This window comes from Sprattus sprattus, assembly GCF_963457725.1.
Source record: "Sprattus sprattus genome assembly, chromosome: 1".
NCBI lineage: Eukaryota > Metazoa > Chordata > Actinopteri > Clupeiformes > Clupeidae > Sprattus > Sprattus sprattus.
Window position 1 is genome coordinate 61,504,068 of NC_137920.1, and position 72,089 is coordinate 61,576,156.

At 42.1% G+C, this 72,089-nt stretch overlaps 2 protein-coding genes across 2 annotated transcripts; both read left to right on the top strand.

Moving 5' to 3' along the window:
* Positions 1-29,178: 29,178 nt before the first annotated feature.
* On the top strand, positions 29,179-30,180 carry LOC308374609 (trace amine-associated receptor 13c-like; the record flags this gene model as incomplete). The annotated part of the gene is made up of 1 exon (XM_080850480.1): positions 29,179-30,180. One exon carries the CDS (start codon positions 29,179-29,181, stop codon positions 30,178-30,180), a length of 1,002 nt encoding a protein of 333 aa, XP_080706606.1.
* Positions 30,181-33,571: 3,391 nt separating this feature from the next.
* Positions 33,572-35,111, top strand: LOC308370806 (trace amine-associated receptor 13c-like; the record flags this gene model as incomplete). Its single annotated transcript, XM_080845521.1, has 2 exons — positions 33,572-33,580; positions 34,035-35,111. The coding sequence occupies 2 exons, from the start codon at positions 33,572-33,574 to the stop codon at positions 35,109-35,111; spliced, it is 1,086 nt and encodes a 361-aa protein (XP_080701647.1).
* Between the last annotated feature and the right edge of the window lie 36,978 nt (positions 35,112-72,089).

Below are 72,089 nucleotides of genomic sequence, written 5' to 3' on the forward strand. Positions count from 1 at the left end.
CATGATAAAATAATGCATGCCTACAGGCCTATAGTATTATTATTATTATTATTGTTACTATAATTATATAGACTAAATCGATAGAAAACTGTGAATCTCAAAACCAAAGCGGAATCATCTTTCCATGACAGCTCTCGAAAAGCAGCGCAAACAGGGTTCTTTCCATTAAGCTATCCTCCCGTCCTCGAACTGTGCGTGGCTGCAGTAGACCTATGCTGCTGTTAGCCCATCCGTAGTTGGTTTGTTTTGTTTATTTTACATTTGCAAAGACGCTGCTGGCCTAGACTTCACTAGCTCGACCAAAAATCGAAATAACTTGTCCGTGTCTGTCTCCATTGCGTCTCTGGTGTCTGGGCGCAAAGTAGAGAAGCAACAACGTGCGTCTGCAGTCGTTACAGCGGCAGTCTACTTGGCACCCGGTAAAAGAGGGGCGAGGAATATACGACCTGGGGAATTATGTTGACCGACCCCAAACAGCCATTGGTCGGAACATTGAGCTGTCGGAGCAATGGGTTTATGTTAATCATTTCGAATTAGTGGGCTGTAGGATTAATGGGAAATTTTCGGAATATTGACGGGTCGGACCAAAGGGGCGTCGGAATAATGGCATGCTACCTATTAATTCCAGGATTAAAAAAAAGTCAGTTCTCGTGACATAGTCGCTGTTATCTGCCAGTAGGTAACATATCTAGCTACTTGCTTTAGATTCCTGTGCTAGCAAGAAGCCTTTGATTGCTTACTGATGTAGCTAGCTCTTGCTGCTGAGTTTTCAAAGTTGACTTCAATGTTGTAATTGAATGTATCCCATGATCAGGGTGTTTTCACTGCTTTTAACACTGCAACCTACAACAGTTAGCAATACAAGCTTCTTGCTAGCGCAGGAATCTTAGATCAGCAGTAGGCTAGCTAGCAGCTACACAATAACATTTAATGATGTGAGGGGCAGATAACATCGCCTGTCATGAGAACTGACTCTTTTTCCTGGAATTAATAAAGTGATCCTGGGTCAAATGCCACAATCACCACTAGTATTTAATCAAAACAGGTTTAATAGGTACCGTTACTTCGGTTCGTCATTCAATGGCAGTCTTCACCATACAAAGACATATGTAGCTACTTAACGGAGTTTTGGTAAACAGTTGTCGTGAATATGAGACTCCTGCTGTCAAATCAGGACCAATCAGAGAAGAGCCCGTCCTGCTTTGGTTCCCGCCCACAGTGTCAAAAGTTGAATTGATACACTGTATTTGCACCCTGTACTGTATTTTTCATTTTCATTTTTTATGGCCCTACCTCTCTTGCACCTGAACTCATTGTTTTAATGTTAAGTTAAGTAATAAATGTTTATATGTTTTTACAGTAATTCAAGTTTATAATCTTTAAATATCATTTAATGCGGTTTTTTGATGTGCCCACCTGGTTAAACCCTGGCCCCTCCTTGGCCCCCCTAGTAGAAATGGTTTAGAACCGCCACTGATTGTATCCTATTCTGAACTGGAAATGCTTCTCCATGCTTTTATCTCATCTCGTATTGACTATTGCAACTCCCTTTTCCCTGCCCTCAAGAAATCAGCTCTCTCCCGTCTACAGTCCATTCAAAATGCTGCCACCAGATTACTATCTAGAACAAATAGATATTCTCACATAACACCCATCCTTAGCTCCCTCCACTGGCTCCCCGTTAAATACAGGATACAGTTCAATTCTCACCATTACCTACAGATCTTTCCACCGACAGGCTCCTCTCTACCTGGTAGAATTACTCAACCCCCAGTCAGCATCACGATCCCTCAGGTCCACTGATCAAAACTTCCTTTCTGTCCCACGTTCCCGCCTCAAAACCTGCGGCGACCGCGCTTTCGTAGCCATGGCCCCTAGGTTATGGAATGACCTACCAGTGGATCTTAGGTTTGCTCCCTCAGTGGACTGTTTCAAGAGCCTCTTAAAGACCCACCTTTTTAGACAGTCATTCTGTTAATTTATTCCTTTCACATTTTTTTTTTTTTTAACATCCTGCCCCCTTAGTTTCAACGTTCCTTGTGTGTTTTAACTCTTTTCTTCTATCTATATTTTAATGCCTACTGTATTAACCCTTGTTCTGATTCTTATCGTATTGTATGGTCTTAAAATTGTATTGCTTTTATATGGTTTTAGATATGCCCGTTAGGTTTTTATGCTGTGTGTATGCCTTCTTGTGTTTGTACATAGGCCTACATTGAATTGAACTGTAAAGCACTTTGTGACTGTTTTGTCTGCGAAAGGCGCTATACAAATAAAATGTACTTACTTACTTTACTTACAATGATAATGCCGTCTTTCCGTATTCAAAAGGGGGAAAATACGTTATATGATCCTTCTCATTCTGATTCACTATCTGATACCGAATTCCCTCAACAATAAAAACTATTTACAAAACAATTTGGTATTTAGGCATAGATATTTACTAGGAAAATTTTATGGTCTATATAAACCTAATGCATTAAATGAGGTAGTGATAAGCTAAATATATACATCATTTATAACATTCATATAATTAAATCATCATTTATATTGTACTTTCTATTGGGAAGTAGCTGTCCCCAACCCTGACATCTAAATTTCAATGCCTGTATCATTTTTTTCAATCATTTAATTTCAAAGATCTTTATGATTGGGTTGAAACAGAACTTGGAATATTTAGATTTATAAAACAATTGGGTTCTAGCGCGTAATTTAGTTGTTTCTGATTGGACGAGAGACGTTCCATGCTATAGGTTATTCTTCAACATACCTACAGTTACGGGACTTTTCACAGCTAAAAATAAATCACTCCGCGATGAAACATTCGCATTGATGATAACCGTTAATTCAAAGATTTTAAAATTCCAAACCAAGACGTTGACAATGGAACTATTTTTTGTTGCGGAGAAACAATGGCGAAATAAACCATTTTGAATCAATAACTTCGTGTTGAAATGTTAATTTGTTGACTGTAGAATTGTTTTATAAAAGCAATATAGCACTCGTGGGAGTGGGGTAGGTAAGGGATAATCCCACGGGTGTTGTTGCCTACGCCACTCGGCCTGGCGGCCTCGGTGGCTACGGCCGAACACCACCCATGGGATTATCCCTTACCTACCCCACTCCCACTCGTGCTATATTGCTTAATTATTGTGGGTTTAATTTTTAAATCAATTAACTATACTCAAAAAAATCATGTCCCTAGTTTTCATGTCACTACCGAAACACAGGAGTTTTAGTCCATTGGCTGAGCCTGTTTTTTAGCCACACCCCTGCCTTTATAAACAGGCAGTGATACTGCATCCCTGTCCTTCACAGCTGAATGGTAACGCCCGACTCACATTGTTGCGTTGGAAGCCGTTGATGCGTCAGGGTTAACGCATCCCCATTCACTTTGCATGGGGTGACGTCATCCTTTGCCGAACTGAATTGTGGCTCCGTTTGGTTCGCGTGCGTTGCGTTTCATGCTTTGCTCGCGACAAGAGTTGAAGAAGGTTCAACTTTTCGACAGACAATGCATGCGTCAGCCAATCATATTGCCGTTCATGCATAACTGACAGCACAGGCACTAGCCAATCATATCCCGTATATGCTCACGTCTACAGAGCGGCAAACTCAAAAAAAAAAAACATGGCTGCCAAACTCCGTAGATGGTCGTATTTGTACCTTCAAGTTGGTTGTTTGACTTTTTTTTGGTTAGATTTTTTAAAAGTTACCGAGAAATAGACACTGTACAATGTAAAAACCCCTTTATTTTAACTGAGAAATACGTATCATAGGATTTGCGAGGTGTCTGAGCACACTGTCTAATGATGGGTTAGGGTTAGCATGCTACTACTCACAGGGTAAAAGCTTACTAATGACGTGATTGGTTTGTTGACCTGTCAATCTCACTATAACGTCTCCGTTATCAACAGAACCCCATGCGCCAAACTCCTCCTCCACCGTCCGTTGCATCAACGCAACAATGTGAGTCGGGCGTAAGTAGCTAAACCCCATACTTTTGATATAAATGTGTTCCAAAGTCTGAAAATCAGTGTTTAACCTTAAGAATTGTCACTATCGACACCCATGTTTTCTTCAATTAAGTAAACCTTTTGGGATTTTATGCAAAATCTTATGTTTGTATGTGTGAACACCTCAAAGATTTGTTTGCTAGCCGTGTGCTTGCTAGAATTCTTTATTTATGTTTAAAGTTAGCTAGAATTGTCACTACCGAAACAGTCACTACCGAAACAATTTGGTAAAGTTTCGGTAGTGACATGATCGTTTCGGTAGTGACAAAATGGAATGGTAAGTAGTTAAATCCCATCATTTTGAAATAAATGTGTTATGTGGACGAAATGATTAATGGTTATGTTGATAATTCTGATTTCTATCTGAAATTGTTTAGGAGAGAAAGAATCATTACACACCAAAATGCAAAAAGGAATTCGAAAAAGTGGAGCAGAGAGGCTGAGAGAATACCGGCAAAGAGTGAGGGATGACCCAGTGAAACATCAAGAATATTTAAGGAAGGAAAGAGATAGAAATAAGAAATGAAAGGAAGAAGGAAAGTTGAAATGTACCAGTGATTTATCCAACAGGGAGCAAAGGAAGGTCAGAAAATCATAGAGGATAAGACAGCAAAAGCACAGGGTGTTGGTGAAAAGACAGAGCGAGATGGCTTCCACATCACCAAGCACTTCTAATGAGGCTATACAGACACCAGAGCCTGCCGACCAGGAAAGGAAGAGAAGTGCAACTAGCACTTCTGGCAAGGCTAAACAGACACCAGAGCATAGACCTGCAGAAAAGAAAAGGAGAAGGGAAAAAATGTGTTCCTACAGAAGATTACAGGACCTAGAGCAGAAGGTCAAAGACATGCAGCGGAGGGAAGCCAAATTTTAAAAAAGATTTCAGAGGTTAAGGTTGACATGAGACATGTCAAATATTTCACCAAGAACGAAAACTCGGAAGGATCTACAGAAGCACAGAGTTCCTGCTCATCTCAGAAAGACGCTTCTTTTATAATACACTCATGCAACAGATGAAGGAAAAATACAAGTCTGTCAGCTATAAAGAAAGAAATGCATTCAGAAGGGCTGTCTCAGAAAGGTTTCTCAGAAAATACAGACTCGTTAATTTGCTCAAAAAAATGCGAAGTCTACAACAAGGCTGTAGACAAGCCTCAGCTGAGGTTCACATATCAAAGAAGTGGTCATAAAAAGACGATGGACATAGTCAAACTGTTCTTAAGTCGAGATGACAATTGTAGGGCATCAGCGGGGAAGAAGGAAGCTATCACCAGATTTAAAAAGAAGAAACAAAAGAGGTTCCTCTCTGACACAATGCTGAATTTGCATCATAAGTTGATGCTGGAGATGCCTCATCTGAAATTGTCCTATTTACTTTTCTGCAGGACAAAGCCGTTTTGGATTGTTGCCCCAAACATTAACAACAGGGAGACATGTGTCTGCAAACTGCATGCACAAATGAAGGCAGAAAGGCTCAAGCAACTTGGCATTATTAAGTCACCGAGCTTGAGAAAAGTTGCAGAGGAGTTGTGCTGTGACACTCAGACTAAAGCTTGCATGTACAGGGAATGTCTCTCATGAAAGAACAAGTCTCTTACACAAACCACAAGTACTGGTACATCAGGAACAGAAGCAACATGGTGGTACCAGTGGCTCACAAAAAAAGAAGAGTATGAAAAAGAAAAAGATGGAAAAAGACAGAAGATCACTGTGACAAAAACGGTTAAACAAAGATGTGAGGGCAGCCCATATGGAGTTTGATTAGTTTCATAATTCACAAACAAACCAAACCCGATTCAAACAAACGAAACGCGATTCACAAATGTATTTCATGTTTCACAAATGTATTTTGTGATTTACAAATAAATGACATTTGTTTGCAACCTGACGAACACGAGTTACAAATCTATGGAATCAAATAAATGCCATAAATATTTTGTAATCTGTAATATAGATTTTGTATATGTAATATAGATTTTGTATCTGTGAAACCATCTACACTTTCAAAACCTATCTACAGATACGGATTTCAAATACGAAATGTATCTACACTTTCAAAAACTATCTTCACTTTCAAAATCTATTTACAGATACGGATTTCAAATACGAAATGTATCTACACTTTCAAAAACTATCTACACTTTCAAAAACTATCTTCACTTTCAAAATCTATCTGCAGATACGGATTTCAGTTACGAATTACGGATACGTTATACAGATACGGATTTAAAATACGCATTACGGATTTCAGTTACGAATTACAAATTTACTTTTGGCACTGTTTTACGTCCTTTCTAAAGAGACAATCAGCGCTTTTGGCAGATTTTCTAAAGCTCCAATCAACACATTGTATCCTGTTCTGACTAGCCAATCAGTGCTTTGACAGGACCTAGCCCGCTCATTATTCAATAGTTCTAACCTAAATCTGTCACCGCTCTGCCTAGGGAGAGATCTGGGGTTTCCCCCGCATGGTTTGAATACAATTGGGTGTACGAACGGCATGGGGGAAGTTAAACAAGCATGCCTTTTCAGTCCCCCCAGGATTTCGCAGGCCTTTTTTGTAATAGTTGCGGCGGAAAATTACTGATTTCGCAGGGGCTTTTCCAAAAAGTTGCTTTTTTCGCTCTTTGTAATTATAATTCAGTTATTCGTTGAAAAATAAATAATTAAAACATTTTCTAAAGAACCAAACCGTTGAGAAATGGTCCTCTAAATAACCTTACCAACATGCCAAATAAAAGATTACCAGTACTACAAAAATGTAGCATAAAAGGCTGTTCTGCCCTCGGCTTATTTAGGTCAGGAAATAGATATTGTTTGTATTGTTGTTATGTAAACGAACACAGGACTTTTACTTTGACATCATTCAAATGTTCGTCTCGTGGGAATGGCAATGGCTGTTAGACTGTTATCTAGAAACATAGCTAGTTATGCTACGTTATGCTAAACATGTAGGGGGAACAGTACATAGGATTTACTTATCCACAACGAAGTGCACCTGTAACAAAAGGACCACAAGTAAGACTGAATAAAATGTTATGAATATCTCAGCCTACACATAAAACTGCGTTTAATTTCCATGCCTGGTGAAGCCATTCTCATTGTTTACAACGGATTAGAACTCTGCTAGTGTCTGCACCGTGTCTGCAGGGCAGGAGAAAGTTGTGGTAGACGATAATGATTTGTCAAATTTGCGCGAAAATTGCGGTGATGTGTTAAAATTGCTACGTCGCGCTGAATTCGTGGCTAATCGTTGAATTTGCGTGAATTGGCGCGATCGCGACATCGCGAAATCCTGGAGGGTCTGCCTTATGTCTGGCCCAAAGGGGCAGTGGTTATGACACTCATGTGGGAATGCGGTGCTTGGTGGAATACTTTTACTGTGCTTGACATGAGCTCTGCATGCAAGCAAAGTGTAGTTTTCCTCGGCACAAAACGAGTAACAGTCCGCAGGCTCTGTCCACAGCCTTCTACCACGTAAGATCTGATGAACACCTGTACTATTCAGACCCTCCAGGATTTCGCGATGTCGCGATCGTGCCAATTCACGTGAATTCAACGATTACCCGCGAATTCAGCACGACGTTGCAATTTTAACACATCACCGCAATTTTCGCGCAAATTTGACAAATCATTGTCGTCTCCCACAACTTTCTCCTGCCCTGCAGCCATTCCATATCCGTAATTCGTAACTGAAATCCGTATCTGCAGATAGATTTTGAAAGTGAAGATAGTTTTTGAAAGTGTAGATAGTTTTTGAAAGTGTAGATACATTTCGCATTTGAAATCCGTATCTGTAAATAGATTTTGAAAGTGTAGATACATTTCGTATTTGAAATCCGTATCTGTAGATAGGTTTTGAAAGTGAAGATGGTTTCACAGATACAAAATCTATATTACAGAAACAAAATCTATATTACAGATTACAAAATATTTATGGCATTGATCTGATTCCATACAAATCATACATTTGTTTGTGTGGATTTTTGAAACTTTCCTAACGCACGTAGTTTCACAAATGCATTTTTTTCTAAAAGATATTCTCTGCAGCCTATCAGAGCTCTTCCAATTTTAGCCAATCACAATATCGTGTCTATGTGTACTACAACCACCAGTCATAGTAACGGAAATTGTCCCACCCAGTCTTGCCTGAGCTCACGAGCAATGGCATCTGGTAGCTGCCCACCAAATGTTTGTGAAATATAGCTTGTTAATATTAGTAAGCCTATTATCATACGTGGTTGAATCATTCTTGAGAATGGCAGGATCCATGTTTAGTCCTAGGCTAACGTTTAGCAAGCTAGCTAGTCAATGTCTAACATAACCTTGGCCATGCTAAAATGGATAGAGCTCCTCTTGCTGCATTCGTTTCCTCTCTAGCAAGGTAATATCTTACATGGTTAAATTGTGTGGCAGTAGCTTGGTAGTTCAGGTTCAGCATTGGTAGCTAGAAATTGGTCTTTCCATGCCCAATGTAAAATATAGTAGATATCTGAATGCTGGGATGGTCCATTCAGTTGAATTAAGGCTTATATTCAGTCGAATTCTAAAGCACCTTATGTGTTTCTGTACACTGTGTATTTATTATCTTCTCATAGCCTGCCCAACTATGCTCTCTGCTGCTTGGCTCTCTGGCATTGGGGAAATATTCCTAGCTAGGGCTTGCACAAGTACTTGCTGTTGACTCCACTTAACTTGACAGCCCCTGCTTTGGAGAAAATCATTTAAAGATCTGGGGCCGTATTCACAAAGCCTTTTATCTTACCACTAGGAGTGCTCCTAACTCGTGCTAAAACCTTTTACGTAGGAGTAATTTCTTAAAAGTGATTCACAACGGCTCTGAGAACTACTCATACTAAGGATAATACCAACTCCTAAGCTTAAGATAAAAACTCCGTTGCTATGGATGACGTCGATTCTCATGCACGAGTTTAGAAGGGGTGAGGACGGTGATTTGTTGTTGACAGGCTCTCTCATTAAAAACTAATTTGTGACGTCCCTCTAACAATCCCACTATATCAACTGAAAATAAGAGAATAACCTAGGCTTCAAATTAAGTCATATTAAATAGTTATGGACAGTGCAGTTAGCAGAATGCACACGCATGATGACAAGTTTGTGCATCCAACGGGAATGACACTTTGCACGATAAGATAATTAGAAAGCGATCAATATATAATATGGCAATTGCATGTAATCAAGGCAGTAATAATTAAAGCACCCAGCAAACTGTTAGGCTATTATATTTCCAGCCCTTGACCACTTCAAATATCAGCACATACGGCCCTTCAAGCCCTCCAATCTTAATTGATCAAAGCTAAACGAATGTGAACCGTAGCCTAGGGGAAAGCCTACTGGTCCCAGGACCAATAGCCACTGTCACCCCAGCGGCATCCAGCTGGTAAGTTCTCAAAAACCTGCGACCGCTCTCCGTTGAAATGCACGAGTCATCGGTACATCCAGGCCATGGTGGACGAATTATTGTAATGTGTGTCCCGTCACTGGACATTCCTGCGATCGCCATGGAATTTACTTTGATATTGTGTAATAGGCGATTGTCCAAAAGCAACTGGATAAACTGTTGGATGATGTGGGGTCTACAGTGCGTTGATAGTTTGATGAATTAAACGGCTGACTGATGATTCCCAGTGTCGTCATTTGCGTTTTCCGCGAAGCCAAATAGGCTATCTTTATGTTTCCAAACATTTCACTTCGGGACACATCGTTGTTTAAAGGCGTCATTGCATCCCGCGCTAATTCTACGACAATATTAATACCTTCACGGTTTAAGCAATGTCTTTTATCAATTCCAAGTCGGCTGCAGCCATCTTACGATTTTTTGTGAATAGGTCTTAGTGATTTAGGAGTCCTCATGAGGAGTTTTAAGCTGTCCTAGACTTAGGTGCTACTTTTAGGGATAAAATATTTTGTGAATTGCTCTTAGTAAAAAAAATTAGGAGTCCTACATTTAAGACTGACACGCCCATTATTTTTAGGAGTTTCTCCTAAATTCGCCACTTATGAGCTACTTTTAGCCCTAAGATTCTTTGTGAATACGGCCCCTGTTCACTAAAGTCCCATGTAAGATGTTACCTGGCTAGAGAGAAAACTAATGCAGCAAGTGAGGCTCTATCCATTTTAGCATGGCCAAGGTTATGTTTGACATTGACTAGCTAGCTTGCTAAACGTTAGCCTAGGAAACACTTAAACATGGATCCTGCCATTTTCAAGGATATTCAACAAGCTATATTTCACTAACATTTGGTGGGCAGATGCCATTCCTCGTGATCTCAGGCAGGACTGAGAATGTCCGTCATGTAACCGTTGTTGTAGTCCACATAGACACGATAACGTGATTGGCTGAAATTAAAAGAGATCTGATAGGCTGCAGAGAATATCTTTGAGAAAAAATGCATTTGTGAAACTATGTGCGTTATAAAAGTTCCAAAAATCCACACGAACAAATGCAGGGATTTGTAACTCGTGTTCGTCAGGTTGCAAACAAATGTCATGGTGTCATTTATTTGTGAATCACAAAATAAATTTGTGAAACATGAAATACATTTGTGAATCGCGTTTCGTTTGTTTGAATCGCGTTTCGTTTGTTTGTGACTTGCGTTTCATTGGTTTGTGACTCGCGTTTCGTTTGTTTGAATCGTGTTTCGTTTGTTTGTGAATTATGAAACTAATCTATCTCCATAAACCCAGAGCAACTTGGGCAAAGCTGAAAATTGGACTCATCAGAGAAGACGAACTAGAAGACCCTCCAGTCCGCTTTGGTTCAATCCTTATGGTCTTTTACAAACCTCAGCCAGGCAAAGTACAACGTTGTCCCGGAAGAAAAACTTGCTTCCTTTTGCTCTGACAATGTTCCCCAACTCTGAGTAGGGGGGGGTGATAAAGTGTGGGGTAAAAATTTCAAGACGTCCACTTGGGTGCTGATTAAGACCCCTAAACTAAGCAACTTTGTCATTGGAACTACCCCTCTATCTAAAAAAAAAAACCCCACCTCTTGAAATTGAAAAATAACATGTGTTTTTTATGCCCGTTTTTGCTTTAATGTGCCTTTTTGATGATGTACACCTATTGTGAGTTGAAAACTTAATTTTTTTTTATACTGTGCTGAGCCTAACATAGCCACAAATACTTAAAACAGGCCATACTATGTCCTACTACTGTACTGTTGATAGCTTGTCCAAGCTCTGTTGAAATGTATTGTATTGCAGGGTGATTCTGTCACTTCTCCTGCCCAAGTAACACATCAGGGCATCTGCAAATTCCTGTGCCGTCTTCATTCTCCTCCTCCCACTGGGCAGGGCAACTTGGATCCTGAAAAGAGGATTAGCTTTCGGGAGCAGCGTGGTGCTCTCCCTGGCGAACCTCATCTCCTCTTTCATTCGCTGCTGCTTCCCCTTGTCATCCATAGCTGGGTCAACCAGGAACTGCTCAACTTCTCTGCTGTCTGTGAAGGGGCCTCCTTTGGCTTTGAGATTGTCCAGCATGTCCAGCCTCTTCCTCTCATTCCTCTGAGCAATCTCCTGCCTCTCAGAAGACCCCTTCGCAAAGTTAGCCCTTGTGTGCTCACTCCAGGAGAGTTCTACCTCCCTCTTTGCCTGGGCGGCTGCCTGGAATCCCCTGAAGGAGGGAATCTGTCCGGCCCTCAGCTGCTGGCATCTTTGCAGAATAATGGACCTGCTCACAGATTGTAAGGTGCCAAGCTTTTTCAATCTGTAGTCAACCTTGCCACATTGTCTCTCCATGCTTATGTTATGGACTGGGGTCTGGTCGATATCTGGAGCCTGCTCACTCACTGGGTACTCCACAGGGAAACCCTCCTCATCGATGCCATAGTCTCTTCTCTGTCTGGCCAAGACAGTCTGCAGGTGGGGCAGCATCAGATTAGTCAGTTTAAGAACCTCCTCCATGTGCTCCTCTGCCAGCATGGACACAGAACTCAGGACCTCAGCTGTGTAGTTTTCTTTGACACCGGCAAACAACTCATCTGACACACCTGGGAACTCTGGCTTGATGAACTTAGTGTAGTTATCACAGGTGATGGGCTTGCCTAGCCCTGTATGAAGGCCCTTATAGAACTCCCCAAGTTGTGTGTGAGTAGCACCCTTCTCTATGGTCCTGGCATAGAATGGCTCAACCAGGTGGACACCCAGGCAGGCAAACACCACAAGGACCACCTTCAGGTAGGGGAGTTCCATCACCTCTCTGACTAGGCAGGCCAGGCGGTTGTTAATGTGTGGATTCTGGCTCAGAAACTCAGCCAGGTGGTCGTAGTTGTGGACTAAGACTGCTGCTGCCCTCGAGAGACATCCAAACCTGCTATCCTTATAGGCAAACAGGACACTGGAGACCTGCCTTTGTTTGAGGAAGAGGATGAACTCCTTGTAGCGGTTCCAGGGCTTGTGGGAGAATTCAGGTGCCACTAACTTTAGACACATGTCCAATGCCTGCCCAGCCAGACTGGCGTTCTTGCTGTCTATCTCCAGATCCACCATGAAACCCTTCAGAACCTGTTCCATCATCATATCTGCCTCCAACAGCCTCATTACTTTGTTCATCGCACTGCTGAAGCCCAGTGTAGTGTGGGTGCCACAAAAGAGCTGCCCTGCAGGTGCATCCAAGTTGTACATCTCTGCCAGAAGCTCAGCAAAACCCTTGTTGTGCGCTGTGCTGTCAGTCATGTGCGTGTCCACAAGTTTGTACACCTCTTGCACTTGTACTCCTCTCACTGATGCCAGCACCTCAAACCCCATGTCCACCTGCATTGCTATGTCCTCAGTTGTCTCTCCATGGATTGGCAGGATTGGCAGAGGGAAGGGACTTTCCTGACCCACGTGAAGTCCCTGCACCATAAACTGGCCCACCCCCTTCTTGGTTGTGCTGTCTGAGGCATGTGTCACCATCCTTCCCTTCTGCTTTTCCACTTCAAGCTTGTCCACCACGAGATACAGGCTCTGGGCCTCAATTTGCTGCAGTGCTGTTCTAATATTCCGGTCAGTTGGCACAGTGTCTATGTCAAAGATTTCTTCTGTGTTTTCAGGGCTCTTCCACTTCCGTGCGAAAAGCGTGTTTCCAACCTCGATCACAGCAGAAGACGCTTCAATAAGTGATAGTCCTCTCCCTGAGAGATTGGCCACCGTTTTATAAAAGTCATCACGCACTTTCCGCTCCGAAATCCTGATGTGCTGGTACTCTTAAGGCAGAGGATCATCTTTAGGCTCAGCCACTTTCTTGAACAGCTTTCTTTTATTTGTCCTGTGTAGGGATGGGTATCGTTTGGGTTTTTTCCGATACCGGTACATAACCGATACTTTTAAAACGATACCGGTGCCTAAACGGTGCCAGAACCGATACTTTTTTTTTTTTTTTAATTAAAGACATTAGGCTTATTTATTGCCAAGGCAAATAGTTTTCTTTAAATTTAACAATATATTAACTGTTTGAGGTATACTATAAATAAAAATAAATACAAAACACTTGGCTTCAAACCTTTTAACTTCAAACTATGAACAATATATTAACTTATAACAACTGTTTACAGTATACTTAAATAAATATAAATAAATACATAACAAACTCTGTACACACACTTCACACTTCAGTAATACTTTTGCAGAAATATGAGCATGTTTGCCTTCAGAGTAAAACAAATATTAATTAGTTTGCATTTATTTAAACCCACTGGTTTCGTGAATGTGTACTGCCCCTTTAAAAGTTTAGCTTCAGGGCCTCTTGTTGCATATGCTGCACGTCGCGTTGTTTGAATCTTTTTGTGCGAAATACAGCCACACTTTTGATCGTTTACCTTTCGACATTTTCTCCGTTATATTGATGGCTAGCTCTGTTTGTGCTTGCTCTGTGCAAGGCTGCCTGCTCTTCGCTGTCAGACTGTTGCAATGTTATTGTAGCGTCCAAGTTAGTGCTCTCTTAAGAACTCACATTGAGAAGGAATATCTTTGGATGAGACGGTAGCTCTCCGTTTAATAAAGCGTATCTAACTTCTGCTTAGAACAACCACACTTATCTTGAAACCGAAACCACACGCAAGTCAACCCATTACCATGGCAACTCCTCAACACAAATCTCGTTTCCACTAGTCCCATACGGTATGCAGCGTGAGCGACACAGGCGAGAGTCTATATTGGGAGATGGAGCAGTTTTATATGTGCCCCACGAAATCTGTTATCAACACAAAAAAGTATACAGATCGTACTCAGAAAGATCTACGCCACTAACGTTACTTCTCGTTAGCTATCGCTAGTTTTGTTAAATTATAAAAATTTTAATTAAAAAAAAAAAATAAAAAATAAAAAATTATCTGCTCAGGCACCGAAAGGAAGCACCGAAATCTGCGTTGCATTTCGGTCCGGGTAGGTATCGGTTGTATGGAACCGGTGCCGTATTGGTACCGGTTCTCGGTACCCAACCCTAGTCCTGTGCCCTTCAGACTCAATCTCAATAACCTCAGTCGCTGCACTCTCCACATCTTCATCCTGCTGTTCCTCATCATCAGGCTTCCCTTTCTTGTGGATTCTCCCATCCTCATCCTCACTGCTACTGGCAGTGGTGGTGGGAATCTCACCAGCCTCAACCAGCATCTCAGAGATTTGGTCTATGGTTTTGTATTGAAATTGCTGGTCCCTTTCCCTCCTGTAATCCTCCTGCCTCTCCCTCAGTCTCTGAGCTCTCATGGTACTGTGGTACCACACAGGATCCACGCCTTTACAGCACAGCATCTTTCTCTCTGTCTTCTGGTCATTGTAATACTGATACTCCATCTCACTCATGCTCACCCCCCACTCTTTCTCCAGGGCCTTCCTTCTCACAGGGTCCTCTGCAAAGACATCGAAGAGTTGACTTTTCTCCTCGAAAAGCTTCTTGTAGTCTTTCACAGCCTTTGTGTTCTCCTTGCCCTTCTGGCCATATCTCTTCCTCCCCTCACTGAAGCTTTTCCTAAGTGCCTCCACCCTCCTCTGGATAGTGCTCAGAGACACACAGTACACAGTGTCATGATAGTACTTGGCATATATCTGCTTTGCCACCTCTCGCACTGCTACATCAGTGGACACCTTCCCCTCCAAGTGGTACCTCAACATCCCTATCACACTATGCAGTGTGGGCAGTTTGGTGTCTGGCTGGAATTTCTTGGATGGAGGAAAGTCTTTGTCTGCATCAAACTCCTTATCTCTAGATCTAGTCGAAGGACTGCACGCCATTTTGACCTCTCTCTACTTTGAGAAACAACTTATGTGATAACTTGTATGAATACACTGAATATGTATGAAGCCACAACAGGATCGAGATTAGGACAAAGAAGAGTCAGAGTGGAGCAGCGGGTTGAAAAGTTCACAACTGTGTATTTTCATTTGTTATGACTGTACTACCTGGTTGTTAATAAACACAATGTTAAAAAAGGGTCAGAGCAGAGGCCTCATGATGATATACAGTAGATGAGAGGTCTATAGCTGCAGAAAGTACACTGAGCAATCAAAACATCAAAGGCAAGAACCATATGCAAGGTATGCGGCCAGCTTGTATAGGCTGTATAGTGCAGATTTAGTTTTTTGGAGGAGGTGGGGGTTTTTTTTCACAAGAGATACCAAGTCCCTATACAAAATATCTCCCAAATTACCCAATGAATCACCCCTGAAGTGGACGTAATCAAATTCCAATTTTTTTTATTTAACCCCCATTATCACCCCCCCCCCTATCTGAGAAGTGTTTTTTCCAGCAGGGCAATGCTCCATGCCACACAGCCAGGCCAGTAAAGGTGTGGATGCAGTACCACCAGATCAGGACCCTGTCATGGCCAGCCCAATTTCGAGACCTGAATCCCATAAAAAACCTCTGAAATGTGATCAAGAGGAAGATGGATGGTCACAAGCCATGAAAAGAAGCCGAGCTGCTCGAATTCTTGCGCCAGGAGTAGCATAAAGTCACCAAACGGCAATGTGAAAGACTGGTGGAGAGCATGCCAAGACACATGAAAGTTGTGATTTTAAATCAAGGTTATTCCACCAAATATTGATTTCTGAACTCTTCCTAAGTTAAAGCATTAGTATTGTGTAGTTTAAAAATGAATATGAGCTTGTTTTCTTTGCATTATTCGAGATCTGAAGACGCATCTTTTTTGCTATTTTGACCAATTGTCATTTTTCTGCAAATAAATGATCTAAATGACAATATTTTTATTTGAAATTTGGTAGGAATGTTGCCAGTAGGTTATAGATTAAACAAAAATATACATTTTACTTTAACACATACCAATAAATAGTAAAACCAGAGAAACTGATAATTTTGAAGTGGTCTCTTAATATTTTCCGCGGCTGTATATTCAGACTTCGTTTTGTATATATATTCAGACGTTTGTATATATATTCAGACTATATTCAGACTTTTGTATATATATTCAGACTTTTGTGTGTATATATATTCAAATGTTAATTTCCTAAACGGCATGCCATAATATATATATATATATATATATATATATATATATATATATATATATATGAGCATTGTCCTACCGAAACCATGTGCAGTGTTAACACATTGGCATTATAAGGGATTTTAACAGTTTTTTAACAATTGTAGAAGTTCCAATTTGATCATCTCTTTGTTTAATTGGTCATTAAAGAGAAAAGTCCATTTCTTTTAAGTTAATGTTCATATCACAATAAAAGCCAGACTTTGTGCTTTAGGCCAAATGCCAGTCATCCCATCCAAAGTTAACCAATTCCCAAAATAAGCAGCTGTGATTGAATACAAAAATAATACATCACCCATTTTTCTAAACTACAGTGTACAACAGAGGTGAGTACTACCCTGTGCAATATCATTTAAATGTAAAATTGTACAATCCCTCAATAATTGTATATGTAAGGCAGCATTCACTCTGAGACCACATTTACACATAGCCGGGTATTTACAGAAACAAATATTTCTGCCCCTCCGTTTTCAAAATTAACGTTGTACACACAAGGTCGTTTTCAAACAAGTTTCTGTTTACATGAACCCGCATATACCCCCTAAAACGCCATCATAACTATGCCAAACCTGTAGGTTTGCATAAGTAGGCTAATCCATTAAATTGGCTTTGAGTCCTAGATATTTAAGTGGTTCCTTTACGTTTATCTGGGTAGAGAAGATGGAATGTAAAACTCGTTGTCCACTGGTGGAGGTGCAGGGGATACCATTGTTAAAGCCAAAAGTCACACACTGGGGAAGGGTTGAGAGATTCAGTTATAGGGTTGAAAAAATGCAATCCTGCGTTTGCATTCGTATAAATAAGCACTACCTTAACAGCATACATGATCAGCTAGCAAACTAACTGTAAACATAGGACGCTCACCTGACGTGATGCATTTTTTGTCGCATACTGTGACGTTTGAGAAACTAAAACTCCGTTTGACCCAGTGCACACGCAAACACAAAAACGGAGTTTTCAGAAATCTCCACTTTGGCCGGAGTTTTTAGGAATGATCGTTTTCCGTGATAAAACCTCCGTTTTTGTGTAAATGAAAGGCCAAACCGCATGAAAATATCTGCGTTTTCGCACCGTGTAAACGGGGTCTGAGAATGTCCATGTTCTGGATTTAATCATTCAGTGTTTGGCTAGGGGGACAAAAGGGAGTGGTCTCACCACAGCTTCTCAACCTGGACTGTTGGTTTAAATGCATTGATTGCTATTAGGCTGGTCACAGTTGAACTAATTGCCACATACCGTATTCCTTTAGATTCAGCCTTACCCCCATTGTCACAGAGAGAACCTTAAGAGCTTTGTGATTTTCAAGTATTTGCGTACTTACGCACATATTTGATCTTAGAGTGTTTGTGCAATCAAATCCACGTCAAAATTGAAATTTATAAAAACCGTCTTTGCAGTGAAAAAAGACGTATCTCTACGTCACGTTCTAGTTCGCATAAGTACATTTCCTTGTGGCAATACTGGAGTACTGTAGGAATTCGGAACTCTCAGAGCGCCGACACGCAGTTTCATCATCGTCACCACCATTAGGGCTAATGGTGAAAGGCCAAATTAATGTTTCGCTCATTAAAATCTATTTAACAATTTGAAAAATAGAAATAGCATCAATCCATAGGACTGTCCTTAGGACAAAAACGCGTGTAAAACATTTCGCTCAATCTATAGCCTATAAAAAAGTCTGATAGTGGCTACGTTTTCAGTAGGAGATATGGCTGCAATGGCGTTGTTAGAGAATATTGCCAACCGCAGAGAGAAAGGATTATTTGTGATTGCGCAGACTTTTTGACACAGGATGTATGGCTGTATGGCTGATAAGCAGGTACCGCTTGCCAAGGACGGCTCTGTTAGATCTTTATACCCAAATGGGCCTTCATCTACAGAGACGCACCAGATGCAGCCAGGCCATACCCTTTCAGGCTCAGGTTTTGTCTGATCTTAGGTTCCTGGCTACAGGAACGTTCTAACAAGAAATTGGAGACCAGTCGGGTTTATCCCAGTCATCATTACGTGGAATTTTGCCCTATGTTCTTCACGGTATTATCCCTCTATTTCCGCAATTTATTAGATTCCCATACAGTGCCCAGGAACAGCGAAATGTGAAGGAAGATTCCCTGCGTAAAAGAGCGTTCCCGATGGTTTCTTACCCCGGTTGCGCACACTCAGACAGCCTAGGAAGCCCACTTCAATACAGCACATGCCTGTGCGCGGTCGGTAGTGGAGCGCAGCATAGGCATGCTGAAGGGAAGGTGACAATGTTTGGATGCATCAGGAGGGAGACTGCTATAGGACCCCGAAAAGGTTTGCCAGATCATCCTAGCCTGTTGTGTGATACACAACGTCTGTCTAAGTGATGGCATAGAGCTAGGAGAAGACGAATTGCGCATGTGTCAGCCTATTGGGACTGTAGGGGAATGGTTTAGTGTGCTTCTAGCTTGCTGTGACTATTGAGTGTTGTGCCTTTTTGATTGCTGTGCTCGTAAAATGTATTATGCTTTATGTTCACTGTGTGATCTTCCATTAATGAGCACCGTGTGAAATTGCATAGAACAATATTCCCCACACAGACTTCCCCTTGGGGCTCACTGATTACTTAATTGCTTTAACCTAGACACGTACCTGGACAATTATTAACCTACCTATCGACGGGAGCGAGGGACAAAGAGGTGGGGTATAAAAAGAGGAAGCTGCAGAATTACTGGGTGCCCGGCAGGGACCGCGAAACAGTGACTGACTGACTGACTGACTGACTGACGGACGGACTGACGGACCACTGAACGAACCGAATTGGAACCAAACTGGAAGAGGCAGACGTTGCAGAGATTTGCGATCGCTGGATATTAAATGCCCCCACTTCCCGGGCCAAAGGGACGTAAGATTGCCTTCAATGTTGATGCTCCATTGTTGTTGACTACGTGGCCTGCTTTGTCTTGAGGGGGGATTCCAGGGAAGCCCTGCGTCGTGAGGTAAATAATGTTGATAAGAATAAATGCCCACATGTTCACATTTTCTTCAGATTGTTTAATTTAGGCACGTTTCTTCAAAAAACCCTCAGTAGCGGAAAGAGTTCGGCAACAACCTCACTAACTGACTCATTCAAGTCCCTTTGTGTCTGAAGGACCTATGATGGTTGGAAGAGGAAGTTGGTGAAGGCTGGCCAGGCCCGATGCTGGTGCAGCAGGTGTGGCCGCTGGTGCTTCGGAGACGTGTCTACTACCATGTCGGATACTTTGCTTTTGCCATTACGCCACCAGAAAGGCTTTCGAACAATGTTTTGGCCCGCATCTGCTATTCCATCAGCAGAACGTCGATTTCAGCCTCACTATAATTCTTCTTTTTACATGTTTCTTTCTTGCTTGCCATTGTCACAGAGAGTGTGTGTGCATTGAGAATGCGCTCTGATTGTGCATTGAGAACATGTTAATTTGAGGGCGAAAATTCAGTTGGATCGGCGTACAAGTTTTTTTTTTGTGTGCGTATGTTCCTTTTCTCTGAATCACACTTACAATCATTTCAGAAAATGTCTTAGATCAAATGGAGGATGCCTTCTACGCCCAATGTAACATATTAATGTTTGGTCTTGAATTGATCCTTGTCATGTGGGCAGTAGAATTTGTATTCATTAACCATTCATATAACTCTGTGTGCCATGCCATTACATTAATTTAGAAGTCACAATTGGCGTATATACTGTTGGTTAATATTGTAAGTAATTTAATATGTAATGGAATCAGATTAATTGTATATTCCACAATACCTATCACTCTAATGCTTTCTACCCCCATGAGGTTCAGACGTACAAACCTTCCAGCCTGGTGTTTTCCGTTGTTAAATTTCCTCTTATGAACAACCACAAACAAATACCTTAGGAATACCATATTAAAAATGCAGGCCTCAAAGTAGAAACTCAATGCAAAAGTGAATACACCTGTGATTACTGCCACACAAGTCAGAAAGCCCAGTGGCTCGTTTGCCAGCCCTCAAGTCTTTTCTACTCCCCTTGACTTAACTGGTGCACCGCAGTCTCTGCACCAAGGGTGATTGCTGCCCCAGAAACGTTCACACGGGATCCTCAAGATTAAGCAGGTCCAGGCCAACGATGCACAAGTCTCAGATGTCATCAAGCCAGAACGTGTACTCCTGCTCCTGGTCTCCAGCCTGGACTCACAGCGGATTCCTGTCCCTGGTGCCAGCTTAATCTGCAGGGACGGTCATCAGCTGTATGTTGGCGACCATGCTGCTGAGAGGACACCAGAGGATGTCAGGTCACATTGGGATGGTAACTCAAGGCCTATACAAGTGATTTAGCACCAGGTTTTTCACGAACATGGGTATTGCTAGGTGGGGACTGGAGTCCCCTCACTGCACTGCTCCCCTGGCATTTCCCTCTGGTTGAGTGGATCTGGGCCCACTTATTTGTCATTAGCCATTGAAAGCTGAGTCCACAGTGGGTCACCCATGCGTCTTTGTCGGTCATGCAGCTCAGACAGCACAAGCTCCTGTTAAAAGCATTTTCCAAAATGCCGCCTCAGCACAGATCCAAAAGCAGCAGGCAAACAGCAAAGCGTCAGTCAAACAAAGAACAAGTTGCAGGGCCAGGGCTAACAGTTTAAATTGGGCATGGAAAGCATCACAGTCCAATTTTCCAGCATACTTGGGCAGTTTACATTCAGCCAGATGTTCTGACTCCTAATTCACTGTAGTGCAGCAGCTGCGTGGTGTTGGGGTGCAGTTGTAAGGCATTTGGGGGGATCCGGAGAGTCTGCTGGAATCTAACGAGAAAGTTGTGACCAGGAAGGAACCCATTGTTCTCAAGGATGCTTTGAACTCTATCTGTGTTAGGATAATGAACTCAGTGCTGGGGGGCAAGGATCGGTTTATGGGGCCACTCACAAAAGGTTGAGCATATGGTTTGCATAATAATCGACACCTCTCCCTGGCAAGGAGCCTTATCTCACACACCCTGTGGATTCAACTGTTCTCTGGGAGTTTTCACGTACCCAGATCACAGCTTGAGACAAGGGGCTGAAGAGGAGAAGGGTTAAAATAGAATGGAAGAGTGCAAAGTAATTTTGGTATGATGTTTGGACTTATTTTAATGGTATCAGTCTGAGTGGAAACATGGTCTCAATCCTAGAAGTGTACATATTAGTTAGAAGATAGATCACAAAGATCTGATCCAGGTGGGATCTGTGAAAAGTCAGAAAGGCTTTGAGCCAAGGAGGTTACACCCCTTCCTGGCTGAGGGGGTCCTTCTCCCCCCTCTTGAATTTCGGGCAGTAAAGGGGGGTAAATATCATGAATAACCAGTTGTCTTAAGTTTAATTATTAAGCAATAGAATGGGTATTTAAAGGGAGGGTAGAGATGAGTCAAAGGTCATCTGCATCAGAGACCCGCACGTTTTCGTGTGTAGACGACGTCAAGCAGCCTGGTATGTTCGTGTCCTCTTACTTGTTATTGGGTCTTGTAAGATTTTATACTTAGTTTTCTTGTAGACTTAGAATATTTTAGGTTAGCTTTATTTGTTCATTTTAGGATTGTTTTATAACTATTAATGGTAACTTGTTTCTTGTTAAAATAAACTTGGTAAATTCTGACCTACGCTGTCTTCTTCTGAAATCATTAACTGATGTTATGATATAGTGTCCCGCTAATACTGACTAGGGTTAAGTTGCAGACACCAGCATCAAGCTGGGTGTTCCTGGCTATAATCACCTGAGCTAAGACATGCCATAGTGAACTGTTCATTTATAACATAGAGATAGGTAGGTGATCAGCCTCTGTACTGCGTGCGCGTGTTTTAAACTAGGAACGGGCAGCAGTCTGGCGTTCTGTCCCTGAATCACGTGACGCCATCAAGCTGAAAATATACCTTTAGCAGCATTATGAGACCTCTGTGGTTAGCTCAGACTAGATGCATATTATGACGGTGGATTTGTCCAAAAGGGAATCGGCCAGCCGAGGCGAGTCCTTCAATGACGCTATTACTGTGTGGAACACGGTTATTAGAAAGTAAGAGAAGGAATTCAAATACAGATGATGAGTGCATAGGGTTGGAGACCAGCTCACAATTTAATATAAATATATACAGTTTAAGAGAGGAACTTAGACTGGGTTCCCAAAAAGTAGAGTCAGATCTCAGAGATAATGGAGTCAGATTAAATACGAGCATTAAATGTGAGGTTTAATGAATATTACTTTTTCAGAGAAACACAGAAAGCATCGTCCACTCAAAGCCTTCCAGACGGCCCGGTCCCTTTTTTGGTACAGGGAAACTTCCGTTTCACACAGTACCTCCACGGTAGCGGTGGTAGTTGCCAGCTGGCCTGCAGTCAAGGCAGCAGCTTATTACACCCGCTGTAGGCTCGCTGGCATGCCCAGTCCCCGGTATTGGTGCAGCTGTGGTCTCTGGGTCGGGTCAAGGCCTGGGGTAGGCGTCTCACTCCTCTCCGGTTGTCAAGGGCAGGGAATCCTCAATCAATTCAGCTGTTTCTTCTTGCCGGCTCAAGCCCACGTCTGACACCACTGTAATAATAGGGCAAATTCATGGTTTCTCTTTGTCGTCTTCCCGCTTTTTAAAATAAATATAAAGCATTCAAGAATTTATACAGACAGTCTTATAACAGAATAATTTCTTATTAACAGAAATACATGGTATATTATCACAGATGGGGAATCTAAGTATATTCTAAATGCGACATTTAGACACAGAACAGAATGTTAACACACACAGGAAAAGCATTAAAGGGCGAACACTCACAACTCCCTGAGAGTGCATGCTTCACTATTACCTGGCCAAGTGTGTTGCCTGACTTGAATCCAACACTTTGGGATTTTTTAAAGAGAAAGAACATCTCTACTGAAATGTGTGCAACACTATGATCCTCCATGCTGAGGCAGATGGAGTCTGTCATCAAAAATAAAGGTGGACATACTTTTAAGCATTGAAAACATGAAAGGTGTACTGACTTTTTGCATTTAGTTCTTACTGTGGGGCCTGTAGTTTATTTATTTTTAAAGATTTATTTATGTGCTTTTAAGCCTTTATTAAGATAGGACAGTGAAATAATTTGGACAGGAAGCGGGGAGGAGTGAAAAGGTGGGGAGAGGATTAGGAAACGACAGCAGGCCGGAATCCAACCTGTGTCCCCGTGGGCATTGTAGCCTGTGAATGGGGGGCTTATTGGCTCAGGCCTGTATTTTAATATAGTGAATCTGAAATGCAAGTTTTGACATTTTACTTAAGGGCAACATTAGGGCATAATGGTCATTTTACCAGTCTGAGTGCCTGGACCTCATTACATTTATTTATTTACCTTAAACACCCCTTAAGAGCCTCTCATTGTTGATCCTACATGTTGAAGGTTCCCTCCTAATGATGGACTAATCCTCTGTGGAGTGACAGAGGCGTGAAGAAAGTGCACAACACACAACATGTTCCCAATATTTTTCAAATTAAAATGATGCAAGTCACAGTATTAATCTTTGGAGATCACTTTAATGATCCATTGCATTTGTTTGTCTGTCTTTTCTGGTTGGGAACCCTGGACACCAGAGGGCCCTATTAACACCTGAAGAGTGCACAATGCATCCATAATGAGGGTCCAAACCTCAACGCTTGAACGTCTCCCATTAAAGGGGTGAAATGAAAGACAAACACTAGTTGATGAAACAGCTACTCCCTCTTGCTGGTATGGTTTAACATGGATGACATAAGAGTTTACTACATTAAATATCATAGTCCATATTATTAGGTCTGTTCAATTTATGCATTTGAAATGTGAAAAAAGTTCATATTCAACATTGAGCTGACATTTTTTGACAAATCTTAAATATTGTTATTCTAACATTGTAATTCTACTGTATGTAGCTAATATATTGAAATCTCTGAGCTCTTATTTCTACTTTTTATGCACGGTTACGAGTATGCCTCCCTTAGCTGGCGTCATTAATATAGTGTATGGTGCCATTAGCACAAATGACCAAACATCTAATTGGTGGTGTCTATAGTGCAGTGGTTTTTAACTGGTTTTGTCCACCATTGGACCACCATTCTGAAGTAATCCGCGGCCCACGGATGTGCCTGCACGCGCGTGCGTGTGTGTGTGTGTGGAGAGAGGGGAGACCTGTCAGTGTAATATCTGGGCATGGTGAAGTCCACACAGCCTGTCTATTCGTGGCCAAATGGTAGACAGTAGTGATGCGCGGGTTACCCAATTACCCGCAGGCCGGGTGGGTTGGGTAGCAGTTTTCTCTAAGTATCGCGGGTTCGGGTGGGGCGGGTCAAAATAGTCAAAACACGCAACCCGGAACTTTTGGAATACATAGGTGAAATCGCAATTTTGCGTTAGCCTACAGAACTTATCAATTGCATACATCCAACTGTCACAAAGTTATTGCACTCAAAGCTCCCACCCCTGCTAGTCGTCTGAGTTAGGCTACATAACCTGGGTGTCCACCTCACATTTTATTCTATACTTTATATTTTGTAAAATTATGTTACCTTTTAGAATGGTATAGTTTAAGATACAGCTCCGGTTAGTTTATCCCAACACGCCATCCGTAGTTTTTGTTTGCACCGCCACTTCTAGGAGGACTCCAATAATGGCACTTAATAAGAGAGAAGATTAAAAAAGGCGATGCAAAGGTTGTACGGAAAGCCGACCAAAAGAGCAAGGTGTGGGAAACATTTGGACAAGTCGTGCTGTCCGATGACACCATTGCAGACTACGTCGTGTCTTCAATGTGAGGCGCTGTACAAATATGATGGGCATAAAACAGGTACATCAAATCTGTTACGACATTCATAGACATAGGCTATGTCTTCCACGCATTTGTTAACAGTTCTTCAATAAATAAATGCGTAAAGCTGTCGTTGTTGTTGTTTTTTGATGTAGACCTGCCGTTGAAGTTTCACAATAATGCGAATTTAGCGCAAATCCTTCTCATTTAGTTACGTGTTAAATTAGGCATAACCCTCAGCCCCAGGCTTTTTATTTTATTTGTTGTTATTATTATTTTTATTTTTTTGCGGGTCAAATTGGGCGGGTCGGGCGGGCCGCTTCAGAATTCCCCACGGGTCGGTCGGGGCGGTTTTGAAAATTTCTTGGGTCGGGTTGGGGCGGGTGTTAAAATAACGCCCTCTCGCGCATCACTAGTAGACAGAGACGATCTCATATCATTTTCTGGTTCAGGCCTTGCCTTGTGCTTATTCTTCAAGTCCGCCAGTGAAGGAAAAACCACCCTCACACATGTACGTAGGTAGTTTGAGAGGGAAAAAGACACCTCATTGCTTTTGCAGCAAGCTCTGGAAATTCTGTCTGACAACTTATCCAGAACTAAAGTCATATGAAAATCACCAAAATCTGTTGCATGTACTCAATAGGCTTGTCATTCAAGAAAACGTAATGCGTCTCCATATGCCTCAATAGTTTAGACGGCTTCATGGCTTCAGTTGACAGTAATGTTGAACACAAGAAACACAGTGGTCCCTCCTCTCCTGCTGTCTGTCGTCACTGTAAATCCGTATTTGATGTATTCCTCATTGTATTTTGGTTCCCTGTATCCTGTGAAGGTGTAGCTTTGTTGGAAGCCAGTCATTGTCTCTCTTTCGCGACAACCTGTCCCTCTTGTCACTCTCCTCACTAAAAACTGATCCATTGGTGCTTCTGACCAGCTAACTCGACGTTAGAACTAAATGTTAGCTAAGGACAGGAGATAACTTCAGTCGTTCACCAAAAGTATTACTTTTTCGACTAAACTTCAAAAGTACACGTAGGCTATGCTAAACTGCAGATGCTTGTCAACTTTGCGCGCGAAACTGTACGTTATGAATGATCTGGAAATGTGTTGAAATATCAAAGCGAATTTATATATATAAAAAAAAAATCAAATCAATCAACCCCCGATTGTAAACCCCTGCTATAGTGGATCAATACTGTCACTACAATTCAGTGTCTGTTCAGGCCACCCGAAGCAGGTGAATCTGGTGAATCCAATGGCCAATTTGTAACCCTCAGCATACAGTGTACCTTCATATGGCCAAAACACATCATACACTGAAAAGAGGTAGTCATACACTTTTTCTTCTCTAAATTATTGTTTGACAAAGACATTTCCTGGTCCATGTTGACTGACCACAGTAGTCAGAACAGAATAGGTCTTGATTTTGTCAAGTGTTTTGTGTTAGCCTTTCCAGGCCCAGCCTTTCAGTTCAAATGAGAAGTGTTCTATTTAAGCCTATCATAGTCTAGTTTAAGAGCAAGAGAGCTTATATGAAGCACTCACAGATTGTATATACTATACCAGGGGTCCCCAACCTTTTTTGCACCACAGACCGGTTTAATGTAGGCATTTTTTTTCACGGACCGGCTTCAAGGTGTCATTTTACACCTCTTATTAGTCACGTCATCCATTCATATTGATGTGAATCAATCAATTGCACCCGTGAGGCAAGCGCGAGTTTGATAGAATGAAGCCCGGTCTGCTCATACACAAAAGCTAACATTAATGTTAGGTGGAGTTAGGCGGCCAACACCATTGTATAACGAACGTTAAGTGCATGAAAAATACAACTCGCCATAACTCTGAATCAGTGCTTGGTCTCAATGTGCCGAAGCAGTTTTAAAGGCTTCATTGGCTCGTTTGCTAGCTGGTCGCCACATATTAAACAGAGCGGACTTGGTGTGTGAGAATCACCTGTTGCGATGAACCCGTATTTTAAGTATGACTCCTGGTATTGTCTGTTAAAAGAAGCTTTCTCTTTTGAAGGTCGTAGGCTCCTCTTTTGGCTCCTTAGTTGGCCTTTTCATCTTTGCAAAGAAGCTCTCCAAAGATGTTTGTTTTTTTTTACAAATTTTTGCTAGTTTGCAGGCTTTTTTTTTGAGTGACGCATCACTTGAACTAGACAAGCGTCTTGACGTGACAAGAGGCACAGGCGAATGTGACATCCGGGGAAATCAGCCCGTTTTTCAAAATAAAACACCTTTCAGACGCTAATAATTAATACAGCGGAATTAATATAAATTATTTATTCTTTCTGTGCGGCCCGGTAACAAATGCCTCACGGACCGGTAGCGGGCCGCGGCCCGGTGGTTGGGGACCACTGTACTATACTATTGTAAATGCACATTCCATGGTTTTTACTAGCATCACATTTAAACTTTGGTGAAATGGGCAATGCATTACTCTGAACTCCAGGGACATACACTATAAACAAAGTAATAAAAATGGACACTGTTTCGGCACATTTTGATAATCATGGGCTTTGCTTATTACATTTATAATACAGTGACAGAGCTTGAAACATCAGTTACATGTTTTAGATGAATAATCTGTGTCCAAATATAGGACGTGTTCTGAAGATGTCGTCGAGGGTCTGTAGAGGGCTAAAACAATTGGGTTCTAGCGCGTAATTTAGCTGTTTCTGATTGGACGAGAGACGTTCCATGCTATAGGTTATTCGTCAACATACCTACAGTTACGGGCCTTTTCACAGCTAAAAATAAATCACTCCGCGATGAAACATTCGCATTGATGATAACCGTTAATTCAAAGTTTTTAAAATTCCAAACCAAGACGTTAACAATAGAACTATTTTTTGTTGCGGAGAAACAATGGCGAAATAAACCATTTCGAATCAATAACTTCGTGTTGAAATGTTAATTTGTTGACTGTAGAATTGTTTTATAAAAGCAATATAGCACTCGTGGGAGTGGGGTAGGTAAGAGATAATCCCACGGGTGTTGTTGCCTACGCCACTCGGCCTGGCGGCCTCGGTGGCTACGGCCGAACACCACCTGTGGGATTATCCCTTACCTACCCCACTCCCACTCGTGCTATATTGCTTAAATGTAGTCTTTACACCCACTACACATAAAAATGACAAATTGACTGATTATATGTAAGCATTGGCACAGTTATATTTTGGTGGAATCATCATCTGCTGTTACAATACAACTTTAGAGCCCATTAGAGTAAGGCCATATGTACTGTGTACTTGTACTACAGCTGTTCCATGGCAGTGGTGTGCATGAACAAGGTCCTTCAGGTAGCTGTTTTTCCCTCACATATACATAAAAGCCTTGGTCTGTTTCCCTTGTCTATGCTGCTAGACAGAGATAAGACTAGGAAGGAATACAGTACATTCTTTGTGTGCTTAATTTAACAGGGTGTTTTATGTCATACCAGTAAACCACATCCTCACCAGAGGCCTTCCCTTTGTCACCGAAAACAGACTCAGTACCCTGCTTTACAATATAAAATACATGTTCAAGATATTAACACTGTTAATTGAACACACAAAGTCAACTGTGACTTTAAGGACACCATTAGAATAGAGATCTATAGGGGACTCTGTATTAAGCAACTCATACGCTCACTCACCTCTCGTCATTTTGAGTATGACAATCCGAATTCACAGTAGGCCTTTGCCCTTGGGCATTGCACTAGGCATTTGAATAAACACACACACACACACACACACACACACACACGATAATGTGAGGTTTTGTTAACCAATAAAAGGACAGTGACCTTAATAGCATTAACATTTGGGGCAGTGACTTGCAAAGTCACAAATGAAAACAACAAAGCATTAACTGTGAATCTTCTGGATAGTGAGTCTTTTTCATATTTTTCACAATACTTTGTCATTCACAGCAATGGACTTCCTCACAAGAGGAAATTACTGTTTCCCAGCACTCAACTCTTCTTGCAGAAAGGATGTCAGGTCACCGACGGAATACTTTATAATGTACATTTTCTTTTCATTGGTATCTGTATCTACCGTCTTCCTAAACCTGCTGGTGATCATCTCCATCTCTCACTTCAAGCAGCTTCACACTCCAACCAACCTGTTCATCCTCTGTCTGGCTGTGGCAGATCTATTAGTTGGTCTGATTGTTATGCCTGTGGAGGGCATCAGATTAATAGAAACATGTTGGTATTTTGGAGACACTCTTTGTGACATATTACCCTACATTTCCTTTGCAATTGTTTTTGTCTCAATGAACAACATAGTTTTCATATCTATTGATCGGTACATTGCGGTTTGTAACCCTCTGAGGTACTCTGTGATTGTGACACTCAGGAAAGGAGCTGTCTGTGTGTTTCTGATATGGTACGTCGCTCTGGTTTATTCTCTAATAGTCTTACATGAGCACCTCATTCATCCTGAGCCACGCAAAGCGTGCCACGGAGACTGTCTGGTTATTATTAATCTCCCATGGATTGTGTTTGATCTTGTTTTCGCATTTATTGTCCCCTGTTCCATTGTGATAGTGTTAAACCTGAAAATATTCTGTACAGCTATGCATCAGGCACAGGCGATCAGCTCTGTCACAGAAAGAGTAAAGGCTGCTAAAGAAGACAGAATGACTAAGAAATCCAGCAGCAAAGCAGCAAAAACCATAGGGATACTTGTAACAGTTTATTTGCTTTGCTATATGCCTGTATTTGTGAGCATTCCTTTTCAAGGAAGCTTTACGTCAGCGTTGCTTGTGGCAAATTATCTTCTTTGGATGTCGTACATGAACTCCTGCATGAACCCCATTATATATGCATTGTTTTATCCATGGTTTAGGATAACAGCAAAGTACATCGTCACCCTTGCAATACTTGATCCAGCTTCCTCTTATTTTAATGTATATCCAGAACTCTCTTAACTCTGCAGTACCATCTGTGCATTTTTGTATACCTCATCTGTACATATCAACGCATTATTTGTATCTATATGGATTTAGAATGAATCAAATTAGCTATAAACTCAATATTATGGGCATCAATTGTACATTTACAATATTTCACATGTAAAGTCTGTTTTGTGTAAATGTGAAATAAATAATTATTTGATGTAATAAAATGTGTTAAAATGGATGCAAATTTCAAAATCCTCCCTCATAAGGGTACCCAAAACAAACAAGTGCTATGTTACCAATTTCTTACATTTCCGTGTTAATAATGTCTGATGCCTTCATATCCTGTTGTCATGGGGTGTTGGATGGCATGTTGTCCACAGTAAATGTGGAAAGTGTAAATCTTGTAATTTAAAAAAAAAAAATTAGGTGTGTATGTGATCACTTAGACTTAGACTTTCAGAGTGCATCAGCTCATTTAAAGATAAAAAGCAAGCGCAAAAGCTAGTGTCTTGTCGATCTTCATTATAAAGAATAGGCCTGTTTGTCAACATGGTTGTGAACCAGGCATCACTAGACCTCTGAAATCAGGCAGGGGAGCTACTGTACCTGGATCCTTGCACCACCAGAGGGAGCGTCATACCCACACTATGGTGACTATTGTTCCCAATTCTGTAATGTTCAAGCATTCACTCCTACAAACTTTTGATTACTATCTATAAGGAGTGTACACCCCTAGATATGAAAAGTGTGAGGAGGCAAGTGTGAGTAAAGAATAAACTGAATGATTAACTTTAAGGTAGTTTACACTTAGCAGACATGTAGGCTTCTCATCAAAGGTCCCATATCTTCTGATCTTGAATGCGAAAAAAAAATAAAGAATTGAAATGATTATAATAGGTACAAATAATTATTAACAGCTTCAGCATTAGTATTACCAGTAAAGCTGGCCTAATTACTTTGTCCTTTCAAAAAACAGTCATGTTTTGGTGATTTTGTACAACAAAAATGACATATTCCCCTTTCTATGGCATAGGCCCTGTCCTATATGGTGCATCCACAGTCATGTGGCCTTCAAGTTTATGGACGAATGTTCAACTAAGAGTGGTATACTGTATCTACCACAGAAAACATATGACACTGGTATGTCTGTGTTATAGTCGTCCTGCTTTCCACCATTTGTCTTAAAAAATCTGGCACACCAGGACATCATCATCACAGCACACCAATCCTGAACACATGACAGGGATATAAACATTATGAAACACACAATACAGAGCTCTGCCAGTATGACAAACAATAAGATGCTGTCAGCTATATATCAACATGTCGATTGGCTGTCCCGATGGAATATAGGGATTAGATGGTGAATGTATAGCGAATGCAGTGTGAATACGCATGCAATTTAAAGTGAGAAAGGATTAATATTGTTGCAAAGATATATGGAAGTTAAGATGAGACAGTAACCCCAAGTTCAAGGCTAGGCGTCCTATTGCTGGGCCTGACAGGCTTTGGACAGAAACATCAATGTCGCTAAGGACGTTTTGTGTCTCTGCAGGCCAAGTGTGTTCTTGATTAAATGGCTATTTGCCTACAGGAGGCAGCGCCATGCAAGCACTGTGCACCCCATCAATAAGACATGAGGGTTTCATCTATTACATTCATAAATGTTCTGGGATTATGTGAAATTCATATAACCTAAGTTTATTGGAACTGGCTGGGCAAGTTAGTTTGAACTAAAGGAGGTATCATCCAGTGAGCAAAGTGTGGCCATATTAACATACATGCATCTATCTGAGGCCAACCATGATAAAGCAAAGACAGCATGTAAATAGTGCTTCTCTACAAAGTAGTCAGTAAGGGATAATGTATTGTCCGGAGGTCATTCTCCAAAAATAATTCCCGACGGGGCGAACAACACCCCGACGCGCACGACGGACAATACATTATCCCGCTTATTATATGGTTACTTGCCAAAAACGATAGAAGACATTCCTCCAACATACCTCTTTTTAATGATTTAGTTGCCGTTTCATGAGTCCCGTTTAAAAATAAATAGTTCTTCAAGCAAATAGAACTTTGAAGTTTCAGGTGTTGCATAGCAACCCATTTCTTGCTGACTTCAAATTACTGTCTACTTTTGTGTTAAAATGACTGGACTTCTGGCGGAATGATATGAAAGATGTGAATTAGAAGTACAAAACCCGTTGCCTATGACAGCGGTCATTATCTTTTCGCAGCGGTATGTTAGCAGGAATTAATGTGACCTATGACGTAGGGATGGCCCATTCAAATTAACGGTACTTTTTGGAACATTCTGAAGAGCCGTATAATAAAAGCACTTAACAAGTGTTAGTAAATTGTAGAAAAACCCTAAGTAGATAGTTGCCCTGCAAGGCCCTATTTCCACCACACCACACCAGGTGGTTTAGGCTGGGCCTGGTTTCTGGTGTGCTAGCCCTCAGCCTGTTGGTCCCCATTCTGATGTTGTCAAGCCTGTGTGTGTCTGGGGTGCAGCCCGGGGTGAGTGTGACTGTGTAAGGCCTTATGGGACAACAATGTAGCCGACTTCACCAGCCCAGAAAGGGCAGTGTTCACAAATTACTCTAATACAGGCACGCTAGGTTAATTTAAGCTTGTGCTTGGGCAACACACACACACACACACACACCATAAGCTGGAGATATTATCTGGCGGGTCTGGTCCACAGGCCTTGAGTTTGACACATGTGCCTTACATTATTTCCAGAAATATTTAGTGTATGAATCAGTCACCAAAAAATGTTACCATGGTACTTAGTATGCATATGACCACAAAACTGCATGCTGGGCAGTCTTAAGCGAGTGAGCGGCGCATTCCATGATAAAGCATAGACAGCAGGTAAATAGGGCTTCTTTGCAAAGAAGTAGTCAATGCATGTTACATGTGCTTAGTTAATTGTAAATTAATATAAGTACAGTTGCCATAAAAGGCCCCTTATTTCCAGCAATTTAGCATTCAGTGTTTTACTTAAGGATCTTTTGGAAAATGGTCAGGAGGAAGCATGCTTGTACTGCCACCCCAAGGTGAGAGGTCCATCAGGTGCTCTTGACTGCCTCTCTGCCCTGTTTTCATCGGGTGTGTTTGGGACGTTCTTGGGACAGTCAACATACCATCCCAATAATGAAATGCCAAACTAGGTAGTTAGATAGGTCACTTAATACAAAATACTTACATAATAATATTATACTGTATATCGGTATATCCAGGTGCTTTTTTAATTATAATTAATGCATGACATGGGATACAGTGAATTGTATATACTGATCCATGTAGTCCATATACTGGCACATTTGTCTTTCTTTGTAACTATGTAGACAGGACAGACCAGGCCAGGATGGGTTCTAATAATCAAGAATGAGTCTATCATCCTGACCGGAACATGGCGCCAGTCCAGCAGGGCTCCAACCAGCTTCTGTGTCTGTGACCCTTCTCTGTCTATGTGACTTTAATGAACAGACCAGAGACAGGAACTAAAGACATGGGCTCAGCATGCCTGTTCTGACCTCAATCAAGGAAAAACAATACATAAGCATTTAGAAACATAAAACTTTTGAAATAAATAACTGAAAGTCACAGAAAGTCTATGGAGTGGGATTCTACACAGACTCAACACACCAAAATAAGATACAGATGGAGATCTAAAGTCCTCCAAGGCCAGAAAATAAACAATGACTTAAAATTAAAAACTGTATGGTTACAAGTTGTGTTTATTAAGGGTAGGCCAGCCAGTACCCTCTATTTCCCAGTGCTATTTCTTACAGAGGGCAATGCCCATGAGGTCCCGAGGATTCCGTTTTCATTGGTTTTCAAACACGTAAATACAAGGGCAGTGTTTGGAGTAGTCACTAGAAACGCACTGCAGAGCTGCGTCAACTTTATCGCACGGGAAAGGAACTTCATTCACTCTGGCATACACTGCAATGGAAGAATATTTGAGAGCTAATTACTGCTATCCACTTTTGAACTCTTCATGTACAAGGTTTTCCAGGTCACAGGCATTATACATTACCATGTACATATTTCTGTTGTCAGTATCTATCTCAACTGTGTTTCTTAACCTGCTGGTGATTATTTCCATCTCTCACTTCAAGCAGCTTCACACTCCAACCAACCTGCTCATCCTTTCTCTGGCTGTGGCAGATCTATTGATTGGACTGATTGTCATGCCTATGGAAGGGTCTCGGTTAATTGAAACATGCTGGTATTTTGGGGACACATTGTGTAACATATTTCCACTCATTTCGGCAGTGGCTCTGTCAGCATCTCTCTGCAGCCTAGTCTTAATTTCCATTGATAAATTCATTGCAGTCAGTGACCCTTTGAGGTACCCTTTGAATGTCACACACAACAAGGCAGCTTTAATTGTTGTTCTTAGCTGGTCCTGTTGTCTATTGTATATTTCTTTCTTATTGTATGACCACCTTACTCAAAGGGAGCCGCACAGAGTATGCCACGGGGAGTGTCTGCTCACAGTCAGTTTCCCATGGTTTGTTTGTGATATTATTGTGTCATTCATCGCGCCTTGTTCCACTGTAATAGGTTTAAACCTGAAAATATTCTGTACAGCTAAGTATCAGGCACAGGCGATCAGCTCTGTCACAGAGAGAGTAAAGGCTGCTAAAGTAGACCGAATGACTAGGAGATCTAACAGTAAAGCAGCAAAAACCATAGGGATACTTGTTACAGTTTATTTGCTTTGCTATATGCCATATTATTTAAGCATTCCTGCACATGGTACTAAATCTTTGTCTTTACTAGTGACCACTCTCATATGGGTTATGTATATGAACTCCTGCATGAACCCAATAATATATGCATTGTTTTACCCATGGTTTAAAGTATCAACTAAGCATATCATCAACCTTACGATACTACATCAAGGTTCCTCTTATTTCAATGTACAGTCTGATATCAAATAGTTTTTCATCATGTTTGGAGCTGACATGTTATTCTATGTGTTTAGATCATTTGTTACATCCACAGTGTATACACCAATGGTCATTTCAATTTAAAAATGACTTGGCCCAAGACAGGGTCAATGTACAAGTCAGTTCAGGCTCTTTGAAAGGGATGTATGAGAAAACGCCCTCCTAGTTGCAAAGATTTATGATAAAAGACCATATAACATTTGTTTTATAAGTAGAGGTAAATTCATGATTGCACTCTAATGTAAAGACAGTTTAATAAAACTTAACCTGATGTACAATCTTGTTTTATTTCATTTCAAGTGTTTCATTGTGTGTGGTTGCTGAAGTGGATGAAAGTATTTAGCAGTGAGGTATTTTTTTAAATGACCAATCTGACCAGGGGTGTAGCTTCCTAATCACAATTTTCTTTATCACTGGACACAAGCTGAGTCTGTATCCAAGTGAATGAGGAAAGATACACTCTTACAGGCATAGATAATATATATGTGTCAATTCCAATGGGGAATTAGGCTGTGCAAAAACAGAAATAATAGTGCATCCATTTTAAACAGGTAGAGGGCAGTAGCACAGAACTTTTTTCATGTGATTTCAAACATATAAAATACAGTATTATGCCAAATTGTGCAGGGTTTATGAACATTCATCTGCACACCTACACCATTATTTACCTTCCAAAGTTAACTGCAGCTATATATGATTATAGATCACGATCTATTGCTATGTCTATCCACATGAACTTTTCCCATCTCAAAGACATAAACACAGGACTTGATAGTGCATTTTTATTTAGCAATGTATTTCCTTTACCATGCATTCTAATCTATTTATCGTTCAACAACAGCGAAATTGCACAAAGTACCCCACATTCTGATCACCAGGAATTTAGCCGATGACAGAATGAATATAAATAGGCCTAGGCCACCACCATGTTGTGATCGAGGCAAAAAGGTCACAGCAAGAAGCAAATCAACCCGAAATAATATGATGTAAAGGCAAGAAAACCAATTTGCCACCTGGCATCAATAACATCAGAAAAGTCCCAGTTGGAGTTGGAGAGTGGCACTGGCTACAAATGAGGTGGGGTCAGAGAGCTGTACGACATAAACCTTGAACAGCCTGGGAGTTGGCAAGGGCGTTTAACCGAAGTGTTTTGATGGGCAGTTGAAAAATATATCAAACTAACTGCACACATCAATCAAAATTCTGATATAAAATTAATTGTCCCAAAAGGCCGCCCATCACGCACCCCCCCACCTTAATGAATCAAGGGTTGATTCACATTTCTGCATCACAGATATTCTGCATGTTGATGGAATAGATTCTATTAACAAAGAGATATTCTACCTCCAATCTTGTCTGTATGTGTGCAGTCAAAACGACTCTTTCTGCAAATTTTGCTTTAAAGTATGTCTTCATGTCTGAACGCTGTACACCTTGCTGACATATGAACGGATCCTGTCCCATCCTAACTGGTCTGCCATTTCCCTCTGGAAAGCCTTTGTTGCCAAAAAGCCCAGTGTGGGAAGCAGTTGTAAGGCAACGCGCAAATACGTGACTCCTCACATGAGGATAGGTCTTGGAAATCTGAAATGGTTGATAAGCCAGTTCTCATCAGGAGCCAATTTTTTTTGCCTGTCTCTTAATACTCGCTCCCTTTTAATTTTTTGCATTGGCAATGTCCTCTGATCAAACTAATGCGGCCATTTTTAGTAGACTTTGTATGGCATAGTATACCATTTGCTCCCATATTTTTTTCCCAACTGCAAACACCTTGATGTGTTTTTATCTCCAAAAAGTGCACAACTGTCTAAGACCATTGAAAATGTCAGACACGCCAGACAAGGAGGAGCCCACGCCCTTTATACATCTGAATGTGAGTGTGAAAGATGGCGAATGCAACATTTGTAGTGGGGCCCCCGTGCATCTGAATGCAGTACAGCAGACCAGTACAGCCAATAGCAGTGTTACAGATGAGGATGGGCCTGTCCGATGACAGTGTTACAGATGAGATGGGCCTGTCCGATGGCAGTGGGGCAGATGAGATGGGCCTGTCTGATGGCAGTGGGGCAGATGAGGTTGGGCCTGTCTGATGGCAGTTTGGCCACTTGCAAAGAATTGCATTATCAATAATTGTCATGGTAGGTCTATTTTAACAGTGAGAAACAGAATAATCCTCCCGGGATAATCCTAGAACTACACGGGGGGAGCTTGTGAATGATACGAAGGCAGCTGGGACCCCAGTCACCCAGAAAACCACTGGCAACACACTATGCCGTAATGGTTTGAAGTCCTGCAGCGCTCGCAAGGTCCCCCTGCTCAAGGAAGCACATGTACAGGGCCGTCTGAAGTTTGCCAATGAACACTTGTGTGATTCTAAGGAGGATTGAGAGCTGCCAAATGCCATGCTCACTTGGCTTGCTTGCACGCAGGTGTGTGGTATAAATGCAGAGCTGCTGGATTAATTCAGAGATGAGGCTAGTTACTGGCGAGAAGTACTGAGGAGAATTGTGGCAGTAATAAAGTTTTTGTCAGAGCGTGGCCTTGCATTTCGTGGAGACAATGAAGTATTAAGCTCTGTCCACAATGGCAATTACTTTGGAATCTTGGAATTACTGAGCAAGTTCGACCCTTTTCTTGATAAACATTTAAACATACATGGGACTAAAGGCAGAGGGACAACCTCATCTATCTACGAAGAATTCATAAGTCTAATGGGTCAGCGGGTTCAAGCTGAAATAATTCTTCAGCTGCAGAAAGACAAGTACTTTTCTATGATTGTCGACTCAATTCCCGATTTAGGTCACATAGACCAGCTAACGCTTGTGGTACCTTGTGTTTCTCAGGAGGGCAAAGTCTTCAAGCGATTTTTTTTTTTTAATTTCTGCCGCTATTTAGCCGGGTCCCTTTTTGACTCAGTTACCAATGTGCTACAGGACATGCATGTCGACATAAAACAATTGCAGGGGACAGTGCTTTGACAATGCGTCTAATATGTCAGGTGCTTACAAGGGATTGTGGGCTCGTATTCAGATAAGAAGCCCCCTTGCCGACTGGATTTCATGTGCAGCCCTCTCCCTGAACCTTGTTGGGGTGTGTAGTGTGGATTGTTGCAATGACGCCACTTATTTCTTTAGGCTATTTAAACCCATTTTCATTATTTCTCAGCCTCGCCTGGCCTTTGGGAAATATAAATGAAGGGGCTTGAGTCTAACGAGAATAAACGCATTGAGACAGTGAAGGGATCTTCATCCACAAGATGGTCGGCACATGAACGGCTACAAAAGCTCTCTGTTTAAATTTCAGAAATATTCACGGCACTTTAACTCAGTGGCCGGAGATGCCAGTCAGAAATCTGATGCGTGCATGGAGGCAAGATCCCTAGCCAAAAAAATAGATCAATTTTGAGTCAGCATTCCTAACCATCATATGGGATACTATACTGCAAAGATTTCAAACCACAAGCCTGGCCCTGCAGACAGTGGATTTGGACTTAGTAAGCTGTGGAATTGCTTTAGTCGCTAATGGACTTTGTGTCCAATTTGCGCTCCCAGTTCAAACACCTGGAATCCAAAGCCAGATCACTGTCATTATTGCAAGAGTACAAAACGAAAAATATCAGAGAGAGAGCGCTGACATTTTCTGCATCCAAGCAAGCACTTATAATGGGTCTTTACGAAGACTATAAGGAAATCATAATGGCCAAGTCAAACACCGCCACCGCTGCCAGAGCAAGACTGGCAGCTTGACAAAAAATCGCAGACAAGCTAAATGCTTAAGTTTAGGTAACATGTATAGGCTTATCTTAAGTGCCTCATTACCCCAATCAATCAGATCACATTTATTTAAATGTGCCTGCTGGCAGTAGGCTTACAGAGCATTCACACCTTTGCGTCGGAATGCGTTGATCCGGCAAGGTTGAGACATCCACATTCATTTTGAATGGGGTGACATCATCCTTTGCCGAACTGAATTGTGGCTCCGTTTGGTTCCATTGCGTTGCGTTTCATGCTTTGCTTGCAGCAAGAGTTGAAAAATGATCAACTTCTCGAGAGGCAACGCATGTGTCAGCCAAACAAATTGCCTTTCATGCATAACTGACAGCACAGGCGCTAGCCAATCAGATCCCGTATATGCTCACGTCTACAGTGCGGCAAGCTCAAAAACAAAAAGATGGCGGACCAACCTCCGTAGATGGTCGTACTTGTTTGAATTTTTTTTGGTTGGATTTTTTTAAAGTTACCGAGAAATAGACACTGTACAACGTAAAAACCCCTTTATTGTAACTGAAAAATATGTCTGATAGGGTGCTCAGACACCTTGCAAATCCTATCTTATGTTAGCATGCTACTACTCACAGGGTAAACAGCTTGCTAGTGGCGTGATTGGTTTGTTGACCTGTCAATCTCACACCCAGCTCTACGTTTCCACCAAATCCACTTCCACCTTCCCACCCTCCGTGCCTGTTTACAGGAAATCAAATCCTCCTCAAATCAATTTCCTAAAACTTAACAGTGAAAAAACTGAGGCAGTCCTCATTGGCTCCAAACACACCCTCACCAAACACCCCAGTTTCAACCTCACCATAGACAACTCCTCGGTTACACACTCTCCTCAGGTTAAGAGCCTGGGTGTCGTCCTCGACAGCAACCTATCATTCCATACCCACATCAACAACACCATCCGATCTGCCTACTTTCACATCCGCAATATCAACCGCCTCCGCCCCTCACTCACTCCCAACACCGCCGCAATTGTGGTTCACTCCCTTGTCACTTCCCGCCTGGACTACTGCAATTCCCTTCTCTTTGGTCTCCCACACAAACTCCTCCATAAACTTCAACTGGTACAAAATGCTGCTGCCCGTATCGTCACTAGAACGGCATCCATCAGTCACATCACCCCCGTTCTATATGAACTCCACTGGCTTCCAGATCCCAGTTAAGAGGGCATTTTATGCCATTGCGGGTCTGCCGAACATCATTGGTGCCATAGACTGCACGCACGTGCACATCAAGGCACCCTCCCCAGATCCGTTCCCCTACCTTAATAGGAAGCGGTATCATTCCATCAACGTTCAGATCATTTGCGATACCCAGTACCACCTGTTGAACGTGGTCTCCCGCTTCCCAGGGGGTGCACATGACTCCTACAGTGTAACAAACAGTGCTGTGGGTGTGCGCCTCGAGCAAGGAGATGCTGGAGACTCGTGGCTAATTGGAAAGTATTTGTGCGTAATTGATTGTTCCAGCAACAGTGGGCCTTTATTCTTCTAATTAGAGTAATAAGTAAGGAAAGACCTCCCTAGCGTCTGAGTCTGTGCCAACATCGCTTAACCAATAAACAACGGATTTGGCGTTGGAGGGAGGGGATTCAACATTAATACCGAAAGAAGTTTCCCTCTTCAACCATTCTGCAGAAGGATATTATCGATAACATGTCACCCTTAAAGATTGTTGTAGAAAGATTGCAAATAAAGAGGACGTGCAATGGAGAACGAAGATATTGTTCATGTTTTATTGAACAAACCGTTTCATTCATTGAGCTACAGAGAGAAGGTTAGTATCAAAACAACAGGGAAACCTGTTCCAAAAATCCATTTCACTAAACGTAAAACCGCTGCCGTATAATGCTAACTGGTAGGCGAAATACTTATAGCTCACCGGTACCATAAAAAAACAATCAGCTGTACTGTTTTGTTTAAATCGTTCATACGCCTATTGTTAGTCTGACTGTTCACGTTCAGCTGAAATTCTGAATGGAAATTGTTAATGAATGTTTCAGAACGCGATGTGTTTCGTAATTAGCCTACTTGTAATTTGGGCATTGGCCTCATACTAGGCTACTTTGAGTGATAGCTGTAATAATCTGGCATAATCTGATCTGTTAATGTTAATAGTTCTGAAATAATGTTCTCTTACTTGTTGCCTTTGTTACTTGTTGTTTAATATTGTGGAAAGGATGTTAGTGAATGATTCAGAGCATGGAGCAGAGCATCACTTTTGGTCTTGTGTCTTAATTTTTTTTAAACAATTTCAGCTGAAAATAAAATTAGTCAAATAATAACCGTAATAGCTATAGTAATTAAGGGGGAAAATAGGCCAAATGGTAGGCCCAACATTTAGAATTTAGTTTTTCAAATCAAGAGTAGGCCTGATTTGACTTATTGGCTTTGCATCCTTTCATCTGGCCTTGTCTAGTCAAAAGACATGCTGCCCACCAGCTTTTTAAGTACAATGGTGCCACACTGGTGACTTTGTATCAATTGTATCCCTGCCTGCTATTTTGTAGTACTGTAGGCCACAAAAACACCCTGAAACAACTTGTATCTCCCATACTTATGCCACCAACGGAATAAGCAGGCCAATGGCAACCAGGCGCACAGTTCTTCCTCCCTCACTTTAAAAACCACCAGCCGCCACTGGTGCACACTCGTTTCTTTAAATAGCTCCATTGATCAGTGATAATTGGATGGCCTGTTTGAATTGATATGGTGGTCAAGTCCTAGTGCAAGTTAAAGTTGTATTTGTCACATACAAAATCATACCAGTAAGATGAGCAGTGAATTGTTCTCCACTGGCTCTAACAGTGTGCACACTAAGCAAGGTAAACAAAAGAAAACAACAATAAAAAAAAATAACTACAGAGAAAAAGTCAGTATGTGGTCTATTAATACAAAATTCCATTCAATACATGAGGAGGCTACTTGGCTGCTTTCACAAGTTTATTTACACAATGTAGATGTGTGGCAACATGAACGCGATTCAGTTTAGTGCTTATTTATTTTTTCACTCACTTAGATTTGCAGTTTTTGTGTAGACTAGCCTATACATGTGAAACAGAATTGTTAATGATACAAATATTCTCGTATTTATTATTATTAGGATTATTATGTATTATTATTTTAATCCGAGGATGTCTATGCGTTCACATCAACTCTAATCACCAACGATCTCACAAATTCAGCCGTTAAGCCGTTAACACGGACAGATTTTTTAATGTGATTCCTCAAATAACCACAAGATGGCCCCGTGGAATAGCATTTGAGAAGATTCATGAAGAGTTACGACTGCTATTTCGCGTTCTGAAAGTCTTCTGAAGTTCAGGAGAAATCACAGAAGAAAAAACTATGGAGAATGGCAAATGTTTTCCTAAATCCACCGAAGTGGAGTTCCTTCTGAAAGTCTTCCCAACTGCTGACGAGAATGAGGGCCATTGACCCTAACTCAATCGCTCTTTTTAACACACACCTGTTAAGGCAGGCCTATAACATGTAAAGGTCCTGCCAACTGAAGTTGTTGCTCTGCTGCTGCTCTGCTTTGTGCATTTAAAAAAATAAAATGTAACTGTATTATTCACTGTAGTAAGGCAACCTTGGGTTTCTTGAAAGACGCCCTATAAATAAAATGTATTATTAGTGTGCTTGCCCGAAGGGAAGCACAGTATTGTTCTTCATAAGTTTTCTTTATTTCTTTCTTTATTTATTAATTCTCCCCGTTTTTCTTGCAGCTAACTACGCCTCGCCCGATTGAGATAAGAGACGCCGTTCAAACACCGAAACGTCCGGCCCGAAACGGTGCAACCTGCTATATCTTTTCGTGGCTGTACTCCTTGCCACTCCTTTTTTATTCCTCTTTTTCATCACCTTTTTGCCCCATAGACTTGCATGGCAGAACTCTGTGCCATTATGACATCATAATAGGGTCATTAAACTGGCTTGCACCTGTGCTTCACTGACACCTCTCACTGACACCTGCACCAAGGTTCCAAGGCTCGTCTTGTCTCTGTCTCTCTCCGTTCAACTGTATAAAGCGGGGTTCACACTACACTTCTTTTTTTAGAAAAAAGCGCAGCCTTCAGCGCCTTTTGAGCTCTTCAGAATTCATGGATATCATGTTACGTCATTGTCTTTTAAGCACCGCCATATTTGTGTCTGATGCAAACACATTACGGTCATAACCTACGGTCACAACTCAAAGAAAGTTCAAAACGGTAGGGGATATGTTGTGTTGTTGAATGTGACAACCTAGATATACAATTACTAAAGATTTAGGGAATGACTGACCTGTTAAGTGAAATGTAGCACGTTGATACAGTCGTAGTAATGGCTGTGTATTATCAAAGCTATATAGCTACTATCTTGAGCTAGCTACAGTGCTAGCAGTAATAGCTAGCGAGTTGTTTACGGTCAAAACCCACAGACAGTTCAAAAGGCCCGGGATGTGTTGTGCTGTTGAATGCAACAACAGTCACCAAAGAAAACCTAGATATACAATTGATACAATTGTGAATAGTTGCTGTGTCTTAGCACTCTACTGAGCAAGCTAAAGTGATAATAGCTAGCGAGCTATTTAGCCTTCACCCAGGGCTTGGCTACAACTCGTTAGCCAATATTGGCACTCTTGCCTGCTCAGAAGAGTTTCTGTACGCTTGAAATCTCTGGTTTATGGGGATGGATTATGTACAACATAAATGTCAATGTCGGGAAAAGAAAGTTGGGGCAGATGCTTTGCAAAAACACAGTTCAATTTTGTGAGCGGACAAGACACTTTATTTCTGTTCGAGATACACGAGGTGGTTACAGCGGAGGCAGAAGACCGTAAATGTAAGTATCAGCGGTAATTAAACACTGTAGTGATATTAAATGTACTACTAACATGCCATTCTCAGATTAATGCAAGTGACATGACATTGTGGAGTTAACGATACCGACAGTTTGCATACCTAGCTAGGTAGCATTAGATACCATTGGATCTTATCAATTATGCTAAACTAGCTGGATTAACAATGGATATCCTCAGTTTAAATAACGGGTTAACATGACAACGCGTACGTTTGCCCGTTAACACATGCCTTCCAATAATAAATACCGTTACGATACTTATCTTAGCTTGTCCTTCTAGAAATAATTGTAGCTTTCAATCATCTTTGTGTGTTTTGTTTTTGTCGTGGTAATTTCACGTGGCAGATGAGGAAGAAAAGAATTAACAGTCTGAGTAATGTAACCAAATTTGAAGCATCGATACCTAGCTAGTAAACTCATTGCAGTATGGACTATAGGACAGGCTACGCATAACATTAATCAAGCAAAAAATAAATGAATATGTGACTGGTTTGAATAGCCTTGTCTATTTGGGCAATTGCTATTATCATTGACACCACTTTCAACTGTCAAAACTATCCGTCTAGCTAAATCTCACTGCACGAAAAGGAAGATTATCGGGCCCGTATACGCTGTGATACAGCCGCGAATGATCACCATTCCTGGCTGATCGCGGACATTACCCCGAAATATCTGTCTACCGCATACTGACGGAATTTCCCGGGAAGGAACCTGCGAGTGGAGGGGGGCCGATGTGTTTAGCATTCTCACCTCCCACTGACAGAGGTGCGAAATGCTCTTATTAGCATATTGACTGTCAGCAGTCTAGCCACACACACCCTGCTGCAGCCATTGGTTGAAAACGACAAGGAATTGAATTAAAACGTCTTGTGATGAGATTCTGTCTAAAGGTCAGCTTTCAACTGACAAAACGTATCCCTTCCCATTTACAGCTATTGCCCCATAAAAACGAAATAAAAAATAATTTAATCAATATTCTGTCTTTAGGGTTTTGGTCCGGGGTTATCACATTTCTTGATTCGCCTTCCGTTTTCAGAGTTCTGTCTTTAGGGTTTTGATTTCAGGGATGTCACGATGCTTGCTTTGCTTTGCCTTTCATTTTCAGAGTTCGAGGGTTGCAATGTACTTTGGAGGCTGTTCCACTTATATTCCAGAGCTTCCTCTCTGTAATGTTGTTGAGATTCACTTTTGGCATGTAATTATACAGAGTCGGGCTTACTTTGATATTGAGATAGTCATTTCGCAACTTGGGACATGTTGGGCCACTCGTGAATATCTATCCTGTGTCTTTTCAGGTAGATTTTGAAATCTTTCGCGAGCTTCGAACCTGCCCTTTTCAGGTGAATGGTATTGTATACCTGTGTCTAACCGCTTAGCCACGTTGCTGGTAAGGATCAAGCTCGTCGGTGCGACCAAGTACCTGGTTTATCATTCCTCCCTCCTCTGGCGTATTTCTCTTCTGTTACTGGAGCGTGCGAATTGGGAATTGTTTAGTGGACTTATGTGACGTTTTAATTATGTTCACGTTCACGCGCCCGAGGCAACATTAGAAACTTTAGACTCGAATAATAAACGTTCAATTTCTAGTCTTTTTTACACGTAGTAAGTTTTAATAACATCATACCATTACATATCGACATTCACAGTGGTAGTGGTCCCTGGAGAAGTGGGTATACGTTTTATTTATTCATACAGCACAGGATAAACACCCTGTTTTGAGAAGTGGGTATACCAAATGCTGACTGAAATATAAGTGGGTATACTCCGTCTACCTGCGTATACACTGGACTACACCACTGGACATTCAAGGAGCAAAGATGAGACGTCGTCGTGTGGTGAGAACTGATAAAAAAAAATCGCCTGCCTTCTGTTTTCCACGGTAGATCGCATGTTATGTTAGAAATGGCTTAGCATGGGTGGGATGGGGAAAGATAACACCTTTCCATCCAGACGCAAATTTAGCTAATCGGAATCTGTAAGTGGTTTCCAGATATATATATATAGTTGATCTCTCTTATTTGACGAAGCAGTGAGTTAGCTGTCTTTCAATGTCTCTTGTCGAATTATGTCACATGTTTGGTGGTATGTGTTTACAAGTTTTAACTTAGGCTATGTGTAATGTTCCTAACTTATATATTATTATTTCACCTTAATGTTCTTGAGATTCGTTTCTGGCATGTAATTATACAGAGTCAGGCTTACTCTGATAACAGTCATTAAGAGTCGTTAACAGTCGTTAAGCAACTTGGGCCATGGTTGCCACTAGTAGGGATCGAACCTGTGACTTTCAGGTTTTTTAAATCAGTGAAGCAGTGACGGGGTGCCTCCCCTGGCGGGGGGTGGGGGGGTTGTTTTCAATCCAGGTCAATTCAATTAACATAACAAAACCTAGGCCTGGTCAAGGGAAGGGGTGGGGGGGCTTTCACACCAATGTGGGCTTCTACGGCAATACACAGGGTCAAATACTGTCGTAAATCCCACATTTCATGCAGTGATATACTATATACCGCTTGTTACTGGATAGTTACTGATTACGGCTTGCAAAGTGTTTGTGTCTAGTTTGTGAAGTAGGTTAGCCTACTACTGCGCATCGTTTGCATGCTCGGTCATAACAAGGCCGCGCACCGTAACTTCATTCATTCAGAGCAGTATCTGACGTTACGGGCTTCTGTCATAGTTTCCCCCCGGCATTTTAGTTACGGCAAAAACGTTGTCTTACCCCCCAAACATAAAAAATAAAAGTCTACGGATACATGCCAGCGAGCGACGCGAGATACCAGTGGGCGTGCACTGCCTCTAACGTCTGCTAACTGGGACTAGAGAGCTAGTTAGCTGGCTAGCCAGCTAGTAGGCTATCTAGTCACTTGTCTTTATATCAAAACTGTCAATCTGTTAAACTAAGCCCAAGATAATATATTTAACATACCAGGGACAACAACAACCCTTTACAAGACCATCCAAGCCTTTCTTCTTAGTAAATTAAACGGCCAAACGTCGCCGTAGTCCTGCAATTTTCAAACCGTCAGAGACAACACTAATCAATCTGAGTGGCTGCTGCCGCCAAATTTCGCTCCTCATTTTATCCAGTTTGAAAATTGCAGCACTACTGCGACGTTTGGCCGTTTAATTTGGATTGGATGGTCTTGTAAAGGGTGGTTGTTGTCCCTGGTATGTAAAATATATGATCCTGGGCTTACTTTAACAGATTGACAGTTTGACTATCTAGCTAGCAACGACAAAAAACTATCTAGCTAGCAACGAGAAAAACGTCTCGAGTGGCAGAGTGAAGTTTTTAAGTAATATCTAAGACACAACTATTTGGTTACCACATTGAGCTACCAAAACTAGATGTTGTGGGATAATAATTTAAGTTTTACTTACCATACTCTGGTCTCAAACTGGAGAGTGATTGGACTCTCATTCGAATCAAAAGCCCACTGAAATCTCAGCACGCAGATATCTTCAACCCAATCTGCTGGGTCAAATTATTTAACCCAACCTTGGGTAAAAACATAGCCTGGTGACACCAGCCTACGTATTTCCGCCTGAATTGATTTCAAGCTCATACTCAGTCTGGCCCAACCCCGTTGACAATCGTCTCCAGGACTCAAAATCCTGTAGGACCAATCAGCGAACAGTTCAGAGCTGCGAAAACTCGCCTTGGAGGAAAAGACACGAAAAGCTATCGGAAAAGTTGTCTCAACTCTCGAGAACATCAGAAAATTAAAAGGAGAACAAGAGTATTTTCTTATAAGTTTTATGATTGGAAAGGACGTCGTAGCTCTTCTCCCAACTGGCTTTGGGAAGAGTTTAATCTACCGAATGCTTACTAAATGTTGCTGATTGGTTAAGGGAACTCCAATGATTTTAAACCTCGAGCTAAGCACCCGCTCATCTCGGAAACGAAAATGCATAGCGTTTTGCCAGACTGAAAGACGGAATGAAATGGAGTCACAGGCTGGTAATGGCCAGGCTAGTAAAAACAACTCAATCAGCTCAAAATCCACCGCTACCCAACAGATGGGTTATGAAAATAACCCAGCATTTTTTAGTATGTACATTCTGATGTTTTCTGGATATCATAAAGTAAATAAATAATTACCCTTTGTTGAATCCAAGTGAGGAAATTATCACCTTTTTTGAGGGCGAGGCAGCGACAAATCCATGTGTGACTGGCTGGTCACAAACTGCCACGACTTTATCAACGTTATCATCACTATTAACGTGCACGCACCAGTCGGCCTACATTGTTACGATGGTGTCACAGGTTTAAGAAAGTACCGCTTGTTGATTCGTCTGAGATTTTGTACAATATTAACGAATATATGATAAAATGATAGCAGATCAGGCAAACTCTTCATAATAATGTTCTTGAAGCCTTAAGGCGGCTGCTTGCTACAGCGTTGGGGGTTAACGGTTGCGCAAAATTTACTCGGTGCAGTTCATGCTCCCAAAGGTTGCGCGTGTTGTCATGAGCCTGCCATTTGCCTGGCAGATAGAAAGCTGTTTCCCTAACAGAAAGTCTGAAGCTTGAAGTTCTTTTCAAACCTTTGCTTGGGTAGCACTGTTAAACTGAGCAGGCATGCAGACTACATTTGAGTAATCTCATCACGTAACATTCGTCTTCTAAAAACAATCACATAGTATTGCATGTTTAACTGTGGTAGAAAATACGTTAGCTTAATGCTAACGTATATGGACAATCCTATAGACACCGCGCTAGGTATTAGCATCAAGTAATTCACGTTAATGTTTTTGTATGAGCCTGACATTTGCTCTGCAGATAGATAACAGGTTCCCTAACAGAAAGTCTGAAGCTTGAAGTTCTTTTCAAACCTTTACTTGGGAAGCACTGTAAAACTGAGTAGACATGCAGAATATTTTAGTAACCTCACCTCGTATCATTCGTTGATAGAATGCAGGCTGCGAGGCTGCGTAAGGGCTTACGTAAAAAATTACGCAAGTCTAGAAAAAGGGGCCAACGCACGCAAGACGTAAGAAGTTGCGCAAGGGTCGCGCAAGGGGCTTGCGCGGCCTCTTGCGCTTGCGCTTACGCTTACGTAAGGAAGCATGAATCAGCCTTTAGGGCCCTATCTTGCCGATCAGAAACGCAAGTAGGACGGCGCCAAACGCATGTAGCTGTGTGGGCGGCTCTATGGCGCAGTTGATATTTTAACGGCGGAAAAAACACACTTGCGTCAAGCGCAAGTGTCAAAAGGGTTGGTCCAAAGTAGGTTACTCAGCCATAGGTGTGGTTTGGGCGTAATATGCAATAAACCAATCAGAGGGTCATCTCACATTCCCTTTAAGAGCGAGGAGCGCCTATTCCATAGCGGCTTGTTATTATAATGGCGGAATTACCTGGAGGAAGACCGTGAGGCCAACGTGTATTACCAGAAACAATCACGGCAATATTTTCCCATGCTTGTTTGGAGAAATGATTCTACTTTTCATCTCTTGTTTGTATTTTTTCAGTTACTAGCATTCGTTTTTTGGTGGCAACATATTTGAAATAAAAGTCACAAAAACATACTTTCCGATGTTTTGGGTTCACCCTCACTGAATCACTAGGTTATGTATGCATGGTAATAATATTGCACCCATCGGCACATGCAGTTCAACCTCACGTCTTCTAAAGTCCTCTAATCTATCCTCATTTATGTCATTGACACTTCCATGATTCATGGCAATGTTGTGTAAAACACTGGGGGGGCACGTATGTGAATACGTATGCTTAGCCCTCTCTTGGCTGTCGGGTGTTACGGGAAATTTTATGAATTCCCCAGCATGTCGGACTAGACCTGACGTAACTGCATGTATAGCCGAACTTTTTGCAGGATGTGATAGGGACACTGTGCGTCTGTCCCCAGCTCATCTGCCAAAGAGAGAGCGAGTGAGTGTGAGTGTGTGTGTATGCGCGCGCGGCTAGCCACTCATCAGGCTCTCCCAGTGGTGTAGTCCAGGGTATACGGAGTATACCCACTTATTTTTCAGTCAGCATTGAGTATACCCACTTCTCAAAACAGGGTGTTTATCCTGTGCTGTATGGGCTGCTTAAAAATAAATAAGAGTATACCCACTTCTCCAAGGACCACTACTTCACTGGGCTCTCCTCTCTTCCGATCTCTCCCTCTCCCTCCCTTTTCTCCTTATCTCGCCGCAGACTGTGATATGGACAGTGTGCGTATGTCCCCAGCTCATCTGCCAGGAGATGGCAGACATCAGAACCGCCATTACAATTAACCTGAATCATTTGGGTCAATGTGTATGCTAGATGTATGCCTATTTTTAAAATATCTTGGATATGGATATCACAATGATTTCCTCATGTGGTAAATACTTTATTTTCCTTGTAATTATATATGGCTTGCCAAAAAATTGGTGTAAATCTCTCGTGAAGACGACAGAAGTAAAGTGTAGCCTATAGGTCCTATACTGTGCGGGCAAGCACATGCGCCCTTAAAATAGCGTTCTGAATACGCGTTACAGACCTCAGACATTGCGGGCCCTATCTTGCACCCAGCGCAATTGACATTGTCACCGACGCATGTATAATTCCTATCTTGCACCCGGCGCACAGCGCGATTTTTCCTCCAGAGGCGCGCTTCGAAATGAACTTGCGTCGACATGGGCGGGGGCGGAACAGAGAAGGCGTTTCTCTGGCGCAAGTGGTATTTTGCAGTTTCAAAACAACGCCGTGCGCGGTGCGCCATTGACCAAAAAAAAGCTGGTCTAATGTGAGGCGCAATGTCTAAAGTCTGTAACGCGTATTCAGAACGCTATTTTAAGGGCGCATGTGCTTGCCCGCACAGTATAGGACCTATAGGCTACACTTTACTTCTGTCGTCTTCACGAGAGATTTACACCAATTGTTTGGCAAGCCATATATAATTACAAGGAAAATAAAGTATTTACCACATGAGGAAATCATTGTGATATCTGTATCCAAGATGATCGCATGTTAGCCAGAACATGTTTGACATTTCAAATAGTTTATGTTAGGCTATGTAGCTATAAATCACCACCCAGATAGCAAAATCATGGCATGCCATTTTGGCAAAGCTTTGGAATAATGTACGGCCCAAATTTGGGCCAAATTAGGCGTGCCAAAAGAAAAACAAAAGGAGGCCAAAACCCAGCCAAAACCAATTTTGGAATACTAAACCTAAGCCAGAAGTATCCCAAATAGATGCCAAAACCCCCCAAACCTTACCAAAAAGAAGCCATAACTGACCCAAAGTGACCCCATAAATGACCCAAAGTGACCCATAGTGATGCCATAACTGACCCAAAGTGTTCCTATTTATTTATGTGGTTTGGAAAAACCTTTAATGTCCTAGTATTCTAGGCTCATATATGAAGTTACATGGTTAAACTGTGTTCTCTGTGTGTTATGCACAAAAAAATGAAACAATATATTTTAAATTGATATTTTTTTTATTATAATTCACTCTCGCTGCTCCTGGTTGGGAGCCGGCTGGCGTTTTTTCCTCCCGCGCTCCCTATCCCCAGCCCAGTAAAACCACCATTTTACAGCCTCCGCAATCTCTACATCAGTAGCGGTCGAGCAGGTGGGGTTGCGCCCAGTGGCGTCGTAGGGGGGGGCTAAAGGGGACTGAGTTACCAGGGCCCTCTGTGGGGGAGGGCCCTTGAGGAGTGTGGAATTTTATTTTTCCTTTAAATATTAATATCATTTAAAGGTCCAAATTTTCTTGCTAACTAATATAATTTTAATGTTTTGGGTAAATAAATTGGTTGAATGATGGATTGAATTGTGTGTCCTAGTCTGCATATAATGTCTGGAGACCCTCACCCCCCCGGCTCACGCACAAAATGGTTTAGTCCGCCTTCAGTGTGCTTTTTACCTATAGGCGCATTTGACGAATGTTAACGTTCATTCGACTGAGGCAACGGTGCGCATTGAAGATGTCCAAGAACGTTAAATCCGGGTTTCAGAAAAGAAAAGAAAGGCAGGAAAGAGAGAGAAAAAGAAACGAGGGAAAGCAACTACTAACAGACTTCTTTCCTAAGAAAGGTGAGCCCGAATGTGAAAGCAAACACCCTACATTAAATGAACTCATGATGTGGTAATAAAACGAATCAATACCACCGCGATTGTCATTGCTAAAAACGGCATAACACAAAATTAGAAATAACATGCCCTATCTGTAATCTGAGGTAAACTCTAAATACATGTTTGTTTGCATAGCCTTCCACAGTTGCAGAGTGTGTTGCACGCACATCCAATCCAGGTGCAGGGTAAAAAGAGATCCGTAAAAATGAAAGAATACCCACACTGTTGCTGCTGACACCTGACGAACACCTGACGAAGACCAACAATGGTCGAAACGTTGTGCCAATAAAATACACGGGAGCTGCAGCAACAGTGTGCGGGTATTCTTTCATTTTTATGCATAGCCTACCACACCATTGCAATAGTAGGTCTATACTAATTAGAACATTTGGCTAAATTAATATTTGTTAGGCCATAACATAATTAGGCTAATAGCCTTATTAAGTAGGGCTAGTCTAGGCTCAATAAGTTCATAAGGTTAGGCTGTCAAATTAGTTGGCTAGCAAAGTTAACTTGTGAAACATGGCACTCAGTTTCAGAAGCAGCTAGTGATGCAGACCCCTCATCCTCTGACACTGTGGTCTTGAGGCAAGGTGAGCAGTTTAAAATGAAAGTACATAATTTTAGCTATTTATACTGTAGGCTTAATGTGTTTAGCAAATAGCAACACAGGCTGTTCCATCCAAAGGTGACTTTTTTTTTGTTGCAATCAGGGTGTGAAGGGGATTTTAAGCAATATAGTAAAAAGTGTTCCAGGAAAACATCCCATACTCTACCTTTAAACATGTTCAGTCACACAAATTAGGCTACATTGGAATTGCCTGTTACAGTAATATCTATCAGATGCTTCATGCTTGTAGAGGGTTCTGTCCAGGAAGATGGAGAAAATGTGGTAGAGGATGACACAAGTGAAGGAAGTGATAGCAGAGAAGATTCTGAGAAAAGTGAAAGGGATGAAGAGAGGTCAGAAAGTAGTCAGAGCAGCGCCAGGGAGTGTATGCCAGAAGATCCAGCACTATGGACAGAGAAATGAACTAATGAAGAGAGAGACACAATTGTTCACAGACTGGCAAGCAACATAAAAACAAATAAAATTACAGCAAAAGACAAGGAAGGGAAGCCATTTCCTAACTACCTTCAATTTTCAAAGTTTCACCATCAGGGGGGAGGGGGCGTGGCACTCTTTTTTTTTTGGGGGGGGGGGGGGGGGGGGGGGGGGGGGGCCCTATGAACCTACTGTGCATAGGGCCCAGAATCTGGTGCTACGCCTCTGGTTGCGCCTCACTGCGTCTGAAATTGAAGACATACACAAAAAAGGTTTTCAGTGTCAGTGATTTTAACAGATGTAACTGGATTTAAACAGAAATAATGCATGCTACAATCTTCTTCACTACGCAAAGTTCCAACTGTGAGCGTTGCCAAACAAACTCATCATGTGGAAGATAGGTGTGAGGGTTCTGTGGGTTTTGTGTTTTCCACATTGCAAACATACTTTGAGTTCAGTTCTGTTAAATTCTACTAAGAAAATAATTGTCTGACAGTTGAATGATTGTTTCAGCCTGATATCCCTATGGAGCCTTTGGAAAAAATGATCAGAGCCTAGAACAGGATGCTTGTGTGAACCGTGATTAACAGTTTAAATGCTTACCCATCACTACTGCCTTTAGCTGCAATTTATCAAGAGCAATTTTGCCATTTAACCCTCGCCAGGAAATCTTTTTGGCGAGGTCATTTAATAGCTTGCTTCAAAATTCGCCACACTGTATCTTTTACATTGGCTCCCCCGCCAATCCAAGAGTGATGACCTATAAAAGAACCAGCAGCATTATGTATCAAAAATAAAAGTACCATTGTTTGATAAATCACTCAGCGTACCATTCTTAGAGAAATCAAAAGCAGCTCACCAATTTCGGACGAAGGTCCCGCTTGGTTGCGAGGTCGCCCTCCAGAACCTCCAGTGCCTGCTCATTCCCCAGAGGGAAATAAGCAGCATGCCAGGCGGTGGTGGTGGACATCCTCTGCCCTCCCTGGATGTGTTTGTGGAGGTCCTGGAGCATGCGGAGCATGGTCTTCTGCTGGTCCATAACAATCTGTTGGTTGACCAACACCTCACGCAGAAGAGCTGAAAAACAAAAACAAAACATTTAGTATTAAAAAGCAGTTTTAAATGGGGGGGGGGGGGGGGGGAGAGAGAGAGAGAGAGATACGCGTGCATGTTGCAATTTTCTGAGGTCCAGGGCCTCAGTGAAATCTTTGTGGAGGAAGAGGAGGTTGCCGTCGCTCGGTCATTATTGTGGCTTGCTCATTATTACATTATTGTCACTTGCTCATTATTGTGGACCGTAGCCTGGTTTTCTGGCAACAGAGGGTGCTGCCGGACATACACGAACACAAGATGACAACCCGTTTTCAGAAGTATTTACAGGAAAAAAAAAACGTTGTCTTAAATTCGGGCCAATACGGTATCAAGTAAAGGCTGGAGCAGTGTAACACAATAATTCTTACTTCCACACATTTGGTCACAGCCTCTCATGCGAGTCCCTGTCCCTGTTGAGTCCCTGTCCCTGGACTGATTGTGGATGGGTTCTGATACTGACTGATAAGTCCCTGCCATCTCCTTTTCTGACCCTAACCCTGCCATGTCATTGTAGCTCTGTTCTATTGCCTGGCGAAGGGATGAGCCCAGGGTCATTACATGCTGGAGGTGGGCAAAAACAAAATGTAATACAATTTTAAACACCAATGAATTGCAATTACTCCAAACATACTCAGCACACTACCCCTCCCCATCTCTCCTGTCATCACCCCCCCCCCCCCACACACACACACACACACACACTGCCTCATCAGAAAGCCCTCTCCAACATACAGCACACTGCCCCCACTCCCCACCACCACTAGTAAGCCCTCTACCTATACACAGCACACATACACTGCCCCCCCTCCCCCCCATTTGTCAATTTACTTAAAGCTAAAGATTTAAATTACTTCTGCAATTCTACTACCTGAAAATCCTGAGGCTCCTCATTGGTGGCAGGGACCTCAAAACACCCAGTCTTTGTGGGCTGTGAGATAATATATCGCCTGATGTTGGACGATCCAGGGATTGCAGGGGCCTTAGGGAAATTTTGGGAGGACTGGGCTGTTTTTTTTGGGAGGACTGTGTTGATACTCACTATCCGTATCAAGTTGGCGGTGTCTGGCGGTTGTCCTTTATCAGAGGCAAAACAAAAGACAAATACATAAGTTCATAAGGAGACTAATATATTTATTTAAGTAGAAACATAATGTTGAAGACTTCTTTACCCAAAGCATTTGACACATGCAGAAATAGTTACTTTGACTTGAAATGATGGAAAGGATATGAAACGAAGCAGGAGGAACAAAAGGCACTTTAAATGCATTAAAGTCATACTTGGTTTTCCTTTTGGGTCTTCGGCCTCAGATGCCAAGTCAGTCTGGTTTTCTGTAGTCATCTGTTGAACAGAACTAAATTAGGATGGAGGATGGCGTTTATTGATATCATGACTGATCACTTCATTATTTAAGGATGCATACCTGATGAAAACAGAACCCTGGCATTGCTGAATAGAGGCCAAGTTTCCTGGGGGTCTTCAAGTTGCCGTATGGCCCTATTAATTCCCTCAGCCTTGTAGGGGGGCCACCTGCAGGTACCATTCATGCACCATTGTGTCGGCACAACCTCTACCTCTTCTGTCTGGTCGAAACAGATGACTGAAAACATGGTCGTCTGTTATAAGAACAAATCAAACTCTGTTAACCAGTTTCACCCTACTGCCAGGCATGCCTGCATAATCATATTCTGTTTTTTTTTGTCCATCCCCATCACCCTACTGCCATGCATGCTTGCCTAATCATATTCTGTTTTTTAGGTTTCCTCCGGTAGGAGGTAACCTATTGTTATTAGGTTTCCTCCGGTAGGAAGTAACCTATTGTTATTGTAGGCTTTCTTATTAGGTTTCCTCCGGTAGCACACACAACTTTTGAACCGTATGACCGATTTTCAAAAATGAGGCACCATTGGATTCCCTGGATCAAGGCGAATTAAACCCACCCCATGGCGTCAATTTCCGGTTATATAGATTTCCCGCTATTTCTAGTTTTATCAAAAACCTTTGAAAGCCTTCTTCTCCTACAATTTTGGGCAAATCTTCTTCAAAATCACCAGAGAGGATCTTCAGACCTAGCCTCACAAAAGTTATGGAAATAATTTTGATCCTCACAACCGTTTGTCCGGTACAGCCACTCAAATTCAGCAGAAAAGCGGCCAAACAGGAAGTGAAGTCATATGTCAGCAAATATTTGAGTGAAATTTACGCCACAGGGTGTGTTTAATTCGTCTTGATCTAGGGAATCCAATGGTACCTCATTTTTGAAAATCGGTTATACGGTTCAAAAGTTGCGTGTGTTAACACAAGTCCAACGTTGACCCGTTGGTGGCGCTAGAGTGGTATAATGAGAGACATGAAACTTTGTATGAATAAAGAAGGGACTGTCCTTAATGATTGTGCCATATATCACAAAAAGTTACCATATGGTTTGTCCGGTACAGCCACTCAAATTCAGCAGAAAACCGGTCAAACAGGAAGTGAAGTCATATCTCAGCTAATCTTTGAGATATCAACACCAAACTGGTATGTCACTTGGAAGACACTACAACATGTTCCCATGTGCAAAGGCAACTTCATATCTTGAAAAATGATTGATATAAAGCAAATTGGATACATTGTTAACGCTAAAATAATGCTTTACACATCTGCAGGTCAAAAAGTGAAACTCTGATTCAATCACAAGTTCATATGAAGACACTTGAGAGTGTTTAGTACACAAATCTGAAAAAAAGTTGACTGTAAGATAAAAAGTAGATTTTTGGTGAATATTTGAAACATGCATGCTTGACTACTTGCTAGGGTGGTTCTCTATAGAATGTCTCTGTCTCCTCATCCGCGCGGCTCCTAAATCTCACACACTCAGTCTCCCCTTAACACACGCGCAGGCTTTGTTTTACGCACACACATTCTCACAGACACACAGCTTGGTGTCACACACATACATTCTCACAGACACACAGGGTAAGCGCACACACACAACCTCCACTCAGTCTAAACTTCAGGGAAAAGCATTGTAAATGTTGGATTTGAAATGTAATATCCCATTGGCAAGTCTGCAGCATGGATTTTTCTATACAGTGACAAATTGTCACAAAATCACATTTTTCCCTGGTTCGCAATGTTTGGAGGAGGAAACCGCCATCGCTGCTTGCAGCTATATTTATTATGTTGCTGCAATGGGAGTCAATGGCAGCCCCTAGAACCATATGGTAACTTTTTGTGAAATTTGGCACACTCATTAGGGACACTCCCTTCTTTATTCACACCAAGTTTCATGGCTCTCATTACACCACTCTAGCGCCACCAACAGGGCAAAGTTGGACTTTTGTAACACACGCAACTTTTGAACCGTATGACCGATTTTCAAAAATGAGGTACCATTTGATTCCCTGAATCAAGACGAATTAAACCCACCCCTTGGCGTCGATTTCCGGTTATATAGATTTTCCGCTATTTCCGGTTTTATCAAAAAACTTTGAAAGCCTTCTCCTCCTACAATTTTTGGCAAATCTTCTTCAAAATCACCAGAGATGATCTTCAGACCTAGCCTCACAAAAGTTATGGAAATAATTGTGATCCTCACAACCGTTTGTCCGGTACAGCCACTCAAATTCAGCTGAAAAGCGGCCAAACAGGAAGTGAAGTCATATGTCAGCAAATATTTGAGTGAAATTTACGCCATAGGTGTTTTAGTTCGTCTTGATCCAGGGAATCCAATGTTACCTCATTTTTGAAAATCGGTCATACGGTTCAAAAGTTGCGTGTGTTAACACAAGTCCAACTTTGACCCGTTGGTGGCGCTAGAGTGGTATAATGAGAGACATGAAACTTTGTATGAATAAAGAAGAGACTGTCTTTAATGATTGTGCCAAATTTCACAAAAAGTTACCATATGGTTTGTCCGGTACAGCCACTCAAATTCAGCAGAAAAGCGGTCAAACAGGAAGTGAAGTCATATCTCAGCTAATCTTTGAGATATCAACACCAAACTGGTATATCACTTGGATGACACTGCACTTTGTTCCCATGTGCAAACTGCAAAGGCAACTTCATATCTTGAAAAATGATTGACATAAAGCAAATTGGATACATTGTTAACGCTAAAATAATGCTTTACACATCTGCAGGTCAAAAAGTGAAACTCTGATTCAATCACAAGTTCATATGAAGACACTTGAGAATGTTTAGTACACAAATCTAAAAAAAAGTTGACTGTAAGATGAAAAGTAGATTTTTGGTGAATATTTGAAACATGTATGCTTGACTACTTGCTAGGGCGGTTCTCTATGTCTCTCTGTCTCCTCATCCGCGCGGCTCCTAAATCTCACACACTCAGTCTCCCCTTAACACACGCGCAGGCTTTGTTTTACGCACACACATTCTCACAGACACACAGCTTGCTGTCACACACATACATTCTCACAGACACACAGGGTAAGCGCACACACACAACCTCCACTCAGTCTTAACTTCAAGGCAAAAGCATTGTAAATGTTGGATTTGAAATGTAATATCCCATTGGCAAGTCTGCAGCATTGATTTTTCTATACAGTGACAAATTGTCACAAAATTTCATTTTTCCCTGGTTCGCAATGTTTGAAGGAGGAAACCGCCATCGCTGCTTGCAGCTATATTTATTATGTTGCTGCAATGGGAGTCAATGGCAGCCCATAGAACCATATGGTAACTTTTTGTGAAATTTGGCACACTCATTAAGGACAGTCCCTTCTTCATTCACACCAAGTTTCATGGCTCTCATTACACCACTCTAGCGCCACCAACAGGGCAAAGTTGGACTTTTGTAACACACACAACTTTTGAACCGTATGACCGATTTTCAAAAATGAGGTACCATTGGATTCTCTGGATCAAGACGAATTAAACCCACCCCTTGGCGTCAATTTCCGGTTATATAGATTTTCCGCTATTTCTAGTTTTAACAAAAACCTTTGAAAGCCTTCTCCTCCTACAATTTTTTGCAAATCTTCTTCAAAATCACCAGAGATGATCTTCAGACCTAGCCTCACAAAAGTTATGGAAATAATTTTGATCCTCACAACCGTTTGTCCGGTACAGCCACTCAAATTCAGCAGAAAAGCGGCCAAACAGGCAGTGAAGTCATATGTCAGCAAATATTTGAGTGAAATTTACGCCACAGGGTGTGTTTAATTCGTCTTGATCTAGGGAATCCAATGGTACCTCATTTTCGAAAATCGGTTATACGGTTCAAAAGTTGCGTGTGTTAACACAAGTCCAACGTTGACCCGTTGGTGGCGCTAGAGTGGTATAATGAGAGACATGAAACTTTGTATGAATAAAGAAGGGACTGTCCTTAATGATTGTGCCATATATCACAAAAAGTTACCATATGGTTTGTCCGGTACAGCCACTCAAATTCAGCAGAAAAGCGGTCAAACAGGAAGTGAAGTCATATCTCAGCTAATCTTTGAGATATCAACACCAAACTGGTATGTCACTTGGAAGACACTACAACATGTTCCCATGTGCAAAGGCAACTTCATATCTTGAAAAATGATTGATTTAAAGCAAATTGGATACATTGTTAACGCTAAAATAATGCTTTACACATCTGCAGGTCAAAAAGTGAAACTCTGATTCAATCACAAGTTCATATGAAGACACTTGAGAGTGTTTAGTACACAAATCTGAAAAAAAGTTGACTGTAAGATAAAAAGTAGATTTTTGGTGAATATTTGAAACATGCATGCTTGACTACTTGCTAGGGTGGTTCTCTATAGAATGTCTCTCTGTCTCCTCATCCGCGCGGCTCCTAAATCTCACACACTCAGTCTCCCCTTAACACATGCGCAGGCTTTGTTTTACGCACACACATTCTCACAGACACACAGCTTGGTGTCACACACACACATTCTCACAGACACACAGGGTAAGCGCACACACACAACCTCCACTCAGTCTAAACTTCAGGGAAAAGCATTGTAAATGTTGGATTTGAAATGTAATATCCCATTGGCAACTCTGCAGCATGGATTTTTCTATACAGTGACAAATTGTCACAAAATTACATTTTTCCCTGGTTCGCAATGTTTGGAGGAGGAAACCGCCATCGCTGCTTGCAGCTATATTTGTAGGCTTTCTTATTATGTTGCTGCAATGGGAGTCAATTGCAGCCCATAGAACCATATGGTAACTTTTTGTGAAATTTGGCACACTCATTAAGGACTGTCCCTTCTTCATTCACACCAATTTTCATGGCTCTCATTACACCACTCTAGCGCCACCAACAGGGCAAAGTTGGACTTTTGTAACACACACAACTTTTGAATCGTATGACCGATTTTCAAAAATGAGGTACCATTGGATTCCCTGGATCAAGACGAATTAAACACACCCTATGGCGTCAATTTCCGGTTATATAGATTTTCCGCTATTTCCGGTTTTATCAAAAACCTTTGAAAGGCTTCTCCTCCTACAATTTTTGGCAACTCTTCTTCAAAATCACCAGAGATGATCTTCAGACCTAGCCTCACAAAAGTTATCGAACAGAATTTTGATCCTCACAACCGTTGGTCCGGTACAGCCACTCAAATTCAGCAGAAAAGTCGCCAAACAGGAAGTGAGGTCATATCTTGGCAAATCTTTTACAAACACCAAACTTGATATGTCACTGGAAGACACTACAACATAATCCCATGTGCAAAGGCAACTTGATATAAAGCAAATTGGATAGATTGTTAATGCTAAAACAATGCTTTACACATCAACAGGTCAAAAAGTGATACTCTGATTGAATCACAAGTTCATGTGAAGACACTTGTGAATGTTTAGAACACAAATCTGAAAAAAAATTGACTGTAAGATGAAAAGTAGATTTTTGGTGAATATTTGAAATACGCATGCTTGGCTTATTACTAGGGTGTTTCTCAAGTCTGCCTCTCTGCCCCTGCCCCTCTGGTCTTGCGCGCGTGTGTGCTCCAGATTCTCTCTCTCACACACACACACACACACACACACACACACACACACACACACACACACACACACACACACACACACACACACACACACACACACACAGGGACAGGCTCCTTTGACACGTGCAAGCACACACACACAACATTTAAGGAAATGTAGGGATGAACACACCCCTTCTCACTCTTAGCTTGAAGCCATGGCCCTTGAGGATCTTCAAAGTAATGCATTTGAAATGTAATATCCCATTGGCAAGTCTGCAGCATGGATCTTTCTATACAATGACAGATTGTCACAAAAATACATTTTGCCCTGGTTCGCAATGTCTGGAGGAGGAAACCGCCATCGCTGCTTGCAGCTATATTTTTTGTTGTTATTGTTATTTTGCGTGTATCCTTATGCCAAGGCTTTCGTGTGTACATAAATGCAGCTGTGTATGTATTTAGGTGGAGCATTCAACAGCAGTTTGCACACCCCAAGCACAATAGCCGACCAAATCAAACCAATGACTGGTACGCTTTAAATAGGCTCTGCCGTATAGGCTCGGAATTCAACAAAAGCACACAAACACATTAGCCAACCAACCCAATTCAGAAAGCAAAGTAATAGCAGAAGTACCAAAATAACTGAACATACATTCATTTTCATTATTCAATTAATTGTTTTTATTTATGAAGCAGACAATATTATAAAAACAGCAAAACATTACAATGCTCCCCCCCACCCACCCCAAACATTTCATGGACCCAAAAATGACTGGTTGCAGACACAAACGCATTAGCCAACCAACCCAAACCAAACAACACCACAAACAGTCAGGGTTCCCACGCTTGTCTTGAAAAAAAATTCCATGCTATCTCCTGATTTTCCAGGTACCATATTAAGTGATGATCTATAGGCCCATAACGCTTTCAACCCCCATCCGCGCCCCCCTCCCCTCACACACCCCTAGGACACCTGACTACTTACTTGATTTAAAAGATGTGCCAGTCAAGTTTACATAGTAAATGCTGAGAAATAATAATGTCTTATTGATAATATCAATGCCTGAAATAATGCAACAAGCTGTAGATGAACAACAATTTATTGAACTGGAACTTTGAGACACATGAGCACTGGGATTGATGTATGTTCTCTCTTCCACTCCTCTCCATCTCATCCTGTCCTCTTCTCTCCACACCTCCCCTCTTGTGTCCGCTCCTGTCTTCTCTTCCTACTCTTCTCAATTCCTCTCCACTCTTCTCCCTTTTCCTGTCATCCCCTACTCTTTCATCTTCTCTTCCTCCTCCCTCTTTCCTTCTGTGCCCTCCTAGCTCCTCCCACTCTCCACTCTTCTTCCTCCTCCTCTCTACAGTCTGAAGATCTGAAACAAAATGTTATTTTGAGTTCAAATTGGTAAAATCTCCATAAGCTAAAATGGTGTTATATTTGTCTTCATACATCCATAAAGGCTATTGCACATACAGTACCTCATTGCTTTAACTTATTGACAGACTCTTGCAGCTCTTTGTCTAGAGCTGCCACCTCTTCCTTTTTATCAGCAACCCCTTTCCTATAGGCATTTGATTTTGACAGCAGTGTAAAATCATGTTTCTTTTCTGCCATGACTGCCATTTCATGTGCTTCTTTCTCCATCGTTTCAGCGCTTGTCATTACTTTTTGCCGCTTTGTTTTCACTTTCTGGATTTCCTGGCAGAGCTCCTTTCTTTTCTTTTCTTTGGAGGTTTGCTCTCTCAACTTCTTCTGGTCTTCCAGATACATCTCATATCTTGTCCTTGCTCCTCTGCAGTGTTGCTTGAGGTCTTTTGGAAGAGCTTCATCTGTGTGCCCAGCCATTGCATCGTGGACCAAGCGCATTGCTATTAGCGTCTTCTCCTCTAGGTTTTCAACAAGCATATCCTTGTTAACAGAGTACCCCCTTTCTACTGCAGCTTGTCCATAAGACAGCGTGAAGAGACATCTTATGATGTTCCACAGTTCTGCATACTCTTCTTTGCCACTGAGATATCTTCCGAAGAATTCATCAAGTCTGCAGCTGTAAACAAATTCTTGGAACTCTGCTTTGTGGTTTGTGTTGACATTGAGTGAGAATGCTTTATACTGAGAAAGGACTTTGTCTTTTCCGCTTTCGCGTCGGGGTGCTGTTCGCCCTGTCGGGGCTTATTTTCCCGACAATGACCTGCGTTCTATACATTATCCCTTACTTAGTTATGGCTTATGACTGGTTAACCAGACGAAATTGTGATGAGCGGGACCGCATCTCATGACTTACGGGCGCGCTTTGGCATCTCTCTGGGTTGCCAAAAGGCTGCGCAAACGCCGGGAATTTTGAACATTCGATGCACAGAGAAGAGCCCCAGCTACACACTAAGGTAAGTCGCATTTTTTTCTCTTTTAAAAAGTTATTAGACATTATTATTGCTCACATCAAGATACTCATATTCGTTTATCTGTTTTAAACGCCCGTCATGCCCTCCGCAATGTTACATTTAAATAGCCTAATGTTGGATTTGCTATAATTCAGTGAGCCGGTCATTATTTTCCTTCTAGCTATTTCTAGTGGATAAAACGCCTAGCTAGCATTTAACGTGCATAAAGGCATTTTAGATGTTAAAGGTGCTCTAAGTCTTCTTGCGCGGTATTTAAGGTAAAACATTTTTTGTCACCTATAGTAAACATCTCATCACAGTCCTCTAGCTGCCTGTCCTCTGAATATATATATTAAAAAAACATTTTTTTAAACGGTGTCCCTTGTCGATAAGGCAAGCAGGCTATGCTAATCAGCGAGTTGTGGGAAATGTACATAGACAGTGTAAGAAATGTACTGGTCGGACTGTCATAGAATGCTAGTGCCCGCCTTTACCTGACAATCCATTGCCCCAACTTGCTGCTTACTCCTGGTTGATTGAAGGAGCTTGCTCTCTAGCTAGTCCACCAATGCTTTGTAAAGTGGCTATACCTGTCATTGCGAGCAACGTGAACTTAGTTGACGTGCTCATCACATTTTGCTATGTATGGTACGCAACATAGGCCTGCAATCCACTAAGCGACGCAAACTAGCCTACACTGCTACGCATGGCCAACGTTCCTGAAGACACTTGTTGAATTCGCGCTGTATTTTTCATTTCTTTTTTTTTCCAGTTTCAGTGCATAATGGCATACAGTCAGTGGAGTAATACTCGCATAAGAGCTCGCAATAGAGTTGACTATATGCTCCAGTCCTTGGAGTGCAACTCTGACATAATTGCAACTCAGAGTGATGACACCTATGAAGATAACTGCAGTATGAATAATACTCAGTTGTGTGATCTGGTCATGTCTGAAGAGGGTTCTAATAGTGAAACAGAACCAGAAAGTTCTGATGATGACAGCACTCTCCTCTCTTCCCTGCCAGAGTACCTTGGCTCTCTTGTTAACGAGTTAAAGATGTTACAGGATGGATTTCTTATTGGTCAAAAGACTTTCTTTGTTAATGTATGTTCAGTGATATGTGATGCCCCTGCAAGAGCTCATGTTAAAGCTGTCAAGGGTCACACAGGATATTCAGGTTGTGATAAATGTACTCAGTTGGGTGTTTACAGTAACCATCGCATGACTTTCACCGAAAAACATGCTCCTCTCAGGACTGATGAGCATTTCAAGACTTGTAGTGATGAAGGTCATCATCATGGGCTCTCACCATTTTCGGAATTGAATATAGGCATGGTGAGCTGTTTCCCGCATGATTATATGCATTTGGTGTGTCTTGGTGTGGTACGTAAGCTACTCGATTTGTGGATGGGTTCTACTGGGCCTCGTCATTGTCGAATTTCAGCCGGTCAATGTAGCGTTATATCTGACAGATTGACTGGTTTGAGAGCTTTTGTTCCTTCTGACTTTGCTAGGAAACCTAGAGGGCTAACAGAGAGACAGAGATGGAAAGCAACAGAATTGAGACAATTTTTGTTGTATACAGGTCCAGTTGTATTGAGGGATGTTTTAGCTGATGAGATTTATAATAATTTCATGTTGCTTTCAGTTGCCATTCAGGTCCTATCTAGTCCTTCATTATGTTTAGTGTTAAATGATTTTGCCAGGACACTACTGTGATCTTTTGTGGACCATTTCAGTCAGCTATATGGTACAGATTTTGTAGTTTATAACGTACATGGTTTAGTTCATCTCTATGATGATGTAAAGGTTCATGGTCACTTAGACCTATTTTCCTGTTTTCCTTATGAAAACTATCTACAAACGTTAAATAAAATTGTTAGGAAACCCCACAGTCCTCTGACACAAATTATTAGGCGTGTCTCAGAAATTAAGAGTAGCAGTGAGGAAAGGATTTTTTTTTTTATTGAGAACCAAAAAACCGTTGCAACAGGGCAGCACAATGAAGGTCCTGTTTCCCAGCTGATGGGAAGCTCTGCAGAGCAGTTTAAAAAGTTGATAATTGATGGTGTTACAATCAGGACTTCGTGTGGTGGTGACAACTGCTTTAGTATTAACCATGAAATTGCTTTGGTGCAAAACATTCTTCTCCATGAAGGGTGCTATTATGTGATGTACACGTTCTACACGAGAAGAGAGACATTTTTCAGTTACCCTGTGGACTCAACTGAATTAGGCATTCTGGTTGTGTCAGGCCTGTCACCAAATTTAAAATGTTTACAGATTGATGAGAAAGTCAGAAAATGTGTCAGAATTCCTTTATTAGAGTCTAGAGACACCTTTGTTGTATTCCCTCTGCTACACTTGAACTGAGCTGGTCAGCAGTACACACACTATTGATTCTTGTTGTTGACGTGATGCCATTTTACACTTTGTTCAGTTATTTTGAAATTGTTCTTGTTAAATATTTGTAGCGAAATCTGCTATCTAGAACTGTCAGGGTTCCCACGGTACATGGAAAACATGGAATTTCTTTTTTCTTTTTCCAGGTATGGAAAAGTCATGGAAACTGAACAAAAGTGAACACTTACATGGAAATTGAAACAGTTGTCCTGGAAAAAAAATTATTGGATGATGTGTAAAATAGTAATTAAATGAAACTACTAGAATAAAGATGAGTTCATAAAAGCCCTTTTCATGTGAACAGCTTTAACTGTAGATAGAAATGGATGGTCCCATGTTGTAGAGCATGCTCTGGACATCCTATCTGGTATATTGGATGTTTGCAGGCAACCTGGTGATATGGACTTTAAAAGTATAGTTTCGGTTTGGTGTACTTCTGTGAATAATAACCCAGAAACGTTACACGCGATCTCAATAGAACGGTGAAATACATGCATTTCCCAGCCAACACTGCACACACAGCCTTGACATCTAAAGTGTCTACCTCTGCAAGTTTATCCTCAAATGTAAGTAGCTGTGTTTTAACTGTGTAGTAAACCTGGGTTTATAAATGTTAGTTAGTAAGCAGTGCAATCTCAAGCACTTTGAGCTGCATTCTTTTGCGTGAAAGGTGCTATATAAATAAAGTTTTATTATTATTAATCTTGCTATCTAGCTAGCTGCAACTTGCTATCTCGCAGCTTGCACTTGAATTGTTGAGGTAATTTCTAGCTTGCTTTTAAAATACTAGAACTATGTTTGATGTATTTCACTCATTTACTTTTCCTAAAACCATGTTATTCACCACATTTAGGGGAGTTTGTTTTGAATTTGGATTCATTAATAATGGTTAGCAAGCACATGCAGTGCAATCTTGCTAGCCAACATTCAGCTTGCTAACTAACTAGCTAGTGTTGGCTAGCTTGCATTGCTAGCTAACTACCAATACATTTTCACATTAGGCTGTGACATTACTTCTATACTGAACATAGCACAAAAAGTAAGGACATTTGTGTTAGGTAGATTATTTCTTTGTTGTAACAATGCTTCTCGGCAATACATCTTATACCGTTGGAAAGCCTGTTTATTTCCCTTTTGACAAATTTGCCAAAATTGCTCAATGCTTATTGCTAAATGCTAAACAGTTTCTTATGGAACAATAAGCTGTAGTGGCAGAGAAGATTTGGTACATTTTACATGGGCGCAACCCACATACTCAGCTCTGCTACTCATCCCCCAAATGCATGTTCCTTACAAACCATTTCAAAGGTAAATAAACAGGCTTTCCAACGGTACAAGATTCATTGCTAAGAAGCATTGTTACAACAAAGAAGTAATCTACCTCTAACACAAATGTCCTTACTTTTTGTGCTATGTTTAGTTGACGTGACCAGTCTAGTCTTGACCAATTGTGTAACATTATTCTTATACCTCCTTTTAGCTATAATTTTGTGATTTTTCGGGGTTTTATCTTTAAAAAAAAATGATACTACTTAATTTAATTCTAATTAAGAATCAAAGAGCTGTAAGGATCCACAACATCAGGCAGGAGATGAAAGCGTTGAAATCCCAGTACAAGGCGGCAGGACAAGAGGAACGCATTGGCCTGGCCCAGCTAATGTGCATCCTTCGGAAAAACATCAGAGTTCTCCGACGGGCTGAGTGGCATCGGAGGCGGCGGCGTGAGAGGGCACGTAAACGTACTGCTTTCATCGCTAACCCCTTCAAGTTCACTAAGGATTTGCTGGGGCAGAAGCGCAGTGGCAAACTGGCCTCCTCGCAGGAAGATATAGACCAACATCTGAAGCAGACGTACAGCGACCCCGCAAGAGAGCAGGAGTTAGGAGAGTGTAACAACCTCATAGAACCCCCTGAACCAGAAGTGCAGTTCGACATGTCGGAGATGCAGCTAAAGGAACTTAGGGAGGTTGTCGGCAAATCAAGGGCAAGCTCTGCTCCAGGACCAAGTGGCACTTCCTACAAAGTGTATAAGAACTGTCCCAAACTCCTGCTGCGTCTGTGGAAAATCCTGCGAGTCTTCTGGAGAAGAGGGAGGATCCCTGAACAGTGGAGAGTGGCTGAAGGGGTATGGATCCCAAAGGAGGAAAACTCCACTCAGCTAGACCAGTTCCGCATTATCTCCCTGCTGTGTGTTGAGGCAAAGATTTTCTTCAGTGCTGTTTCCAAACGGCTGTGTACCTACCTGGCAAAGAACACCTACATAGATACATCGGTCCAGAAAGGCGGCATTCCAGGAATGTCAGGATGTCTGGAGCATACTGGTGTGGTGACACAGCTCATTCGGGAGGCCAGAGAGAACAAGGGCAACCTGTCAGTGTTGTGGCTTGACCTGGCAAACGCATTCGGTTCCATTCCACACAAGCTGGTTCAGCTCACCTTAAGAAAACATCATGTACCCAGCATGTGTACAGACCTCATCGCTGATTATTACAGCAATTTCAGGATGAGGGTCTCTTCAGGAGGAACAACATCCAGTTGGCACAAGGTGGAGATCGGTATTATCACAGGGTGTACTATCTCTGTGACATTGTTCTCCCTAGCCATGAACATGCTCACTAAGTCTGCTGAGCCAGAGTGCAGAGGGCCCCTCACAAATTCCGGACAACGGCAACCACCCATCAGGGCATTCATGGATGACCTCACAGTCATGACAGAATCAGTCCCAGAATGCCGGTGGATTCTGAAGGGACTTGAAAAGCTGGTGGAATGGGCCAGGATGCGTTTCAAACCCGCCAAATCCAGATCAATGGTGCTGAGGAAAGGGAAGGTGGAGGACAAGTTCCGGTTTAACATCACAGGCACAGCCATTCCAACCATCTCAGAGAAGCCAGTCAAGAGCTTGGGCAAGGTTTTTGACTGCTCTCTGAGAGACACAACATCTATCCAGTCAACCTGCACTGAGTTGGATGGCTGGCTGAAATCCGTGGACAAGTCAGGTCTACCTGGGAAGTTTAAAGCCTGGGTCTACCAACATGGCATTCTTCCCAGGATCCTGTGGCCCCTCCTTGTCTATGCAGTCCCTATCTCGACAGTTGAGACCTTGGAGAGGAAAGTCAGCAATCACCTCAGGAGATGGCTTGGATTGCCAAGGAGCCTGAGCAGCATTGCACTCTACGGGAACACCAACAAACTGCAACTGCCTTTCAAATCCTTGGAGGAAGAATTTAAGGTAACTAGAGCCAGAGAAGTGGTTCAGTACAGGGACTCAAGTGATCCGAAGGTGGCTAAGGCAAGGATCCAAGTGAGGACTGGCAGGAAATGGAGGGCAGAGGAAGCAGTACAAGAGGCAGATGCAAGGCTGCGTCACAGGAGCCTGGTGGGAGTGGTCACACGAGGCCGAGCAGGGCTAGGATCCTTTCCAACTCCCCAAATGAACACCAGGGGGAAGGAAGGGCGACGACTTGTTCAGGAGGAGGTGAGAGCAGCAGTGGAGGAGACGAGAACCTGCAAGGCAGTGGGGATGAAGCAGCAGGGAGCTTGGACGAGGTGGGAGAATGTGGTCGAAAGGAAAGTGACCTGGGCTGAGCTTTGGAAAGCTGAGCCTCACCGCATCAAATTCCTCATCCAGGCAGTGTATGATGTGCTTCCAAGCCCATCAAACCTGCACATATGGGGCTTAGCAGAGACACCAGCATGCCCACTGTGTTCCAAGCGAGGAACCCTGGAACATATCCTCAGTTGCTGTACAAGGGCACTTGGAGATGGTCGGTACAGGTGGAGGCATGACCAAGTCCTCAAGACCATTGCTGAAGCCATCAGCATAGGACTGGAGTGGGCAAAGCAGTTCAGACCCTCCAAGAAAACCATCGCCTTTGTCAGAGCCGGGGACAAGCCAACTCCCGCGAGAAGAACATCATCTGCAAGCATCCTGTCGTCTGCAAGAGACTGGCAGTTGTTGGTGGACCTTGAACACCAGCTGAAGTTCCCCAGCCATATTGCAGTCACCACCCTGCGCCCAGACATTGTCCTTGTGTCTGAGTCCACCAAGCAAGCAGTGCTGCTGGAGCTGACAGTCCCGTGGGAAGATCGCCTGGAAGAAGCTTTCGAGAGGAAGCTCTCCAAGTACGCAGGACTGGTCAGTGACTGCCAGCAGGCTGGCTGGAGAGCAAGGTGTTTCCCTGTGGAGGTTGGATGCAGAGGTTTTGCAGCCCGTTCCTTGGCCAGAGCCTTCAGTAGTTTGGGTATCGAGGGTGAGAGAAAGAGGAGAGCCATCCGCAGTACCACCGATGCGGCAGAGAGAGCCTCAAGATGGCTGTGGCTCAAAAGAGGGGAGCCATGGAGTCATGGTAGCTAGCTAGCCATCTGGACACAAGCTGGGGTCTGATCAGCCCCGGCTGGGTCACCTGGAGGAGGGCGTATGATGTTGAAAGACCCGAAACGTCCAATGATCCCAGGAACATCACTGAAGATGTGTCCAGATTAGGCATCAGTAGATGTATGTACACACAATAGGAACATTTGGGGTGAGAAATTTTTGAAAATCATTGAGCATGACCAGACTGATTCTATACATCTTTACTGTTAAGCTAAGATAACTAGTGAGGTTGCTGTACTGAGGAACCACAGGGCCCTAGCTTCATGTTTTCCCTTTTAGGTTCATTAGTTTGATTTACAAAAGCTTTTACAGAGTAAGAGTAGGCATACTACCCCTTCTACGTAAGACTCATAATCTCAAATGTGCATTACAGTAGTGAGTGACAATGACACGCTGCAGATTCATGTCCTATTGGAAAGATGACTCCCAATACAAGGACTGGATTGGAGAGGTACCAGGAGATGTCCACAAGGCTTATTGCAAGTTTTGCCGCAAGTCATTTGACATCAGCAATATGGGGGTCTCTTCCCTCAAGAGCCATGCAAAAGGACAAACACACAACAAGGTAGCTGGACAGCTAAATAATGAAAGGAGAATGACAGATTTCTTGACTTCAAAAACAGGAGAGGGAAGAAGCGGCCCAACAAGCCAGGATAACAAAAGTGACAGTCAGGTGCCCAGCACCAGCAGTGAACAGCCTACGGAAAAATGCTCTGGAGCTCAGGGGAAAACATTTTTTTCAAGCCAAGCTGTGTTTGAAGCAGAGATTCTCTGGGTCATGAAGATGGTCAGGTCCCACTTCTCGTTCAACTCCAACTCTGACATTTCAAAAACATTTGCTCAGATGTTCCCAGACAGCGAAATTGCCAAACAATTTACATGTGGTGCAACAAAATCGGCTTACCTTATATGTTTTGGGCTTGCATCCTCATTTTAAAGAGCAGCTGATCGAGGACGTAAGAAAAGCAAAGTGTCATGTAGTGTCTTTTGACGAATGCCTTAACATAGTGACACAAACAGAACAGATGGATATAATTCTGCGCTACTGGAGTGAGCGCGAAGGGAAAGTAGCTGTGCGTTACTTCACTTCAGAGTTCCTAGGACATACTCAGGCAGAGAAGCTTTTGGAGGGTATAAACAGATCCCTGTCACCTCTGGACCCCAAGAAGCTCCTGCAAATATCGATGGACGGCCCTACAGTGAATTGGAAGTTCTTGAGAATATTCCAAGAGGACAAGAGCAAAGAGGACCCAGATGCACCAAAGCTCATCAACCTGGGAAGTTGTGGTCTACATGTTGTGCATGGAAGTTTCCAGACTGGAGAGAGGGAAACCGGCTGGAAAATCGGAGATGCACTGAGAGCGCTTTGGCAGGTGTTCCATGACTCGCCAGCAAGGCGAGAGGATTTCAGTGAGCTGACTAAAACGGCAAGATTTCCTATGAAATTCTGTGCCACTCGATGGGTTGAAGACTTGCAAGTTGCTGAGCGGGCAATCGAGGTGTGGCCAGCTGTGACGGCGTACATCCACAGCCACAAGAAACTTCCAAAGAGTAAAGTGCCAACATCTGCGTCCTACTTGACCGTCAAGAAGGCAACCGAAGACCCTCTTTTCCTGGCTAAACTGGAGTTTTTTGCTTTTGTTGCAAGACAGCTGAAGCCTTTTTTGAAGGTATTTCAAACAGATGCCCCAATGGTGCCATTCTTGGCAAAGGAGCTCCAAAGCACCCTGACAGGCCTGCTGTCATGCTTTATCAAGAGAGAAGAGCTGGCAAAGATTAAGACACCTCTCCAGCTCACTAAACTGGACCCCCAAGAGAAGGAAATCCATGTACCACTCAAACACCTGGACATAGGATTTTCAACCAAGCAGGCTTTGCAGATGGCATGTGAGAAGCTCCAGGACAATCCAGTGAAAATTGTTGAGTTTAAAAAAGAATGTGTCTCCTTACTCGCAATGACCTGCAAACAAATGATGGAGAGAAGTCCTCTCATGTATCCAGCTGTGCGGCATATGAGGTCCCTTGACCCTGTGAGGATTGT